The sequence below is a fragment of the Hordeum vulgare genome, chromosome 5H (genome assembly GCF_904849725.1).
Source record: "Hordeum vulgare subsp. vulgare chromosome 5H, MorexV3_pseudomolecules_assembly, whole genome shotgun sequence".
NCBI classification, from domain to species: domain Eukaryota; kingdom Viridiplantae; phylum Streptophyta; class Magnoliopsida; order Poales; family Poaceae; genus Hordeum; species Hordeum vulgare.
In genome coordinates this window covers 314,546,975-314,619,063 of record NC_058522.1, presented here as the reverse complement: position 1 = coordinate 314,619,063, position 72,089 = coordinate 314,546,975, and the positions used below count along the sequence as shown (strand labels likewise).

The 72,089-nt window shown below is 48.5% G+C and overlaps 2 protein-coding genes across 2 annotated transcripts; both read right to left on the bottom strand.

The window, feature by feature from the left end:
- Positions 1-31,623: 31,623 nt before the first annotated feature.
- On the bottom strand, positions 31,624-35,048 carry LOC123395383 (probable inactive serine/threonine-protein kinase bub1). Its single transcript, XM_045090374.1, has 7 exons — positions 34,827-35,048; positions 34,597-34,741; positions 34,157-34,314; positions 33,953-34,037; positions 33,824-33,878; positions 32,410-33,738; positions 31,624-32,052 (listed from the first exon to the last, which is right to left on the bottom strand). The coding sequence occupies exons 1-6, from the start codon at positions 34,949-34,951 to the stop codon at positions 32,441-32,443; spliced, it is 1,866 nt and encodes a 621-aa protein (XP_044946309.1). The 5' UTR covers positions 34,952-35,048; the 3' UTR covers positions 31,624-32,052; positions 32,410-32,440.
- Positions 35,049-41,259: 6,211 nt separating this feature from the next.
- Positions 41,260-46,088, bottom strand: LOC123395219 (bifunctional aspartokinase/homoserine dehydrogenase 1). The gene is made up of 12 exons (XM_045090170.1): positions 45,839-46,088; positions 45,610-45,760; positions 45,359-45,436; positions 45,019-45,134; positions 44,848-44,901; positions 44,500-44,587; positions 44,319-44,411; positions 43,643-43,683; positions 43,134-43,187; positions 42,458-42,621; positions 42,146-42,215; positions 41,260-41,610 (listed from the first exon to the last, which is right to left on the bottom strand). Exons 1-12 carry the CDS (start codon positions 45,950-45,952, stop codon positions 41,476-41,478), a joined length of 1,158 nt encoding a protein of 385 aa, XP_044946105.1. The 5' UTR covers positions 45,953-46,088; the 3' UTR covers positions 41,260-41,475.
- Positions 46,089-72,089: the final 26,001 nt, after the last annotated feature.

Below are 72,089 nucleotides of genomic sequence, written 5' to 3'. Positions count from 1 at the left end.
GTCCTCCTGGTTCGATAAACCTTACAGTCTCCGTGTAAGGGAAAACTTGTTTTTGACTACATCTCCACCTTCCACTTGGGGTAACCAACGAGGGGCGAGAAGTATATTCAACAACTCGTCATCAAGCAACTTTTCTGGTACTGTTGCTGGGGACTCCAGTCTTCAAGATAGGGGAGTTACACGCTATTCTTTACCTTTGCTTTTTAGTCTTGTTAGTTTGCTTTTTTAGTTTTTGCTTTAGAGTCTTATACCAAAAATCACAAAAAAATAGTTACTTTGCTTTGTTTAGTCAGTATGCCTAAGTCATTTGCGTTTGTTGTTGCACCCGAAGGAGAGATACTCACCTTCAAACAAAGGGTTGGAGAAAGTTTGAAAGATGCTTGGTAATACCACCACTATTTTTCTTAGAAATTTTTATGTTGGTATTACTTCTTGGCATAGGTTTGTTCTAGACACAGCAATAGGAGGGAATTTCTTGGAAGCTCCCGTTGGGGAAGCTCTTAACATTATGGAAAATCTTGTCGGAAGCCCACCTATTGTTGACATAAAGGATGATATTACTTTAGCTCACATTATGAGTAAACTTGAGAAAATAGAGCTAGAGATTCCAAGCATGAGCAAAATAAATGAAGTAGATCGTAGGATTCAAGGGAACTTAAATATACTTGATATCTCCATGCACAAAATTTACAAAATTTTGGAGACCCTTAAATCCCATGATATGGATCCATCTAGGATTGATAAGATCGAGGATATTATTGAAACTTTAGGAACTACTCTAGGATTGATAAGATCAAGACTAAAAAGCAAAAAACCCCGCAAGTAAGGGACCTAAGTTCATTCACGTACCCAAGGTTCCTCAACCCAAAACAAGTATACCTATTGCTAGGGGTGTTGAAACTGTGAAGACCTTGGAAGAGATACCTCTTTTAAATGAATTAGAAATGAAATTCCAATTGGTGTTACTACCTTTGCTTTTGTTCCTAAAAGTTTTGCCACTAAGCCTCTCTTTGAGAGTCCTCTTAAGATTAGTTGTACTATTGAAGAGCTTTCTGATGATCTTTCTGATGGTCCAATTGATACAACTTGATGTTTTGCATCATGCCTAGCTCAAAGGCATAAAAGAAAGCGCTTGTTGGGAGGCAACCCAATTTGTTTTTACTTTCAGTTTTAGTGGTCTTGATGCTTTTTACTACTGTAGCAACATCATTGTATCTTTATTTTCAAGCTTTGTGCAAAGTTTTAGCCTCCGATTGCAAGAAAGTTCAAAAGTTGTGACATGTTATCCACAAACAGATTCTATCTGCTTGACGAAAAAATTCACCAAAAATCACCAGATCATCTTTTTGATGTGAATATTTTTGACAGCATGTTCTATATAATTTTATTTCTCGCATCTGCTCTAAGTTTTATATTTGAGTTGCAGAAGTGCCTAGAAAAAATTATTTACTACCTGTTGTTCTGTTTTTCACAGATTCTACCACGTTTTGCATTTTCATCATTTTTTGCAAATCTTAAGCTTGTTTTTCCTTTGCAAAAAACCTTTTGGCAATCATGAGAAACAGTATCTTTTCATGAAAATATTTATTCCCAGTACGTAATGAATTATTTTATCATGGGTACTAACCACTCTAATTAGCTTATGATGAGTTTCGTATGAAGGGAGTTTTGAAGTATGCGATGGAAGATGATGAAAGAAGATCCAGGAGTGTCAAGCACTCAAGCTTGGGGATGCCCCATGAACCCCCAAGAAATATTCAACGAGACTCAAGCGTCTATGCTTGGGTATGCCCCCATGCATCCCCTTCTCTATCAACAATCATCAGTTTGTCCATTTCCATGCTATATTTTTATCACTTCATATGTTATGTGCTATGCTTGGAGCGTCCCGCTCTTTACTTTTAAGTTTGTTTTAGTTTTGCTTGTTGTTCATAACAAGTCGGAACCTAGCCAACCTTGTTTGGAAGAGAAACACGCTCCATTCCACTCTAGAACACAACATAGTTTTTCATGCTTATCCTTTTTGTGTGTTCTCTATCTTTACATAGCTATTGTCATGCTTAGCTCTTATTTTTTTCATGTTATATCTTTTTAAGAGATTTTATTTAGGTTGATTATGGAACTCTCTTGAGTTATCATGCTTATCTTGTTTAGAGAGTTGGCTCGTTGCACTGAGTTGTGTGTGTTGCATGAGTAGGTAACTGAGGTTGCTATTTAAGTATAGTAGTAACTTGCAATAGTTTTGAGGTATTGATTTGAGTAATGTTTGGACTATTGGTGCCAAGAGCGTAAGCCTATTAGTGATAGGTGTCATATTTTGGGAAATCCTTGTGTTTTTCAAAAACTAAAAATTAGTTGAGAACTCTAGCTACTAAATTGATCGCTAACCTCTGGAGGGGTTGGAATATATAGAGTACCCTCACGTTACCATGGGTCGAGGATGCGCAAGGATAACCAAACCCCAAAACACTCCTCCTCGGGATACTTGTCTCTTTGTGAATCTCCTAACTAGATAGAGAGTTACCGATAATAAGTGTATGGGTTCTTCGGACTACTGTGAGTATTCGATTGTTGGCACTTCCACCATCCATATTTTGCTAGCCTCTTCGGTACCGCGCATTGCCATTTCTCATCTTGAGAGTTGGTGAAAACTTTGCCGGTGCATCCAAACCCTTGGCATGATACGCTCTGTCATCATAAGCCTCATTATATCTTTCCTCAAAACAGCCACCATACCTACCTATTAAGGCATTTCCATAGCCTTCCCGAGATACATTGCCATGCAACATCCAACATCCCATCACTTGATCTTCATGTCATACATGCTTTTGCTTGATCGAGGAGCCGCATGCTAGTTGGGCCTTGCCCTTATTATTGCTACATGACGGGCTAGTTTCATTGCATATCCTACTACACTGCCAGAGGCATACATTTGCATACATCATGATAGTTTTCACTTGTCTTTATGTGAGTACTTCTTATAAAGTGTGATGATCTTCTTTTTATTCTTGTAAAACATAGAGTGTTGCCCTTAAGTGAGGAAAATATCCCAAAGAGGAGAAATGAAAAGATCCCAAAGAGGACAAATGAGAGATAAAAAAAGAGCCAAAGAGGCCACATAAAAATAAAAATAAAAAGAAATAGAAATAAAAAGAGAGAAGGTGGCAACACTACTATTCCTTTTGAAAGATCCACACTCGGACTCCATTGTTATATTTCTACTACATAGAGATTATCATTCATGCATAACTATGTGGGGACCCTTACACTATAGAACATGGCTTGCATATTCCAATGATGAGCCTCCTCAAATGAGCTCTAGGTCTTCATGAGCAAGCAAGTTGTATGCACCCCCACTAGTTCCATTGGAGAGCTTACCTTACTCCTCACATCATATCTATCATTTGGCTTTCTTTCGCCTATGGTTGTCCTCAATGATGTGAGTCTTTCACACCCTTTTTGTCTTCCTTCTCCATAATTATTCTATTTGCCATCCTAAGTGCCAACATATCTTGCTTGCGCTCATCCATTGCATGAGTGCTCAAAGTCGAAAGGGAGAGGATCATTTTGATTTGTGCCTGACTAGTGGTCTGGGGATGAGTCAAAATAAGATTCCGAAGGAGACCAAGTGTGAGGTTTAGTAGATTGAGTTCTCAATTAAAAAAAACATTTTATTCTCTAAACCCATCTCCCACTTCTTGCACGCAAACACCATTTGGACACATTCGAGTCATGGACAGCGAGAGCTCTTGCACCTTTATGTTCTTACTTTGCTAAACACAATACTAAATATAGACTCTTGCTTGTTATTGTCTTGACTTGAATTGCATATCTTACTTACTTTACTTTGAAGTTCTTATATGTGTGTTAGCATGTCACCATAGAAATTATTGTGTTATCATTTACCTACTCGAGTACGAGCAGGAATTAAGCTTGGGGATGTTCATACGTCCCAAACGTATCTATAATTTCTGCTTGTTCCATGATCTTTTGGGTGACATTGTTATATGTTTTGCTACACTTTTATATTTTTTTTACACATATTTGGACTAACCTACTAACTCAGTGCACCCAGTGCCAGTTTCTGTGTGCTAATGTCTTTTTTGTAGGGGCTTTTACCCAATTTTCCGGAGCCCCAAAAATCCCAAGAAAAATATATAAAAATCAGCGTAACGGAATCTTCCAGATCACCGAAGATGGGCCAGAGGGGAGCGAGGGGCTGCCCAGGCGACCACCTGGCGCGGCCTAGCCCCTGGCCGCGCCCACAGGCCGCCTGGGTGGTCCCCACCTCTTCTGACGCCCTCCTTTGGCCTATATTTACTCCTCCGAGAGGAAACCCTTCCATCACATACGGAATCGCGAATTTATCCATCGTTCCGCCGCCGCAGCGCTTCCGAGATCGGGAGCGTCAGGAGAGCCCTTCCCGGCACCCTATCGGAGGGAGGATTGACCTCCGGGAGCTTCTCGACCACCATGGACGCTTCCTGGACGTGCCGTGAGTAGTCCTCCTTGGACCATGAGTCCATGACCAGTAGCTATGTGATGTCTTATCTCCAATCTTGTGCTTCCATGATTAGCCCTTGTGAGTTGCCCTACATGATCAAGGCATCTATGTAATTTTCCTGCTATTGCTATGCTCGGTTTTTTGGGATCCGATGGATTATGAGATTATGTTCAGATTGTTCTGAGTTATATATTTGATTATCCTTTTATATTACGTTCTTTAGTGATTCATCCATGTTATCCATTACTTCGTATTGCTTTGGCCGAGTAGTTGATTGTAACTCCAAGAGGGAGTATTATGCATGATTGTGGGTTCTTGCCCCCCTGATGTCTAGCTTGAGTGACAGAAACATGAGACTAGGGGATGTGTTGTTGCCACCAGGGAGAAAACAATGGTGCTTGTGACCACGGTTGCAAGGATTTTTTACCTTACGCATAATTCGTTAATGCAGTTGTCCGTTGCTTTGAGTTTTAATACGTCTATTTTGCGTCAAGCTTTCATGTTGATATTTATCGCTTTTTGGGTTGTTATTACACTTCACGGTACAATACTTATGCCTTTTCTCCGGTATCGTATCACCATCACATCTTTTGCCTTTACCTTTTCTTAGTTCGTTCCTTTTTGGTTTTATCTTTCTCTAGTAGAATAAAGTTCTTAGTGTTTTAGGCTTGAGTTTTGCTTTGTGTCACCCCCGATGTATTCGAGATCGTGAGCCATATAATAAAGAGTGTCTTAGTTAAGGGCCTTGCCTCATGCCATGATCAAAAGAATGAGAAAAGAACAAAAGCATGAAAAGATCATGCAATGATCTTATGGGAAGTGATGGCTTCACATATAAAAAGAATGATGATTGAAACTTGTTTAGGGTAGACAAACGTAGACCTTGGTCATTGTTGCAATTAATAGGGCATGATAAAGAAGGAGATGTTCACATATAAATATATCATCCTTAACACCATCTATGATTGTGAACACTCGCTAAACTATTACATGCTTAGAAGTAGATGTTGGACAAGGAAGACAACATAATGAATTATGTTTGCTTGGCTCCGAACAATGTTATATGACTAGAGATCCCTTAGCATGTAACGATTGCTTCCACCTCATATTAGCCAAACTTCCCGCACCAAGTAGAGATACTACTTGTGCATCCATAAATATTCAACCCAGTTTTGCCATGAGAGTCCACGATACCTACCTATGGATTGAATAAGATCCCTCAAGTAAGTTGAGATCAGTGCAAGCAATAAAAATTGCTCCCTAATATGTATGATCTATTAGTGTGTGGAAAATAAGCTTTGTACGAACCTGTGATGAGGAAGACATAAAAGCGACAGACTGCATAATAAAGTTCTTTATCACAGGAGGCAATATAAGGTGACGTTCCTCCACACTAAGAGGACACACATCCAAACCTCAAAAGCGCATGACAACCTCTGCTTCCCTCTGCGAAGGGCCTATCTTGTACCTTTACTTTTTGCCCTTGAAAGAGTCATGGTGATCTACACCAATTCCTTATTTCGCCTTTTTCTTGGCTAACGTCATATGCTAGGGAAAGATCTATATTCATATGTCAACTTGGAGGTAAGTATTCATGAATTATTATTATTGACATTACCCTTGAGGTAAATGGTTGGGAGGCAAAATTGTAAGCCCCTATCTTTCTCTGTGTCCGACTGAAACTTTGATCTCATGAGTACCACGTGAGTTGTAGAAATTGTAGAAGACAAAAGGATGATTGAGTATGTGGATTTGCTTTACAAGCTCTTACTTGACTCTTTCTGATGTTATGATAAATTGCAATTGCTTCAATGACTAAAGGCTATCGGTTGTTAATTCAAGGTAAGGTTCTTGATCCATACTTTACTCTGTGAAGGAATTATCACTTTAGCATGAGAGATTATATGTTGGTATTGTTGTTCTAATTATGATCATGATGTCTGCATGTCCGTATCTTGTTTTGTCGACACCTCTCTCTCTAAACATGTGGGCATATTTATTGATCTCGGCTTTCTCTTGAGGACAAGCGAGGTCTAAGCTTCGGGGAGTTGATACGTCCATTTTGCATCATGCTTTCATGTTGATATTTATCGCTTTTTGCGCTGTTATTACACTTCACGGTACAATACTTATGCCTTTTCTCTCTTATTTTGCAAGGTTTACATGAAGAGGGAGAATGCCGGTAGCTGGAATTCTGGCCTGAAAAAGGAGCAAGTTTGAGATACCTATTCTGCGCAACTCCAAAAGCCGTGAAAATCAACGAGGATTTATTTTGGATTTTATAAAAAATACTGGGCCGAAGAAGTGCAAGAGGGGCGCCAGCAGGAGGCCACAAGCCTGCTAGGTGCGGCCTCCCCCCTGGTCGCACCTAGGGGGCTTGTGGGCTCCCACTTGGCCCTCTGGCTTCCCCCTTTTGCTACAAGAAGGGTTTCGTTCCATAAAAAATCAAGAGGAGGCTTTCGGGAGGAATCACCGCCGCCACGAGGCAAAACTTGAGAAAAACCAATCTAGAGCTCCGGCATGACGATCCTGCCGGGGAAACTTCCCTCTCGGAGGGGGAAATCCTCGCCATCGTCATCACCAACACTCCTCTCATCGGAGGGGACTCATCACCATCAACATCTTCATCAGCACCATCTCATATCCAAACCCTAGTTCATCTCTTGTAACCAATCTCTGTCACGCGACTCCAATTGGTACTTGTAAGGTTGCTAGTATTGTTAATTACTCTTTGTAGTTGATGCTAGTTGGATTACTTGGTGGAAGATTATATGTTCAAATCCTTGATGCTACTCATTACCTCTCTGGTCATGAATATGATTATGCTTTGTGAGTAGTTACTTTTGTTCCTGAGGACATGGGATAAGTCATGCTATAAGTAGTCATGTGAATTTGGTATTCGTTCGATAATTTGATGTGTTGTATGTTGTTTTTCCTCTGGTGGTGTTATGTGAACGTCGACTACATAAAACTTCACCATCATTTGGGCCTAGAGGAAGGCATTGGAAAGTAGTAAGTAGATGATGGGTTGCTAGAGTGACAGAAGCTTAAATCCTAGTTTATGTGTTGCTTCGTAAGGGGCTGATTTGGATCCACTAGTTTAATGTTGTGGTTAGACTTTGTCTTGATAATTCTTTCGTAGTTGCGGATGCTTGCGAGAGGGGTTAATCATAAGTGGGATGCTTGTCCAAGTAAGGACAGTACCCAAGCGCCGGTCCACCCACATATCAAACTATCAAAGTAGCGAACGCGAATCATATGAACATGATGAAAACTAGCTTGACAGAAATTTCCATGTGTCCTCGGGAGCGTTTTACCTCCTATAAGAGTTTGTCCAGGCTTGTCCCTTGCTACAAAAGGGATTGGGCCACTTTGCTGCACTGTTGTTACTATTGTTACTTGCTACTTGCTACGAATCATCTTGTCACACAACTACTTGTTACCGATAATTTCAGTGCTTGTAGATATTACCTTGCTGAAACCCACTTGTCAGATCCTTCTGCTCCTCGTTGGGTTCGACACTCTTACTTATCGAAAGGACTACGATAGATCCCCTATACTTGTGGGTCATCAAGTTTACACTTTGGGTGGGGCTCGCAACTTAATACCAGCGAGATGTTCTGGATAGATATCTCAAGGTGGATGATTAGTAAGTAGATGCTGATGATAAACGGTCTACTTGTCTTGGTGTACTGCCCATTACTATTGATCCTCTAACTTTCATGTAGCATAATTAGCATTACGGTGCGTTTATAATTCTGTCAATTGCCCAGCTGTAATTTGTTTACCCAAGCATAGTTTTTATCGTCTTTTGGGAGAGAGACATCACTAGTGAACATCATGTGTCTCTGGTCCATATCACCACCATTGCTTACACCTACATCATTTACTGCTTTCATTTACTTTTCCGTTGCAATCACTATCACTTTTCCCGCTTGTGTTTTGATCCTTTGCAAACTACAAGGCCGGAGAGATTGACAACCTCTGTGTACTCGTTGGGAGCAAAGTTATTTGTGTGTGTAGGTCCACGTCTTCTGCTTGCGCCAGGGCAGGGGACACCTACTTGTTGATCCTTAGAGTCCTCCTTGTTCGATAAACCTTACAGTCTTTGTGTAAGGGAAAACTTGCTGCTAACTACATCTCCACCTTCCACTTGGGGTAACCAACGAGGGGCGAGAAGTATATTCATCAACTCGGCATCAGTGGTTGCGCGCCTTGAAGCGCTGGCAGCCGTTACACTTGTCGACCAGCATCTTGGCCTCCTTGAGGGCAGTCGTCCTGTAGAACCCATGGCGGAACGCCTTGGCCACCAGGGAGCGAGAGGCAGCGTGGTGGCCACACTCGCCCTGATGGATGTCGAGAAGGATCCCGTAGCCCTTTACTGCCTTGACGCAGCACTGGAAGACTCCAGACACGCTGCGCTTGACGAGCTCGTTGTTGATGATAGTGTAAGCTCTGGCATGTCTTTGGATTCGTCACGCTTTGACCTCGTCGGTCGGCAAGATGCCGCCTTCGAGGAAGTCGAGGATGGGTTGTCCCCAGGATGGCGTTGTGGCCACAGTGAGCACACCCACCGTCATTGGATCTTCTGGGTTGGGGGCAGCAGACAGTTGGTCGGTTGCTGCAGCCCCTAAGTCAGGCAGGAGGGACCCTTGGAGGGGGCGGCAGCCCCCGGGCCATCAGAAGGCATCGGGTGGGGTACTGCAGGCGGCACGCCGGCTAGACCAGGTGGCTGAGCGGCTGCAGACGGCGCACCGGCTGGGGCAGGAGGGTGGGAGCCGGCAGCCCCCGAGCCGGCCTTGGCAGTCCCCGAGGCGGGCGACGCAGCCCCCGGGTCTACCGGGATGAAGATGGACTCCGACTCTAGAGAAAGGTGTGATGGAGGGCTTGCGTAGATGCTCCAGGGATACACCGGCTGGGATGGACTTGCGCATGGAGCCGATTTTCGCCATTGTGTCGGCCGCCTCGTTGTCGGCTCGAAGGATGTGATGGAACTCACAGCTCTCAAAGCCTCCGGTCAGCTACTGGACCAGAAAGCGGTAGCTGGCCATGTTGGCGTCTCTGGCGTCCCACTCGCCAGTGAGCTGCTGCACCACCAGATCGGAGTCGCTGAAGCAGAGGATGCATTGGACCCGATCTCCTTGGCCAGCCGGAGGCCGTGTAGGAGCGCTTTGTACTCCGCCACGTTGTTGGATGCGGCGAAGTGTATCTGCAGGGCGTACCGCAGCCGGTCTCCCTTTGGGGAGGAGAGAACGATGTTGGCCCCCAGGCCGGTGCGCATCTTCGAGCCGTCGAAGTGCATGCGCCAATGGGTTGAGTCGGGAGGCGGCGGAAGGTACTGGGTCTCCGCCCAGTCGATGAGGAAGTCCACCAAGGCCTGCGACTTGACGACGGTGCGGGATTCGTACCGGATGTCGTGGTCGGCCATCTCTAGAGTCCACTTGGCTATGCGGCCGGCTGCATCCCTGTTGCCCATGATATCCTCGAGGGGAGCGATGCTGACCACCGTCACAATATCCTCCTGGAAGTAGGGCTTGAGCTTCCCGGGCCGCCAGGAACACACCGTAGCACATCTTCTGATAGTTTGGGTAGTTCTGCTTGGAGGCTGACAACACTTCGCTCAGGTAGTAGACCGGTCACTGGACCGACTGCGCTCGGCCTGGCTCCAAGCGCTCGACGGCCATGATGATGCTGACTACGCGGTTGGTTGCCGCGATGTAGAGCAGCATCGACTCTCTGTCAGCCGGCGCGGCCAACACCGGTGCAGTACTGAGAGCGTGCTTGAGGTCGCGTAGGGCGTCGTCGGCTTCGTTGCTCCAGACGAAGCCGTCTGCCTTCTTGAGCAGGCGGTAGAGCACGAGGGCCTTCTCTCCTAGCCGGTTGATGAAGCGACTGAGGGAAGCTACGCAGCCGGTGACCTTCTGGACTTCGGCGAGGTTGGCGGGCTTGGCCATCCGCTCGATGGCTCGGATCTTCTCCGGGTTGGCCTCGATCCCTCCCTCGGAGACGATGAAGCCGAGGAGCTGGCCGGCTGGCACGGTGAGCACGCACTTATCCGGCTTCAGTCGGATCTGAAACTCTCGCAGGCTCGCGAACGTCTCCTTGGGATCGTCCTGGAGGGTGCGGGTTTGTTTCGTCTTGACCACAATGCCGTCCACGTAGACGTGCACGTTGCGGCCGAGCTGCATGTAGAGGCATCGCTGCATGCAGCGCTGGAACATTGCGTCGACGTTTTTCAGCTCGAACGTCATGGTGATGTAGCAGAACGCCCCGAAGGGTGTGATGAAAGTTGTTTTCAACCGGTCGGTCGGGTTTAGCTTGATCTGGTGGTAGCCTGAGTAGGCGTCCAGGAAGGACAGGAGCTCGCAGCCGGCCGTCGAGTCGATCACTTGATCGATACGGGGCAGAGCAAATGGATCCTTGGGGCATGCCTTATTCAGGCTGGTGTAATCGATACACATGCGCCAAGTCTTGTTCTTCTTTATCACCAGGCCAGGGTTCGACAACCAGTCCGGGTGGAAGACCTCCATGATGAAGCCGGCTGCTAGCAGTCGGGCGACTTCTTCACCGATGGTTTTTCTCTTTGCCTCTGAGAAGCGGCGTAGGGGTTGCTTGACCAGTTTAGCGTCTAGCCGGACGTGAAGGAAGTGCTCGGCGAACTTCCTCGGGACACCACGCATGTCTTTGGGGGACCATACGAAGATATCCGGATTCTCACACAGGAAGTCGACGAGCTCGCTTTCCTATTTGCTACTGAGGCTGCCCCCACCACGACGTACTTGCCGGTGGGATCAGCCAGGTCCAGAGGGATCCTCTCGGTGTTCTTGCCAGTGGTCAGCTGGAACTGGGCCTCCACAGTCGGCTGCTTCAGTTTGGGCTCGGTCACGGCGGCCGGCTCGCGGGCAAGGGCCATGGCCCGATCAAGCTGCCGCCGCTCCTCGGCGATGACAAGTGACTCGGTCAACTTGGAGCCGGCCCGAGCACACTCGACTGACTTCTTGTAATCGCCCGAGACGGTGATGATCCCGCGCGGGCTTGGCAGCTTCATCTTCAAGTAGGCGTAATGGGGCACCGCCATGAACTTGGCCAGGGCAGGCCGGCCCAAGATAGCCTGGTAGGAGCTGGAGAGGTCGACGACCTCAAACCAGATCGGCTCGCGGTGGAAGTTCTTCACCGTGCCGAACAGCACGTCCAGCCGGACCCCGCCGATCAGCGAGCAGGAGAGGCCGGGGACGATGTCGTGGAACACCGTTCGGGTCGGCTCAAGCTCGGACTCGAGGATGCCGAGCTTCTGCATCGTATCACGGTAGAGGATATTGATGTTACTGCCACCGTCGACGAGCACCCGCGTGAAGTGACGGGTGCTCCGCTGGGAGACAAAGGTGGGATCCAAAACCAGCGCGTAGCCGCCTGGCGTGGGCATCACAACCGGATGGTCTTCGCGGCCCCGGGTGTTGGGGAACGTTGCATGGGAAACAAAAAATTTCCTACGCACACGAAGACCTATCATGGTGATGTTCATCTACGAGAGGGAGATTGGATCCACATACCCTTGTAGATCACTAAGCGGGAAGCGTTAAGAAACGCGGTTGATGTAGTGGTACAACTTCGTGATTCAAATCACCGTCGTCCCACGATCTGTTCTGATCTAGCGCCGAACGGACGACACCTCAATGTTCAGCACACGTACAACTCGATGACAATCTCCGCCTTCTTGATCCATAAAGAGAGACGGGGAAGTAGATGAGTTCTCCGGCAACGTGACGGCACGCCGGTGGTGGTGATGATCTACTCCTGCAGGGCTCCGCCCGAGCTCCGCAGAAATCTGATCTAGAGGAAGAACTACGTGGTATAGGTTTTAGTTGCGCGTGGCAAAGTTGTGTCTCAAAAGCCCTAAAACCACCAATATATATAGGAGGAGGGCAGGCGCTAGCCTTGGAGCTCAAGGGAGTCCCAAGGGCGCCGGCCGAAGAGGAGGAGGTGGACTCCCACCCCAATTCGATTTGGGGGAAGGAGTCCACTCCTTCCTTCCCACCTCCCTCTTTCCTTTTTTTCCTTTGGTTTTTTCTTCTTGTGGTGCCATATCCCACTTGGAATGGCCTCACCAGCCCACTAAGGGCTGGTACGCCATCCTAGGGCTACTGGGCTCACTCCTGGGTGGGTGGCCCCCTCCCGGTGAATACCCGAAACCCATTCGTCACTCCCGGTACACTGCCGGTAATGACCGAAATCTTTCCGGTGACCAAATGAAACCATCCTATATATCAAACTTTGTTTCCGAACCATTCCAGAAACCCTCATGACGTCTGTGATCTCATCCGGGTCTCCGAACAACCTTCCGTCATCAACACATATAACTCAACTATACTAAAACGTCACCGAACCTTAAGTGTGCAGACCCTGCGGGTTCGAGAACTATGCAGACATGACCCAAGACACTCCTCGCTGAATATCCAATAGCGGGACCTGGATGTCCATATTGGGTCCTACATATTCTATGAAGATCTTATCGGTTGAACCTCTGTACCAAGGATTCATATAATCCCGTATAACATTCCCTTTGTTCTTTGGTATGTTACTTGCCCGAGATTTGATCGTCGGTATCCCTATACCTATTTCAATCTTGTTACCGGCAAGTCTCTTTACTCGTTCCGTAATACAAGATCCCGTGACTAACACTTGAGTCACATTGCTTGCAAGGCTTATTTGTGATGTTGTATTACCGAGTGGGCCCCGAGATACCTCTCCGTCACACGGAGTGACAAATCCCAGTCTTGATACATGTTAACTCAACGGACACCTTCGGAGATACCTGTAGAGCACCTTTATAGTCACCCAACAACGTTGTGACGTTTGATACACACAAGGTATTCCTCCGGTGTCAGTGAGTTACATGATCTCATGGTCATAGGAATGAATACTTGACACGCAGAAAACAATAGCAACAAAATGATACGATCACATGCTACGTTTATAATTTGGGTCTTGTCCATCACATGGTTCTCCTAATGATGTGATCCCGTTATCAAGTGACAACACTTGACTATGGTCAGGAAACCTTGACCATCTTTGATCAACGAACTAGTCAACTAGAGGCTCACTAGGGACAGTGTGTTGTCTATGTATCCACACATGTATTTGAGTTTCCAATCAATACAATTCTAGCATGATAATAAATGATTATTATGAACAAGGAAATATAATAATAACTAATTTATTATTGCCTCTAGGGCATATTTCCAACAGTCTCCCACTTGCACTAGAGTCAATAATCTAGTTCACATCACTATGTGATTGTAATGAATCTAACACCCATACAGTTCTGGGGTTCGATCATGTCTTGCTTGTGAGAGAGGTTTTAGTCAACGGTTCTGAACCTTTCAGATCCGTGTGTGCTTTACAAATCTTTATGTCATCTTATAGATGCTGCTACTACGTGCTATTCGGAAATATTCCAAATATCTACTATACTATACGAATCAGTTTTACTACTCGGAGTTATTCGGATTAGTGTCAAAGCTTGCATCGACGTAACCCTTTACGACGAACTCTTTAACCACCTCCATAATCGAGAAAATTTCCTTAGTCCACTAGTTACTAAGGATAACTTTGACCGTTGTTTTAGTGATTCAATCCTGGATCACCTTTTGTACCCCTTGACAGACTCATGGCAAGGCACACATCAGGTGCGGTACACAGCTTGGCATACTTTAGAGCCTACGGCTAAGGCATAGGGGACGACCTTCGTCCTTTCTCTTTCTTCTGCCGTGGTCGGGCTTTGAGTCTTACTCAAATTCACACCTTACAACACAACCAAGAACTCATTCTTTGCTGATCTATTTTGAACTCCTTCAAAAACTTGTCAAGGCATGCATTTCATTGAAATTTCTATTTAGCATTTTGATCTATCTCTATAGATCTTGATGCTCAATGTTCAAGTAGCTCTATCTAGTTCTTCCTTTGAAAAAACTCCTTTCAAACAACCCTTTATGCTTTACAAAAATTCTACATTACTTTCGATCAACAATATGTCAACCACATATACTTATCAGAAATTCTATAGTGCTCCCACTCACTTCTTTGGAAATACAAGTTTCTCATAAACCTTGTATAAACCCAAAAACTTTGATCATCTCATCAAAGCGTATATTCCAACTCCGAGATGCTTGCACCAATCCATAGAAGGATTGTTGGAGCTTGCATACTTGTTAGCATCCTTAGGATCGATAAAACCTTCTGGTTGTATCACATACAACCTTTCCTCAAGAAAACTGTCGAGGAAACAATGTTTTGACATCCTATGTGCAATATTTCATAAATAATGCAGCAACTGCTAACATAATTCCAACAGACTTCTAGTATCGCTACGAGTGAGAAAGTCTCATCGTAGTCAACTCTTTGAACTTGTCGGAAACATCTTTGCGATAAGTCGAGCTTTTCTTAATGGTGACTTTTCACCATCATCGTCTGTCTTTATTTTAAAGATCCATCTTTACTTAATAGTCTTACGACCATCAAGTAGTTCTTCCAAAGTCTACACTTTGTTTTCATACATGGATCCTCTCTCGGATTTCATGGCCTCCACCCATTTGCCAAAATCCGGGCCCATCATCGCTTCTCATAGCTCGTAGGTTCATTGTTGCTCAACAACATGACTCCAAGATAGGGTTACCATACCACTCTGTAGTAGTACGCGACCTTGTCGACTTACGAGGTTTGTATTAACTTGATCCTTAAGCTTAATGATAACCATCATGAGTTTCCACTTCAATTGGTGTAGGCGCCACAGGAACAACTTCCTACGCCCTGCTACACGCTGGTTGAAGAGACGGTTTAATAACCTCATCAAGTTCCACCACCTTCCCACTCAATTCTTTCGAGAGAAACCTTTCCTCAAGAAAGGAACCATCTCTAGAAACAAACACTTTCCTTCCGGATCTGAGATAGGAGATGTACCCAACTGTTTTGGATATCCTATGATGATGCATTTTATCCGCCTTGGGTTCGAGCTCATCAGACTGAAACTTTTTCACATAAGCGTTGTAGCCCCAAACTTTCAAGAAACAACAGGTCAGGTTTCTCCAAACCGTAGTTCATATTGTGCCATCTCAACGGAAATACGCAGTGCCCTATTTAAAGTGAATGCGGTTGTCTCTAATGCATAACCCATAAGCGATAGTGGTAATTCTATAAGAGAGATCATAGTATGCACCATGTCAAATAGGGCGCGGCTATGACGTTCGGACACACCATCACACTATGGTGTTCCAGGTGGCATGAATTGCGAAACAATTTCCACATTGTCTTAACTGTGTACCAAAACTCGCAACTCAGATATTCATCTCTATGATCATATCGTAGACAGTTTATCCTTTTGTCACGACGATCTTCACTCTGAAATAGATTTGAACTTTTTAATATTTCAGACTTGTGATTCATCAAGTAAATACTTCTTTATCTACTCAAATCGTCAGTGAAGTAAGAACATAACAATATCCACTGCATGCCTCAGCACTCATTGGACTACACACATTAAAAATGTATTACTTCCAACAAGTTACTTTCTTGTTCCATCTCACTGAAAAATGAGGCCTTCAGGCATCTTGCCCATGTGGTATGATTTGCATGTCTCAAGTGATTCAAAATCAAGTGAGTCCAAACGATCCATCTGCATGGAGTTTCTTCATGTGTTTATACCAATAGGTATGGTTTGCATGTCTCAAACGTTTCAAAATGAGTGAGTACAAAGATCCATCACTATGGAGCTACCAAGCACCGATACGGCGATACTGATACGGTGATACGGGTACGGCGATACGGGATATGGCAATTTATAAAAACAGCAATACGGCGATACGACAAGCATATATAAATAATTGTATCTTCTTCCTTAGTAATATTTTACGCCATGGCTGCTTGCCTTAGTTGGTGCGCTGGCGCTGGCTCGGACTTGGACCGTCAGCCAGCCGACCGTCTTCGACAGTTGCGACCTGTTGGGAGTCTCGCGGAATGTCCGGTTGGTCGGCCTTGCACTTGCCTTGATCCGGCTGGGACCAGACGGCTGCCGGGGCTGCAGCCGGCTTGGACACCGTTGGCTTCCCGGTCGTGTCGACGAGTACAGGGAGCTTCATGGAAGACTCGTCCATGACATACTGGTCGACAACGGCCATCGGCTGTGCAAGGGTGGAGGGTTCCCGGCGCATGAGCTTGTGCTAGAGTAGGGTGCCGTCTCGGCACCCATCGATGAAGTACTGGATGGCCTGCACTTCATGGACGCCCTCGCAAGAGTTGCGGAGCTCGGTCCGCCTCGTGAGGTAGTCGCAAGCGGCTCGTCTGAACCCTGTACACACAGGGCAAGCTGCCGAGGCTGGCCCAGGCGCTTGTACGTGCCGGTGAAGTTCCGGACGAATGCCTCCTGGAAGTCGAGCCACCCGTTCACACTGCCGGCCGGCAAGCTGTTAAGCAAGGTGCGGGCCCAGCTGAGCAGCATGAGGGGCACATAGCGCACCGCCACACGCTTGTTGCCGCCAGCGATGCCGACTGCGGTGGTGTAGTCGGTGAGCCAGTCTTCAGGCTTGGTGGAGCCGTTGTACTTGGGGGTGTCGTGGGCCAAGGTGAAACCTTGGGGGAAAGCCTCGTTGAGGATGCGCGGCCCAAAGCACGACGGGCCGGCAGTGCCTTCTTCCTCCGCAGCGCGGGTCTTGGCGATGCGATCCAGCTTGAGGCGTGCATGTTGATCATGCAGCTGGCGTGCGCCGATGCGCTCGCCTATTCGGCCTCGTGGTCCCTCCTCGCGCCGGTCGATCCGAGCCAACTGGCGGTCTCCCTGACCAGCCTGGTTGTCCACATCCGCCGGGTTGCGATCTCGCCGGCCACGGCTTCCAGTCTGCCGGCTGTCGCGGCGGTTCTGGGCGTTGCCAGGCGAAGATGTCTGGTGTGTCTCCCGTCGACCGGCTGTGGGCGCGTCGGCATCATCACGAGTCCTTGAGCGGGAACTCGACGGCACGGCATGCGCCTGCTGCGTGTTGGCCGCCTCGACGAGAAGACGGATGCGGTCCACCTGCGCCTCGCGAGCCGAACCATCGAGCTCGCTCAGCTCGGCGATTGCGGCCTGCGCCGCCCTCATGTTTTGGACGGGGGTGTCGTAGAGGGGGCGGCCGCCTGCCAGCACCTGGCCGACGATGGCCCCACGACGTCTCACGAAGGTGATCCGGCTCTTTAGCCGGCGTGATGCAGTGCGCGGTGGTGAACTCGCGTCGCGCAACCTCGAAGTCGCGTTGGGTTGCCTCCAACGCCTCCGCCTCGCGAAGTAGCTGTTGACGGTGTTTGTCAAGCTCTTCGGTGGCAACCACTGGGTCGGCCACCTGCGGCACAGGGGTGCGGAGTGACTCCACTATCGCACGGATCGGGGTCCGATGGCCTGACGCCCCAGCTGCCGAAGCGGTAGTGAGCACCTCAACGCGACGGCAGAGGTCGTCGACGTCGCTGGAGAGGTTGTCGCCATCCTCCGGTGGCAGCGCATCATCGTCAGCCACATTAGCAGGGTGGCGTACGTCGCGGTGCGAGCCAAACGAGATGATGGAGCCATCAACGGGGAAGGCCGTGTCCTCTAAACGACGGGCGTTGTTGTTGACGCAGTCAAATGCGCCGTAGCGCACGACCAGCCCGTGCGCCACGCGCTCGCCAGAAGCGGTGTAGGGTCCCGCCTGGAACGTCACTCCGGTCAGCGTCGTTGTCGGCCCCACGATGGGCGCCAACTGTCGTGGTATTTCCGGGTTAGATGCCATAGGGTGGCTTATCTCATGGATTGGGACCGATGGGCGCCGACGACGTCTGGGAACGGGTTTGGGTGCAAGACACATGACGTCGGTGTATCCAGGTTGAGGGCCCTTCGGTGAGGTAATACCCTTACCTTCTGCCTGTGTGACTATATGGAATCACAGTACAATGGTGCTCCTGGAGCTGTATCGGTGTGGTGTATGTGTGTGATAATGCGAAGGGAGCGAGCCCCTCTCTCGGGGGGCTGGGGGTGGCTTTATAGTGCAACCCGAACTGTACAGTGTTGAGGATAAGATCGTCGGTGGGACCCAACCGTCAACCTCTAGCCGTCCCGAGGGGCCCATCGGCTGTCGGGTCTTGTCATGTGGCCCGCTGGCCTGCACCGCCAGGGGTTTATGCCTCGGGTCGCCAGGATGCGTGCGCGGGAGGTACGAGGGCTACAGGGCCGCACCGTCTAGCCAACGTCGGGGTCGTCTAGGCCCCCTGTAGCCATGCTCGCGATGCCATCATCCCGCTACGGCCCTAGCCTGTGACAGGGTCACTGTTGCCATGTGGTGTTGTCTTGTCTGTGTACCGCTATACGACTCGATGGGACGGGGCAGTCCGTCCGGTCGGCTACTAGCCAGTCGGTCGGCCGTACTGCATTCGACTGTTGGAAAGGAGGGCCGGCTACTGCCAGCCGACCGTGCGCATGGCTTGATGGGGCCAGCTACCTCCAGTCGGTCATGTGGGAGGGTCGGCTAACGCCGGCCGGCCTGGGGGCAGGCGGCCCCCTAATTGTCTTGGAGAATGATAATCTCTGCCTTTTGTACACCCCGGGGTAGTATCCCCGACAAGCGGGCATTCGACTGGTCGTCATAAGTAACATTTATTACGTACGTTATCAGTAACATACGCCTTTATTTCCACTAATCGAACCCTTGGTTGTCCGGTCTTGTTGAGGGGTAGCGCACTCTATATAAGCCACCCCTCCCCTCTGGCACAAGGGTTCGTACCCCATGTAACACACGTATTCCACACAACAAGAGCTCCTGAGCACTGAGACGTAGGGCTGTTACCTCCACAAGAGGGGCCTGAACTCATACATCGTGTGTACAAACTCGCCGTAGCTAGGACTCTGCCCTCTCCTTACGTACCCCTCACCTCTACTGCCAGGCTCGTTACCACGACAGTGACACAAAGAACTTGTTTATTGGAGTTCCTAAAGCGAGGAATCAACGAACAAAGCCCACCAACACATCTACCTCTGTAGAGCACTCTCCTCGTTGCTTGGTCCTTAATCAAAAAGACAAAGGGGTGAAATTCAAGGAATACATGATTGTCTAAAGCAATTCGATGTACGGAAAGAAGATTTTTTCTTGCATGAGGAGAATCAGGAATTTTGTTAAGATAAATAGGACTACTAGAGGTTTGTAATAGTGAATGATCAATATGAGAAATTCTCATACCTAACCCATCGACGCCATGAATCTAGCTTTGTCCACGATACTTGTCACGCACCGTCGGTTTCTCTAGCTCCTCTGTGAGGTGGTCGGTCGCTCCACTGTCAACGTACCAGTTTGTATCCACCCCATATTGGGTAGCGAACAACCTTCTCTTCCAGTGCATCATTATCGAACCTGTACCAACAATCTTTGGCGATGTGGCCAAATTTTCCACAAATTTGGCACTCGATTGGGTCATTACCCCTTGGGTTGTTGCCGGGTGGTGGACCGCCAGGCCCTCCTGGACCTCTTGGGCTGCCAGAACTGCCACCAGACCGGGTACCCTTCGTGTTCTTGTAGAAAGGGCGCCCACCTATACCTTCCTTCTTTTTGTAGCCGCCACCGCTCTGCTTCTGCTTGGACTTGCCATAAGAGGGAGGCGGGCCACTATGGCATGCAGCGGCGTTAGCAGAGGACTTGAAGCCTCCGCCGCCATTGCCACCAGTGAAGAGCTCCACACGTTTGTCAAAATTGCAGACTTGGGAGTAGAGAAAGTCGACAGTGACCGGTTCAGTGCGGGCATCCAGGGTCGAGACCACAAAATTGTAATCCAAGTCCAGCCTCACGATGATCTTCATCCAGCGGCTTCCTAGCCACCGTAAATTTGTCCGTCAGGCCGCACATCCGAGGAAAGTAAGCCAGAGCAGACCGAGTTCCTTTCTTAGCATTGGCGAGCGAGATGCAAATGTTATGTATACGTGAACGAGATTGTGAGGCAAACATGTTACCGAGCGATGGCACACGACCATCCAGATGGAGATAACGGAGACAAGCACATCCCTTGATAGATTGTTCAAGATGTGCCCGAGGACCTGTTGGTCCTGCCTGACCCACACATCGTATGAAGCACCCGATATTTTCCCTCTTTGTCCTTGGTGATGACAAACTTCTCCGGCATGGTGATGGAGCCATCAACATATCCATAGAGATCGGCGCCGAGGTAGTGTGGAACGATCTACACCCCCGAAGGAGATAATTCTCCGTGGTGAGCTTCTCCGTGACCCGAGAACCAAGGATAAAGATAGCTTGAGTGGAAGTGGAGGCCGCCATGAGTGCTCGCAGTGGAGATGGGTTTTTCTCTTTGATTCAGAACGTAAGGGAAAGATGATGCTCTCATTACCATGTAGAAAACATGATGGAAGCGTTCTACCCTTCGAAAAGGACCGTACAAGTATTTATTGATAGGATGAGGCATATCCCACGAGATGCGTACAGTTAAGATTGTATCTTCGAGTACAAGTAATAGAGCGAAGATCTAAACAATATGCAGTTCTATCTCTAGCTATCCGGGTTCCAACAACCCTGGATGGGCCGGCTTATGGCCTACAGGAAAATATGTTTAACATAGTAGTAGTAGTGCACTGGCAGTTATGCATTCCCTGCAAATCCTTGTGGCGCCGTGATCGCTTCTCAAATGCATTCGCATTAACTGCATTTAGCAATAATTCCGTGGGAAAGTATAGCTTGCACCAACTGGAAAAGAGGACCGGTCCAGAGGATGTCGAGCAAACGGGAGGACGCGCCTCCGTGATTGCAGCCAAGACACACTCCCCTCACTTTCTTCGGCAGGTCGAAATGAAATTAGAGCAACGTGCGTGTTAACCAACTTGATTTGCCATATATGCCTCTTCGAGACAGCACTTTGCTACGCATTAGGACATCCGTATATTAAAGGACACATATGGCTGGGCTGGAGAGAAGAGGACTCGCGGCTCCATCGTGCCAAAAAAATAAAAAAAAAATGCGATGGGTGATTTAACGAGGACCACCACCGTGTGGGGGAACAGAGTGTTAATTGCGCGAAAAAGAGCTCCATGGCCCCCATTAAATCTTATGCCGACTTGACACCAGTCACCATGTCGTGAAGCAACAACGTGCACGTTTGGGTTTCACTTTTCAGCTGTGCCCGAGCTAAGGTTAGTAGGTTGGCTAACTAGGCTATAGATTGATGATGATTCGTCCAAAGGAAATATAGTACTCCCTCCGTCTCAATTTACAAGCCCGGCATATGTATCTAGGTTGTCAATTTGACTAACTTAATGGGAGGCATGCATTATAAAAAATATATCATTAGAAGCTTTAAATGTTTTATTTTCTATAATGATATGATTTTTATGTTAAATAATATATTTTATATAAATTAAATTAACAACCTAGGTACATATGCATGCTTTTGTAAACTGTGCCGGAGGGAGTACTAGTACGGGTACCAAAACAAGAACAAAACAGGTTAGGAGAAGCCATGGGAGCTTGGTTAAACATGGGAGCTTGGTTAAACATGTCATCGTGGGAGTGCTATAACTAGTACCCATGGATATGTACGGGCGGTCCCTAGCTACTAGTTAGCCCCCAGCCGGCGATCTTCTCGTGGATCGGCGCAGGCGCTTCCTTGTCAAGGCGTTGGGGATCCGGGCTGTGGGGGGCCACCCCACAGGGCCCTGATTACCGCTCCTACTTGCTGGTTAATTAGGAGTACCTGATTAGTTTGGACCACCTGGACTGGACAGGGGAACATCACAGTCGTATCCTACTGTCGGAGAAGCAAGCAGGGCTAGGCTTGGCCTGGGTCATACGGTGCCATACCGTGACGTCCATGTCGCCAACGAATTGCCACTCTAGGTCTTCCTTGTTCCTCGCCTCGCCTGTGGGATTTTGGACATGAGCAGCCAGACTGTTACTTTTCCCGCTCACACTTGCCCCGTGATGCTCTAGTAGGAAAAAAAAATGCAAGGACAATATGTATCCTAGTACTACGATATGACAGAAAATCTAGGTATCACATTTTTTTTTCTTTTTTGGGAAAAACATCTTCGTTATATGTCACGAACTCATGATCACGATTCACTGGGGAGCAAGGTCTAGCTGGGGATGTATGGGACTTGGGGGCTCCATTCGCTTGCAATTTGCAAGCTCGATCTCCGGATAGCATAAATATATATATAAGCTTCATAACATTTGCTCCATCTTCTTCTCTTCAATCTTCATGCACCAACCTTCTACTGTCTCTTTTATACCTAACCTACCAAATCCTCTCTTGAAACAATCTCCGACACAAGGATGGATTTTATTGACTCGGAATGAAACATCAAGGGTATAAAACACAAGGAGCACAGGCCCGACCTCTGTATAGTTAGGATGCACATAACCAAAAGACCAACACACAGATAAACACTTCGACAAAACACCAAAGCTATGCCTAAACGAGGAAAAAGAAAAAGAGATGAAGTGATCAAAACAGTGATTGACAAACTACTACAACAACAACCATCCGCACCAATCATCTCTTGACACCATAAGAACAACGAGAAAAGTTCTTCAACAGCAACGCCTTCAGAAAGGGAACGACACCAATGATACTACAGTTCGATTCACACTTAATAGGCTAGAAATATTTTGCTGAATCTAGGTTCATCTGGACCAAAGAATCTCACACTATACATAACTTTTCATGCGACTGATATATTGTCCGTCCGTACCAATCAGTTCCTCCTCCCATTCTTAATTATTTTTATTTAACATTGTATTTCTTATTGTGAAAAATGTAGTTCGACAACGCCAAGCAATTGGTTTACAATTTTACATGCTGCCTGGTGTTCATAAACCAAAAATCTGAACCACCATATTCGTTTGTGCGTCCGTACTTGAAACTTAATTCTAACTATCTGTAAGTTACCATCATTTTTCTCTAGCATATAAAGCGAAAATCTTAATCACAATTTTTGCAGTAACCCTGTCAGAATTGATTGTTTACCTACGAATTCCTGTAAAATTCATGCAAATTTGGGAACCCTGCATGTGTATGTACAGTGGAGATTTATAGTCAGGACATGTACGCTTTCGTGACCCAGTAAGCCATGCATGGACTAGACTAGTACTCCCTCCGTTCCTAAATATATAAGACCTTTTAGAGATTATACTATAAACTACATACGGATGTACATAGACAAAAGATGCCCTCGCGCCAGAAGATGAGGGACAGCACATCGAGGTCCCAAAGGATGGGGCTGAGAGTGGACAGGAAGTCGATGCCGAGGATGAAGTCGTAGCAGCCCAGGTCGATGCCGACGCAGTCGATGGAGAACGGCTCGTCGCCGATGAGGACGGGAACCTGCCGCGCCACCCCCTGGCAAGCAAGGCGGTCCCCGTTGGCGACGGTGACGCTGAACTTCTCCGAGCCCGCCGGTTGGAGTGCGAGGCGGCGCATGGCGTCCCCGGACAGGAAGTTGTGCGTCGAACCCGTGTCCACGAGCGCGGTCAGAAGCTCCCCGTTGATCGTCACCGGAAGCAGCATCGTCTTTGCCGTCTTGATGCCAGCCATGGCATGAAGGGAGACGACGAAGGCGGTCGCGTCGACCGGCCCGTAGGTCGTGACGCCGGCCTCGGAGAGTGTGGTGGCGTCGAGCTCCGCGGTGAGGGCCTCCACCTCCGCGTCGTCGACGGTCTCCAAGTAGAACAGGCGGGCGCACGTATGACCTGGCGCATACGGCTCGTCGCAGTTGAAGCACAGGCCCTTGCGGCGCCGCTCGAGCTGCTCGGCCGACGTCAAGCGCCGGAAGGTGCGTGTCGGCGCGGGGGCAGCCGCCGTAGCGGCCGGCAGGGCGGGGCGTGTCAGGGTGGCGGCCGCCGGGGCGGGTCGGGTCGGGGAACGCGTGCCGCGGCTCGGGAATGCCTGCTGTAGGGCGTTGGCGCGCTGCTCGTACGCGCGTGCGTAATACATGGCCGTCTGCAGGTCCTGGGGGTCGCGCATCTCAACGTCGATGCGGATGTGGTCGGGAAGGCCGCCGACGAAGAGCTCGGCGCGTTGGCGAGCCGTGACGTCAGGCGCATGGCAGGCCAACGTCTGGAAGTGGTCGGCGAAGTCCTGCACCGAGGTGGTGAAGGGAAGGCGACCAAGCTCGGCCAAGCGGCTCCCACGTATGGGGGGGCCGAACCGGAGGAGACACAGGTCGCGAAAGCGCTCCCATGAAGGCATCCCGCCCTCGTCCTGCTCGAGGGCGTAGTACCATGTCTGGGCGGCGCCACGGAGGTGGTAGGAGGCGATCCACGTGCGGTCGGACGCCATGGTCCGCTGCCCCCTGAAAAACTGGTCGCACTGATTGAGCCAGTTCAGGGGGTCGATGGTGCCGTCGTAGGTGGCGAACTCCAGCTTGGTGAAGCGGGGTGGCTGCTGCACGTGTGGCGAGGCCGCGTAGGTGCCCTCGTGACGGCCTAGCGCGGCGGAAGGAGAGTGTTGCGGCACCACGAAGCTCCCGGTTTAAGGATCAGTGTACCCGCCGACCCCCCCGAAGGTGGGGGCGGGTGGCTGCAACACCGTTGGCTGTAGTGGCACCGTCGTGTAGGTCGGCGTGTCCATCCACGTCGGTGACGGCGACGGCGGCCACCGGACCTGGGTGATCGGCAGGCCCTGGGGCACGACAGTCGCCGGGGGCGGTGGCGCGAAGGGCGCCGCCGGCGGAGGCGGTGGTGGCGGGGTTGCGTACGGAACCTGGAGGAGAGTCCGGAGGTTCGAGACCGCCAGGTTGAGGTCGCGGATCGCCGAGGACATCTCCGCCGGGGAGAGGGCGGGTTCGGCCGCCAGGGCCGCGGGACCGGAGGCGGCCGGACCTGAGGTGGCCGACGGCGGTGAGTGGTGCGGCGGCGGCGGCTGCTGTGAGGTGGCGGGGAAGGCGGTGGTGGCGGCGGCGGTGGTGGTGGGAAGGTCCGACAAACTCATCGAACCCAAGCTACCTGATACCAAATTGGTAGAGGCTAGGGTTCTACCAGGTCTCGGACGTAGGTTGTAGGGGTGGAAGTGCGGGCTGCGAGGTTGGGGACGCCGGCGCCGGCGGTTGGGCGCCGTCGCGGCGTGAGAGAGAGAGAGGGAGGCGGCTAGGGTTCGGGGCTCTCGTCTCCTGAGGGAGACGACAACAGAATATACTGTTTATTGTCTCATTAATATCGAAGGGGTACATGTGTTTATAAAGGAGGACAACCTCCACTAAACCCTAGATAGCTTGGACTCTAACTTGGACTCTAATATAACTTGGACTCTAATATAACTTGGACTTCTAAGATAGGTAAGATAACTTGGGCTAAGCCCGTAATTAACCCTGCCCATTGGGCCTCCTCCGTTGGTACGTTGTACCGGTCATAACATCTCTCCCCGCCTTCTCAAACAGCTCGTCTTCGAGCTGAACATCTGGAAACTGCTGGCGGAAATCGTCGAGCTTCTCCCAAGTCGCTTCCTCCTCTGGCAGGCCGGTCCATTGTACCAAGACATGCCAGACGCCGCGACGCTGCTGCGCCTGTAGCACCTTCGCCACCTGTGCGGAAGCTGGAAGGAGGCGGCCATCCGAAATAGGAGGAAGGGCCGGTGTCGCTGCAGGAGGGTCCCCGCGGTAGGCCTTCAGTAAGCCGACATGGAAGACGTCGTGGAAGCGAGAACCAGCTGGCAGCTCCAAGCGGTATGCGAGTGTGCCGACACGCTCCAGCACACGAAAGGGACCGGCGTAGCGAGGTCCCAATTTGCGCTTGGAGTGCGGGTCCAGAGACTGCGTGGTCGTGTGGATGAGGCGCAGCCACACCCAATCGCCCACCGCGAACTCCGCCTCGCGATGATGAGCATCGTAGTACTTCCGAGCCAGCTGTTGTGCTTGGAGAAGACGCTGGCGTGCCTCAGCCAGAATGTCGTCGCGGGTGCGGAGTAAGTCGCCCGCCGTCTCGGACCGAGCCGTCCCAGGCTCGTAAGGGAGCATCGCCGGAGGTGGGCGCCCGTAGACCACCTCGAAAGGCGTGGTGCGCAGGGTGGAGTGATAGGAGGTGTTGCAGCAGTACTCTGCCCATGCCAACCAGTCCACCCAAGCTCGTGGACGATCACCAGTAACACAGCGCAGGTACATGGCGATCACCTTGTTGACAACCTCGGATTGGCCGTCTGTCTGAGGGTGGAACGCCGTGCTCATGCGGAGCTTCACGCCCGCCAGTCGAAAGAGATCCCGCCAGACATGTCCCGTGAACACGGGATCACGATCGCTGACGATAGACGACGGAAAACCGTGGAGGCGGACGATGCCATCGAAGAAGGCCCGCGCCACGGAGGCGGCTGTATATGGATGACCCAGGGCGATGAAGTGCGCGTACTTGGAGAAGCGGTCAACCACCGTGAGGATGACGGACTTGCCGCCCACCTTGGGAAGGCCCTCGATGAAGTCCATGGAAATATCCGCCCACACCTGGGAGGGTACGTCCAGCGGCTGCAGTAGACCCGCGGGTCGTAGTGTCTCCGTCTTGTTCCGCTGGCACGTCACGCACGACCGCACCCCGTCGCGGACCATCGCGCCATCACCGGGGATGTAAAAATCAGCACGGAGACGATGGAGAGTCTTCTGCACGCCCTCGTGCCCTGCAGAGTGCGCCAAGGTCAGGACCTGGTGGCGCAGGTCGCCATGGTCGGGCATGAAGATGCGGCGGCCATGTAGGAGTAGCCCCTTGTCCAAGCGCCAGGGCGCGTCCAGCTCGCCGGCGTCAAGGCGCTGGCGCAGGCCCTGGGCGTCCACGGCCGTCGACGTTGCCCGGCGAATGTCGTTGATGAAGGCGAAAGATGGCCCGGAGCGAATGCACATGATAGTGCCAGCCATGGCGATGTCGTCCGCGACATCCTCAGTGTCGCGGCGGGACAAGGCGTCGGCGACCGTGTTGAGACGGCCGGGGCGGTACTCAACGGTGAAGTCGAAGCCAAAGAGCTTGTTGATCCACTGGTGTTGCGGAACTGTGGAGAGGCGCTGGTCCAGCAAGAACTTGAGGCTGTAGTGGTTCGTGCGCACACGGAATGACCGGCCCTAAAGATAAGGCCGCCAGTGGCGCACCGCCTGAACCAGCCCAATAAGCTCGCGCTCGTAGGCTGCGAGCTTGTGATGGCGAGCGGCGAAGGGGCGGCTGAAGAAGGCGAGCGGTCCCTCGCCCTGGTGAAGGACGGCGCCGAAGCCGATGCCAGAGGCGTCGCAGTCCACGATGAACGGCTTATCGAAGTCCGGCATCTGGAGGACGGGTCCCGTCGTGAGCGCCCGCTGGAGAGCCTCGAATGTCGTAGTCGCCTCCTCGTCCCAGGAGAAGGCGTCGCGTCGAAGGAGACGCGTCAGTGGCGCGGCGATGAGGCCGAAGTCCCGGATGTACTTCCGGTAGTAGCCGACGAGGCCCAAGAAGCCGCGGAGCGCCCGCGGTGACCGCGGGATCGGCCACGCGGCGACGACGGCGACCTTGTCCGCGTCCATCGCTACCCCATCCGCCGAGATGACATGCCCCAGGTACGCGACGGAGGTCGTGCCGAACAAGCACTTCGAGCGCTTGAGGTGAAGACGATGCGCTCGAAGCTCGTTGAAGATGATGGCCACATGTTGTAGATGCTCCGCCCAAGATGCACTGTAGATGAGAATGTCATCAAAGAAAACAAGCACAAGCGGCGCAAGTATGGGCTGAGCACGTCGTTCATCAGGGCCTGGAAGGTCGCCGACGCGTTGGAGAGGCCGAACGGCATCACCAGGAACTCGAAGTGGCCATGGTGAGTGCGGAACGCCGTCTTCTCGATGTCGTCAGGGTGCATGCGCACCTGATGGTAGCCCGAGCGAAGGTCGAGCTTGGTGAAGAAGCGCACTCCGTGTAGCTCGTCCAAGAGCTCATCCACGACAGGGATGGGGAACTTGTCCTTGGACGTCAGGGCGTTGAGGGCGCGGTAGTCGATGCAGAAGCGCCATGTGCCGTCGGACTTGCGCACAAGGAGCACCGGGGCGGAGAACGGCGATGTCGAAATCCGGATGATGCCCTGCGCGAGCATGACCGCCACCTGACGCTCGAGCTCGTCTTTCTGCAGCTGAGGGTACCGGTACGGACGCACGGCTACAGGTGCCGTGTCCGACAGCAGGTGGATGCGGTGGTCACAGGGCCGCACGGGAGGGAGGCCCTGTGGCTCGTCGAAGATGTCGCTGTGCTGCTGCAGGAGGTCGGCCAGGAGGGGATGCGCCTCGTCCAGTGCGGACGCCATCAACTGGAGCTGTGGAGTCACGGCGCCGGAGCCGCCGATGCCTGTCCACTGAACGCGACGGCCGCCCTCGCGCCAGAAGATGAGGGACAGCACATCGAGGTCCCAAAGGATGGGGCTGAGAGTGGACAGGAAGTCGATGCCGAGGATGAAGTCGTAGCAGCCCAGGTCGATGCCGACGCAGTCGATGGAGAACGGCTCGTCGCCGATGAGGACGGGAACCTGCCGCGCCACCCCCTGGCAAGCAAGGCGGTCCCCGTTGGCGACGGTGACGCTGAACTTCTCCGAGCCCGCCGGTTGGAGTGCGAGGCGGCGCATGGCGTCCCCGGACAGGAAGTTGTGCGTCGAACCCGTGTCCACGAGCGCGGTCAGAAGCTCCCCGTTGATCGTCACCGGAAGCAGCATCGTCTTTGCCGTCTTGATGCCAGCCATGGCATGAAGGGAGACGACGAAGGCGGTCGCGTCGACCGGCCCGTAGGTCGTGACGCCGGCCTCGGAGAGTGTGGTGGCGTCGAGCTCCGCGGTGAGGGCCTCCACCTCCGCGTCGTCGACGGTCTCCAAGTAGAACAGGCGGGCGCACGTATGACCTGGCGCATACGGCTCGTCGCAGTTGAAGCACAGGCCCTTGCGGCGCCGCTCGAGCTGCTCGGCCGACGTCAAGCGCCGGAAGGTGCGTGTCGGCGCGGGGGCAGCCGCCGTAGCGGCCGGCAGGGCGGGGCGTGTCGGGGTGGCGGCCGCCGGGGCGGGTCGGGTCGGGGAACGCGTGCCGCGGCCCGGGAATGCCTGCTGTAGGGCGTTGGCGCGCTGCTCGTACGCGCGTGCGTAATACATGGCCGTCTGCAGGTCCTGGGGGTCGCGCATCTCAACGTCGATGCGGATGTGGTCGGGAAGGCCGCCGACGAAGAGCTCGGCGCGTTGGCGAGCCGTGACGTCAGGCGCATGGCAGGCCAACGTCTGGAAGTGGTCGGCGAAGTCCTGCACCGAGGTGGTGAAGGGAAGGCGACCAAGCTCGGCCAAGCGGCTCCCACGTATGGGGGGCCGAACCGGAGGAGACACAGGTCGCGAAAGCGCTCCCATGAAGGCATCCCGCCCTCGTCCTGCTCGAGGGCGTAGTACCAAGTCTGGGCGGCGCCACGGAGGTGGTAGGAGGCGATCCACGTGCGGTCGGACGCCATGGTCCGCTGCCCCCTGAAAAACTGGTCGCACTGATTGAGCCAGTTCAGGGGGTCGATGGTGCCGTCGTAGGTGGCGAACTCCAGCTTGGTGAAGCGGGGTGGCTGCTGCACGTGTGGCGAGGCCGCGTAGGTGCCCTCGTGACGGCCTAGCGCGGCGGAAGGAGAGTGTTGCGGCACCACGAAGCTCCCGGCGTACGGATCAGTGTACCCGCCGACCCCCCCGAAGGTGGGGGCGGGTGGCTGCAACACCGTCGGCTGTAGTGGCGCCGTCGTGTAGGTCGGCGTGTCCATCCACGTCGGTAGCGGGGACGGCGACGGCGGCCACCGGACCTGGGTGATCGGCAGGCCCTGGGGCATGACAGTCGCCGGGGGCGGTGGCGCGAAGGGCGCCGCCGGCGGAGGCGGTGGTGGCGGGGTTGCGTACGGAGCCTGGAGGAGAGTCCGGAGGTTCGAGACCGCCAGGTTGAGGTCGCGGATCGCCGAGGACATCTCCGCCGGGGAGAGGGCGGGTTCGGCCGCCAGGGCCGCGGGACCGGAGGCGGCCGGACCTGAGGTGGCCGGCGGCGGTGAGTGGTGCGGCGGCGGCGGCTGCTGTGAGGTGGCGGGGAAGGCGGTGGTGGCGGCGGCGGTGGTGGTGGGAAGGTCCGACAAACTCATCGAACCCAAGCTACCTGATACCAAATTGGTAGAGGCTAGGGTTCTACCAGGTCTCGGACGTAGGTTGTAGGGGTGGAAGTGCGGGCTGCGAGGTTGGGGACGCCGGCGCCGGCGGTTGGGCGCCGTCGCGGCGTGAGAGAGAGAGAGGGAGGCGGCTAGGGTTTGGGGCTCTCGTCTCCTGAGGGAGACGACAACAGAATATACTGTTTATTGTCTCATTAATATCGAAGGGGTACATGTGTTTATAAAGGAGGACAACCTCCACTAAACCCTAGATAGCTTGGACTCTAACTTGGACTCTAATATAACTTGGACTTCTAAGATAGGTAAGATAACTTGGGCTAAGCCCGTAATTAACCCTGCCCATTGGGCCTCCTCCGTTGGTACGTTGTACCGGTCATAACAGCCTACCTATCGTTCCTTTCCCTTTTATCTTTGTATCTCTAGAGATTAAGCTCTGTTGTTGATGGATACATCTTTGTGACTGTTTGTGACAACTGAATCAAAATATACTGCATATTTAAGTGAGTACCTGAATCCAGATGGAGGTGTGGTGTCCTACTGACTCGTCATAGAAGCGACAAGACCGCAGCACCTGCAGCAATCACCATGGATTCACCCACAAAAGAGTGGTCATCTGGCAACACCGGGCAGCCATGAATCTGAGCCAATCCAAAACGTGAACAAACCAGCTAGGGTTCATCATATAGGCCGGCTTCTTCTTGGTGCACCTGTTTAGGCCTGTACAGGTGTCATTCGTATCTGGGTAGGGATTAACAATGCTAGTGCACTAGTGAATAATCTATGTTTCATTACCTATCTAAATATACCGAATATTGTTTTCTTACTGTAGGCTTTGATCCTAGATGAAATCAACAATAGCTGCTGCGATCAGCTGTTTCCCAATTGAAACCTGCAATATGTTGTCAACAAACAGCAAAAAAATGGAAAGTACAACCTTAATGACCATAGATAAGTGTACTCGCAAAAACAAATGTAAGAGCGTAGGCCTCGTTTGGAACTGTGCTTTTTATCTGATTTCTGTAAAATTCCTTCAGTACAAGCAGCAAAAACCCAAGCAAAGCAGGGACAGAGTTTGATAATGGACTGGCGGTGGCTTCCAACAAAGAGAAAGTCATTGTAATGGGTAGCATCACCAATGCTAGCCAAGGATCTAATGAACAAAATACAGTGAGGTGAACAAAATGTTCTGTGACCTCAAGTCCCGAGGGAACAATTTAACTTATACCAGCATTCATATGGGGTACAAAACTCATGGGCCTGGTGCTAAACAAAGATCTGGAAGCTCATTTTGTGGAAAAGATCCTGGAAAATTATGAGATCAGCGAGAACACCAGCAGGCATGATATCATTCCCGGTTTCTGCAACCTGGATCACCAGAAGGGTGATCGTGTAACATTTTCTGTGCATCTTCTGCATCTGCGTCAAGAGAAGCATTTTTCAGGTAAGAGAGCAAAAACATCAGGATATCAAGGCGATGTGAATAACCAAGCTAGTCACCATTTCACTTGTCCCAATTTTATCAAGGAAAATGAATCAAGAAACACATTCAAACATAAAAACGATAAACGCGAGGGATCAGTTTTTGAAAAATTCACCAGTCGCCAACTATGCACCGAAGAGTTCAACTGAATCCCAAGCTATTGTATCAGCAAATGGTGGCACGTATATTATATATCAATTGCATTTTTTTTCTTTTTTAGACGAAATATGCAGCACATTTCACATCTTGAATGCAGACAACAAAGACTCTCAAGAATAGAGGGCAAACAATACCTGTTGAATAATTAAATTCCCTCTAAGTGCCTTAGAAGTCAAGTGACATTCCAAACATATCATTGATCTCTGACATGACGTCGCGGGTAGTGATAGTGGGCTCAAATAGACCACTCTCAGATCCAAATTTACAGGAATTACTTGGTTTGTCTTTAGCAGCAGGGTCCTTGCTAATGTCATCATCAGCTAATATGGAGAAACCAGAAACCGGAGCTGCTTTTCTCTCTGATACCGCATTTGTTTTCCTGTTCAGTTTTTTACCATCCTGGAAGTTCAGTGGCTTTCCAAACATGTTGTTTATATCAGACATAGCCTCCTTCAAATTGATAGTTGGATCAACTAACCCATGGTGGCATGCATTTTCCACTTTAGGCTCATCAACAACAGCAGATCCCACAAACCTACGAACGATTGTGTCTTCTCGAAGTCCAAAAATGAAAGGATTCTCGCCTTTGACATGCCTTGTTTCTTTATCAGCTTGTTCTGAATGGAGCATAGTAAGCTTATTATGAGGATGCATACTTCTCGAATTTATCCTAACACCATCATAATTGTTCGCACATTGTTCATCTTCATCATCGGCCAATATTGCAAACCCTCCCACAAATGGCTTTTGGAAGTCACCTGTGCCCTGCTGCCTTGCTGAATCACGTAATGGTCTCGGAGGACACCTAGTGTTCTTGTGACACATATCATTTTGATCATTACCCTTAGGCTCATTTTCATCAACAAAGATTTCAAACCCACTAGTTTGCTGATTGTTTTCCTTGTTTCTTTTCTTGTTTTGGCCCTCATTTTGGTTGGTACCATTAGGACAATCTTCATCAACAAATATTTCAAATGCACTTGTTTGTTGACCAAAATTTGGATGGACTGACTTCGTGTTCTTGCCATGGAGAATGTTTGCATCATTACTGTCAAGTTGTTCTTCATCAACAAAGATATGAAGTGCACTTGCCTGCTGATTAAACTTTGGTCGATCACGCTTCGAGCGTTTCTTGAGCATTGTCTCGGGCTCCACTGGCTCTAGAAACATGCTATTGATGTCATCCATAGCCTCCTTCAAGTTTATAGTTGGTTCAACGAGGCCATGATGACAAGCATCTTCAGTTTCTGACTTTCCAACCAATGCAGAGCCAACAAATCGTACAACTACAGTATCATCACTATTACAACGAGACAAATTCTTGTTATCTCCTGAGGTGCCTCTGGATAGTACACCATCTTTAGCATGACCTAATGGAGGATAACGGCACGATGAAGAACTTGAACTGCTTCCCAATTTTTGCACTGGATTGGACTTAAGTTCTGCATAATTTCTGCTTTGACCTGCAGCATATTTCCAATGACATGTAAGTTCCACTAGAAACTGATTTAGATAGCCTGAGCAAAGTTTTTTTCTTTCTAAACGTACCATCAACTTGGTTTGCACATCTAGGAAGTGGTTTAACTCTGCTAGGCATTCCTTCCTACAGATGAAATGTATATAGTAAGAAAAGATTACATACGCACAATATTTGCCAAGGTGAAGTGAAAGCCATACTTTATCTTTCTTCTTCTGGTATAACTCCATGCGATAGATAAACTGATCGTGTGATTTGTGTAACTCCTCGATAGGCTCTGCAAGGCTATTGAACAGTTTCATTAAGTACCCAGGTTTACATAACCAGACTTATATTCAGACAATAATAACAAACTGTACAAGCAAACGACAGTATCCTCTACAGCATGGTGGGTAAGAGATTACTTCTGAATTCCCATGCGGTACATCTGCTCCGCATCCTGAAACCTCCTACGCTTCTCATAATATATCGCGTAAGCCATATAAAATGCAGCTCTCTTGAGGCCTATTCTGTTCCTCTCCAACTTCTTCAGCAATGGCTTTGCATCCTTCACATAGTCCATCTACACCATCAAAACCATGCAATCACAATATGACCTCGCAACAATCCAAGAGAATGTTCCTATCTCAAAGAGAACCCGAGCGAAACGGAGCTCAGTAACTGTGGTGTTTCAACGAGAACATTCAGTAGGAGGCAACTCCTAGCATGGCAAATTAGCAAACAGATGATAGTCTGCCGATAAATATACCAATCAATCTCAACATCTCTCAGTAAATCCCCAACGAAATGAAACCGTCGCGTAGTCAGCCGGTGCTATGCTTTGGTATAGCAGCAAGTGGCTCACCATCTGGATCCAGACGCGGAGGTACCGCGGGTCGTCGCGGTACCGGGGCTCGTCCTGGAACTCTTGGGCGCACTTCTGGAGGAACCTCGGCAGCTTCTCCCGCAACGTCGCCGGTGGCAGCGCCCCCTCCAGCCTCCGGATCCCCCTGTAAAACGGAATCGGTTCGATCAGAGAGGAGGAAAGGAGAGACGCGGTGCGGGCAGGCGCGGTGATTGGGGGCAGGGCCGTACCGGAGCCATGGGCGGAGGGGGTCGGAACCGGAGTAACAGCGGATGTCACCAATCACCGATGAGAGGAGCTCCTTCTCCTTCTCCATGTCGATGTGGCCGTGCTGCGGGTCGGCGGCTGCGGCCATGGGTGTATTGGTAGGGTCGATGGCCCGCCGCCGGGACGAGAAGCAACCGAGCAAGCGGCGGCTTGCCGGATTTGAAATCAGGGCTGCAATTTTGTGACTTCAGCCACATATACTGACATGTGGGTCCACCTATCGTATTATATGGCCGCCTGTCAGCCTTGGTCACCCAACGGTCTGGTCTGAGATTTTCCCCTTTTTGTCCTTTTTAATCAAATCTACAAATCCAACCCAACTTTGAGAGCATCTCTAGTAGAGCCCTCAAATTCTCAAACCCTTAAAAATAACTTTTTTTTACAGTTTTCATCGACAAAACGGCGTAGACTAGAACCCTTAAACCTTTAAACCCGTAAAAAAAATTAGAGGTTCAACCCTCAAACCCCTTCCCAGCCTGTAGAAGTGAGGGTTGGGAGGGAAAACTCCCCCCAACCCGCACTCCTCTTCCCACATCGCGCGGGAGGGAAAACTCCCCCCGCCTCCCCAGCTCCTCCTGCGCGCCACGCCGCCATGGAGGCTCCTCCCCCCCCCCCCCGCCCGCCCTCGCCCCCGCCTCCCCAGCTCCTCCCGCCGCCACGCCGCCATGGAGGCTTCCCCCCCCCCCCCCCCCCCCGCACCCCCGCCCGCCCCCGTCCTGTGGCCGACGTGGTGGCGGCGACCCACGTCGGGGCCAAGCGGCGGCGGGCGGGCCTCGCACCGCCTCCTGCCGCCTCCCCAGCTCCCACCCCGGCCACCGTCCCCGCCCCGGCCACCGTCCCCGCCGCGCCCGCCCCCAAGAAGAGCCGGCTGAAGGTGTCCTCCCGTGGGCCGCGAGGGGCTTCCTCCAAGGTCGCCGGCGCGTCCCCGAAGCGGAAGAAGGTCGCGGCGCGGAAGAAGCCCGCGGCCCCGCCCGCCGCCGTCGTCGAACCTCCTCCCGCCGCGCACGAGGTGTTCGAGGAAATGGCAACCCCATCCTCGTTCATGGACCTCCTTCAAGACGCGGAGGTGGACCTCGGGGCTCCGCCTCTAGAACCCTTTGGTGAGGAGGTTGAGGAAGATGAGGAGGATGAAGGGGATAACGAGGAGGAGGTGGCCGAGATAGGGGAGGAGGCATTCACCGCCGCTTCCCGCCCACACGCGCGGTCGACAAACTACACCGAAGCGGAAGATATCCTCTTGGTTCGTGCTTGGGCATCTGTGGGGATCGATGCAACCACCGGCACCGATCAAACCGGTAAACGGTATTGGCACAGGATCGAGGACAACTATTGTAGGATCAAGCCGAAGAATAGTGGATTCATCTCTCGCAGTTACCGGTCGCTTCAAGGCCGGTGGGATTTGATGAAGCCCGCTTGTGCTCGTTGGAGTGCGGCCATGGACCAAGTGAGGGATGCACCACCTAGTGAAACCGTGGAGAGTGGCTATGTGAGTACATATCTCTTCACTATTTTGATTATGTGTGTGTACTATGCTATTGGTGGGTTCTTATGTGATTATGTGTGGTTGATACGAGACAATTGCCGGCATGAGGTACAAGGAGATGGTCGCTTCCAAGGGCAAGACATTCCCATTTAAGCATGCTTGGGCAATTCTTCAAACCTTTGACAAGTGGAAGTTGAGGGATCAAGAGACCGCACCCAAGAAGTCGGCAATGCTTAGGATGGATGATAGTGAAGATGAGGAGAAGGAGAGGAACTTGGGCAAGCCCGAGGGAACCAAGAAGGGCAAGCAAAGGGTGAAGATGAAAGGAGAGGCATCAAGCCTAAGGGAGAAGATGGAGCAAATGATGAAGGCAAGAGAGGAATTGACAAGGAAGACATTGGAGACGAAGATTCTTATCACCGAGAAGAAGAAAGAGGTCAAGCTTGCACAAGCTGAAGCAAAACGTGAAGAAGCAAAGCGTAAGGCCGACTTGGAGGAGAGGATGATCAAGGTGAAAGAGGCAAAGGTATGGAAAGAATTCATGGTGGAAGAGAAGGAGCACATGATGATGTCCAAGAAGGACATGTGAAAAGGACGTGGATGTCGCCTAGAGGGGGGGTGAATAGGCTCTTTAAAATAGTTAAGGTTTAGGCTTGAACAAATGCAGAATAAAACTAACGTTTAATATGTCAAGCACAAAACCTACAAACAACTAGGCTCACCTATGTGCACCAACAACTTATGCTAAGAAAGATAAACAACTAAGTGATAGCAAGATATATTACAATAAACAATATGTCTATCACAAAGTAAAGTGCATAAGTAAAGGGTTCGGGTAAGAGAAAACCGAGGCACGGGGAGACGATGATGTATCCCGAAGTTCACACTCTTGCGGATGCTAATCTCCGTTAGAGCGGTGTGGAGGCACAATGCTCCCCAAGATGCCACTAAGGCCACCGTAATCTCCTCACGCCCTCGCACAATGCAAGATGCCGTGATTTCACTAAGGGACCCTTGAGGGCAGTCACCGAACCCGTACAAATGGCAAACCTTGGGGGCGGTTACCGAACCCGTACACGTGGCAACCCTTGGGGGCGGTTACCGGTACCCGTACAAATTGCTCGGGGCAATCTCCACAACCTAATTGGAGACCCCGACGCTTCCCGGAGCTTCACACCACAATGATTGAGCTCCGAGACACCACCAAGCTTCTAGGACGCCAAAGAATCCACGAAGAACAATATCAAGGGTACTAAGTACCAAAGGTAGTAAGCTTCTCAACTTCTCACTTCCACGTATCACCGTGGAGGACTCAAACCGATGCAACTAATGCAATGGCAAGAACACACGAAGTGGTCAAGTCCCTCACACTCAAATCCCTCCACAACAACAAAAGCTATGGAGAAATATGAGAGGAAGAACAAGGAGCTCACAAAGAACTTCAAGATCAAGATCCAAGGGGTTCCCCTCACATAGAGGAGAAAGTGATTGGTGGAGATGTGGATCTAGATCTCCTCTCTCTTTTCCCTCAAGAACAAGCAAGAATCATTGGAGAGATAGAGAGTAATCAAGCTCTAAGAATGTCAACAATGGAGGTAGAACAAGAGCTCAACGGATAAATTAGACCAAGGGGGAAGAAGACCCCCTTTATATAGTGGGGGAAGGAATCAGACCGTTACCCCCACTTTCTGCCCGAGCTCCAGCGGTACTCCCGCTCGCACTCCAGCGGTACTACCGCCAGCTAGCGGTACTACCGCTGGCCCCAGCGGTACTACCACTGGGCCCCTGGTAGTGCAAAGGCACTACCACCGTCAAGAAAGTCTTCGCAAAAAGGTCCGTCCACGAACAACCGCTAGGCAGGCGGTACTAAGCTCCTGGAGCGGTACTACTGCTGACCAGGGGCGGTACTACCGCCAGCCAGCGGTACTACCGCTAGGGCCAGCGATACTACCGCTAGGGCCAGCGGTACTACCGCCAACTCTAGCGGTACTATCGCTAGGTCCAGCTGTACTACTGCTCGCCACTGAAACAGCCATAACTTTCGCATACGAGCTCCGAATCGAGCAAACCCAAGCTTGTTGGATTCAGGACGACAAGGGAAATCTTAAGACCATGCGGATATGAAAATGCCAATGATATAGATATGTGAGATCTCTTATGAATGAAGAACCGGCAAAAACTCCAAGATCGAAAACATCATAGTAGATGCATATGGACTCCGTTTTCGATGAACTCGAGCTTGTCACGAAGATGACCATAAGCTCTAAAACTCACAAAGAGAAACACCAAACAAGAACCAAGAAGTATGATGCAAGGATGCAAATGGTTTGAGCTCTCAACGAACGATACGGTCAAGCTACTCACTTGAGAGCCCCCCTTGATAGTACATCAATCTATCCTAACCAGAAAACCTATCAAGGGCAAACCTATACCTTGCACCTCGTCCTCTTGAGCTAGATGATGATGATCTTGGCTTCCTCAAGATGGACCACCTTTCTTGATTGTGTTGGCTTGATGAAGACTAGTTGATTGCTCCCCCATACTCACTATGGGTGAGCCACTCTTCAGCATATCTTCACAAGTCCATTGCCACCACAATGGACGGCAAGCTTCAAGCATGATATCTTCGTGCTGATCCACTTGAACTTGCACATCGCAATCTTGATGACTATCACAACTTGACGTCATACTTCATGGGTTGTATGAGATCTTCCCTTTGACGCAAGCCCATGGAAACACACCTAACCCCCACATAGAACTCTCACGAAGACCATGGGTTAGTACACAAATACGTAATGGACAATGCTTACCATACCATGGGATAACTTGATCCCTCTCGGTACATCTTGTACGCTTTGTGTGTTGATCATCTTGATTTGCTCTTTGTCTGAGATCTTGATCAACCATGTGTCTCTATGACCATTCTTTGGATAATACCTTGAATACCATCTTGGTCATCGACGTCATACTTCATGGGTTGTATGAGATCTTCCCTTTGACGCAAGCCCATGGAAACACACCTAACCCCCACATAGAACTCTCACGAAGACCATGGGTTAGTACACAAATACGTAATGGACAATGTTTACCATACCATGGGATCACTTGATCCCTCTCGGTACATCTTGTACGCTTTGTGTGTTGATCATCTTGATTTACTCTTTGTCTGAGATCTTGATCAACCATGTGTCTCTATGACCATTCTTTGGATAATACCTTGAATACCATCTTGGTCATCATATAAACTCCTTGAACCCAACAGATGGACTTCAAGAAGTGTCTATGGACAAATCCTATAAATGTAACTTAAGGCAACCATTAGTCCATAGGAATTGTCATCAAGTACCAAAACCACATATGGAGATATATGCTCCAACAACATGGATCAAGAACAATTGCAATGGTGGAAGGACTACAAGGAGGACGTCGCAGAGAGGAAGAAGATATTCTGTGGTGCGTCCTCTACTCTTTGAGGTGACACTCCGATGAGTGATGGTGGCGATGGCGGTGTGGAGACTCCACCACCGGCGACAATGGAGGTGCTTGATGGACGTGGAAGTGGTCTAGGAAATGGCGCCAAGTGCAACTTTTTGGTGATGGTGCCGATGAGAGGGGGAAGATGATGATTGTGTGATGTAAAAACTATTAAACCATGCATCAATGATCTTTATTTCCGTGTTTGTTTGAAGGTTTATTATGTTTTTCTAGTGAAAATTGTGATATGCCAAATGACAGTTTTAATGGTTGGGGTTGGGGCAAAGACTAAAACCCTCAAACCCAACCCTTATAACGGAATATTCCGTTATAAGGGTTGGGTTTGAGGGTTCTAGTCTTTGCCCCTGTTTTTCAACCCTTAAAAGTGTCAAAAATGGCCAATTCTCAACCCTTAAAACTGGTTTTAGATTTAAGGGTTTGAGGGTTCTACTAGAGATGCTCTGAGCAACTTCAAACAGACGACAGACACGAATCGAAGCCCAACATGTTGATTTAAACGGACGGACGTTCGTTTTTTATGCATGTGCGGTCCATTCTAGACTTAAATTTAAACCAAGTTTGCGTCGGTGCGGAAATGGGATGGACGTACGCGACGCCCGCCCTTCTCCTCCCCAGTCAGTGGCACATCGCCACCATTTGCCCTATTTTTTTCAAAAACCTCCCACCCACTCTCTCGCGTGTGCTATGGACGATGACGCCCCGACCCTCGACGCCGCTGACGGCCTTGCCTTCCTCATCTCCGACGATCCCGTCTTTGCCAAGGACGTACGCAAAGGGTCGGCACCGACCACAAAGAAGAAGGTTCTCATGCCTGAGGAGCGCGCCATCCAATCGTTGAGGAGGAAGAACAACCAGCATGAGCAAGAAGCCAGGAACAAGGCCACGACCAAGTCCACCATCGCTGCCGCCATAGATCGATGGCTTGTACGCACCGATTTAGAATTAATTTAGATTGAAAATGGATCAGGAAGGACAGCCCCGTTTGCGTCGGTGCCTTGGGCCTAGTTTTAGGTCCACTTCAACACAAATAGACGCGGCTGAACGAATTGATTCGCCGCGTTGGAGTTGGTCTGATACACATTTGTAGGACACCCGTCTATGATGGATAAGTCATCACTGTCCGGCCTGAAACAAGTTACCGATGATTAGGCGGTCATTGTTGTTCGGTTTTATAGTAGTGTGTGTTCGGTGGGCTAGTAAGTGGTTATTTGATACTCCCTCCGTCCCAAAATTCTTGTTTAGGTTTGTCTCGAAATGAATGTATCAAAATACTAAAACATGACTAGATACATTCATATCTAAACAAATCTAAGACAAAATTTTTGGGACGAAGGGAGTATGTGCCATCTATTTATGTGTTTTCTTCATGTTATTATTTCTCTTTGCGGTAACCACAAAGTCCTCATCGACAACCATAGTGATTGGAAATATTTGCCTATTTTCACAGGAAATGTCCCAAAGTTTAAAGGGCAGCCCGAGTGCAAAGCACCATCCTGATTTGTCAAATCAACAGCAGCCAAACAGAACCAAAAATGTTCATACAGCCTCAAACGCCAAAACCAATTTCAGTTCAATGGACATTATGGTCGATCATACAACTCAATAATCAAACTCCTTGGTGCTAAACAAGACAATCACGCTCTTGTCTGGAAAAGATCTTGGAGGTCGATTATATCAGCGAGAACTCCTGCGGCGGTGGTGTCGTTTCCGGCTCCTGCACCCTGGATCACCAGCGGGGAGCTCTCGTAGCATCTGCTGTATATCTCCACCTGATCAGGAGAAACGATGCATTTGTAGTTAGACACTGGTTTCCAGAAAACAAAAGGTAATCTTTTTTAATGTAACAGAGCAAAAAATTGGACATCAAAAGGATTCCTTCGCCATTCAGGACGCTAATGCCTTTGCTCATTGATTTGCTAATTCACGGGACATGACCACTTGAACATTAAAACATGTAAGGCTGATTCTGTTGTTCCAAAAAACATCTATGGAAACTAGTAGACGCTGAGATTTTTAATCAAACTGCATATAGCACATTAGAAGCCAGTTTAAGCAAAATACTGACTTCGGTACTTTTAGTGTACCTCAGTTTATCCCAAATTGTTAACGGCACCAAAAAGAAAGGGCAATCGAACCAGTAAAAGGTAGAGCATTCTTTGCATCAATAAATGGTCTAGAAGGGTTGACAAGATACTGTCCCGTCTAGTGGAAGGCAAAAGAAACCCTGCTCAGACCCATTGGCTCTTTTGTTTTGAGAGTTTATATGACAATGAACGAACAAGAAAGAGAAAAATATTAACATACCACATTGTCACTTCCCCTCAATCTCCCCAGTGCAGAATCTTTTGGGACCTCTTGAAGGCCCACTTGGCACCTACAAAATGGGGACATCAGGAACATTGAGACTAACCTACCAGCATGCACAAAATAAGCATTTGAAGAAAATGTCAAACAAACATCATGGTTTTTTATTTCAGCAAATGAGCAGAAAATAAATACTGCTGTAGTTTTGCAGAATAAATTCGAGGCTTTACTGTACAGGTAAAAGCACTGAGTGATGATGCAAAAGGACATTGCACAATGCACAATGCCCATCAAATTGGGCAGGATACATACCCTGTGTTTCCAATGACACAAACATAGCGCAGAACATTTCCCCTCAAAGATGCTGCCTTGACCCTTTCTTCAATCGTCTCATCGAGTTTTGTCAACCCACTCTCAAGGAAATTCGTTGTGGACATAACCTCAGGTCCTAACTCACTCGGATATAAACTCTCAACCTGAAGAGAATTACAAAACTAGCTCATCTAAATAGTAAAGAGTACCTATTCAATTACACAGACTTCCTCACAAGAATGTAGGGCAGTATATATGATGTAGCTTTCCGGCAAACATAGGAACTCAAACAAGCAACGATTTTTTAAGGTTAAAAACAGAAACTATTGGATCAGTCTAATAATATCTTTACAGGCATTGGAGGGTAGTTTTCTAAACTGTAGCATGTTATCTAATCTACTCCCTGGTAGACAAGAGAAGTCCTATGAATAAAAAACCAAGTGCCAGCATATGAAAAATATGGAGCAAGTTATTGCCAAATAGAGTGATTTGGAAAGGAATTGATTCATCTAGAACCTACTTGATTGTTTGTGAACAGTCAGACTAAGAGTAAGGTTAAACATGCATAAGCTATAACAACGAAAAACAGCACCCCGTGCACAAGGAACCATGTTTGTACAAAAACAAGCGCATCAGAATGATTCAAATTGCTGAACAGTATTATAGATAGGCATACAATGATATTCTCCATGCTGATCTGCTGCCCGAGAAGCCTAGCTAGGATCAATGCCTGCACACATACCGAATTTTTGACAAATTAAAAAAGAATCAAATGAAAGTTATTAAACATTTGAAACCTGAACATAAGTTCCCTTTCTGGAGGAACATAATATTATTCGATGTAGACCAAATATAAATGGGATATCCGGAAGGTGAAGGTATTGAAATTCAAAATAGGATAAGATAAAGTAGGCCCGTCCTGTTTGAATTGGATGGGCATTTTGTGCTTTTGGTTGTACTGGTTAAGGTTTTCTTTATCGAATCCTTGCAATAAAACATACACTCATCAAAAGTAACATGCAACAGCAGTTAGAATATACATATCAGTTCACTACTTCACTTAGCAGAAGAAGAAAAATACTGCCAAAGGCTAAACAAAGACACAAGTAAAGAGAATTATGTTGGTATTCATGAGTAGAACACAGCTAACTAACTCAATGCATGCAGAGACATGAGCTATCTAACCTTTCTAGCCACATCCATCCCACTGAGATCATCACGTGGATCTACAAAAAATAAACAACAGAGTAAATGCACTTTCCCATGTAAAGCATAAGTTAAGCAAAGTATATGCACCCTAGTCCTTAGCTAAAAACCAAATTATATGCACTTTTCGGATGTTTTCACAAAGAAAAGACAAACACAAAAATATAACTCAATTCAGTGAACTGTTTTTTTCTTTTCTGATTTCTTGTGTTTTTAGGGAAGTAGGTTAGGCCTATAGCTACGTTCCAAAACCTCATGCCTTGAGACAATCATAAGTGCACGTTTTAGATTCTGTTTCCAAAGTTTACTAATGAAAAGTAGAAAAAATAGCATGGGAGTACATCAGTATATTTCCATCGTATAGCCTAAGCTTTACCAATTTTCCATATACTCATCAAACAGCGGTCTGTTAGAAGAAATGAATATATTAATATGGCATAATACAGATAAATGTAGCAACATATTGCTTCAATCCGAATAAAATTATCCATTCTCCTTCCAACCCAATGATACAACTATCTTTTACTTATGTACCATAGCTTCCTGGAAATAAGCTTATATCAACGTAATTTTCTTCTCATTAACCAATGGTAAACAACTAGACATATATAAATATCGTGATGACAGATATGAGGTGAGTATACATCTTTTAGACCTGGTTCTGTATAACCAAGAGCCTTGGCAGTTTTCACAACTTCGCTAAATTTCTTTCCATCCTCCAGCTCACTCATCACATAGCCAAGTGTACCTACGATAGTGTATTAAGGAAGGAGTGTATTGTATTGTCATTTGTAAAACACTGCATTATCAAAACAAGCATGCTAAAATTTATGTACCACTCAGACTGCCAACGATTCGGGAAACTGGATCTCCAGATGCAATAATGCGGGTTACAGAAGCTATTACAGGCAAACCTGCTCCAACCTGGAAGTAAGAATTGCAAAGATTGGTGGATGTCCTTTGTAAAAATTGAAACATCAGGTATCAAATAAACAGTGAGAATAAGCAAATAAGATAATGTAATATACACGGTTTGACTCCTACAGTCCAGTCACAATAACTTTTTACACAAAATGAACATGCGTGATGAACAAACTATCAGAACACTTCACAAAAAGATGAGCAAATATACAATATGAAAAGAGCAAGAAATCAAGAAATAATTACTAATAACATGTGCATACTGTAGATTCAAATCTTATCTGACGGAAGTGGGACGTCAACTTTTTAAAATCCTCCTGCACAAAAAGCAAGCAAATCAGGTAAAGCACATATGAAACTTATCTCATTGGCTGAATATAAACCAGTGAATCTTATACATCACTTAGTAAGACTAGGAGTCGAGATGGCCTTACATAAGCACATGTAAGAGGTTTTTTGTTTGCCAAAACAACGCAGCATCCATGATCCACGGCATCCTTCAGCACACCAACAGTGTCATAAGTTGCAGAACAATCAACTATCACCAGACCTACAAAAAAGTGTTCAAGTGTAACACAAGCTGTAAAGAAGATCCATAGATCGAAAACAGGAAGTATCATCAAAATCATCACACAGAGGAAAGCTGGGATTTTCATTTTATGTTTTCTATTGATTTAAATAAATAATGTGGCAAGCATAATATATGGTGTGCGAGTGAAATGGGTTGGTGTGTTGTCTATGATATATGAGCAAGAGAGTGCAGAACTAACAAACCGGTTGTTCTTCCAAGCATGGTAGCGGCATCGATGACTTTCCCCATTGCCTCCGGCTTGTTAAACACCTGACAGTGCCCTGGATTTCCGCAACCAATCCAGTCATACATCAAATTCCGTTGCATGTACGGGAAGAAAAGTAGATTAAACTCCGATCGATGCCCGTATTTTTCACATAGTGCTCTGAAGAATGCCGCACCCACTTGCGCTGCAACATAAGGATCGATGCGGATGGAATGAAACTTTACATACCGCGAGCGAGCAGCGAGGACAGGGGCGAGCCGGCGGACTTGGCGGAGCAGAGGTCGTTGAGGAGCGCGTCATCGAGGCCGTTGGCGCGGACGTCGTCTGCGACGAGCAGCGAAGTGCTGTCGCCAACGCCCACCACCCGGATGGCGACGCCCTATAATCAGAAGCAGGTAAGCACGCATGAGCGCCGCCGAATCGGGGGAGGGGAAAGCGGCGGGTGGATGAACCTGACCTGGTTGGCGTGGAGCGGCCTGCAGGAGACGATGTGGCGGAGGAGGTGGCGGCCGACGCCGCCGCAGCCGAGGAGCACCACCGGCAGGACCGACCTCGCCTGCGCCTGCGGCATTTGGAAAGGCGGATCGGCTTCGATTCGTCTCGTCTCGTCTGGTCCAGAGAGGAGCTGCTGGAGTAGTGTTCCTAGCGCCGGCAGCAGAGTTTCTAGCTGCTCCGTTGGGGCTTCGGTCGTTTGGGCCGCCCGTACCACACCAACGTTGTCACCTACCGCTGACATATGTTGTCATGCCACTAAAAAAAACATATGTTGTGATTCTCCTTGAAAAAATCTATATCTATATCTATATCTATACTTCCATACCTACCTAATAATAAAGCGGCTATTGCTTCCGTCGGAAAACCTACCGCGGCATTTTTATAAAAAATCCCCTTAATTTTTGTTATTCAACCCGCGCTTCATCATTTATCTGCAACGCAAAAGAAAAAAACGATTCGCTGCAAAAATTATACCCGTACGCATTGCCTCCTCCCGTCGACCCTGGGCCACCCTGGCCCGTGCCCAGGCCGCCGCCACACCACTCGCCGCCGCGGCCGATCTCAACCGCCACCCCTGTCGATCTCAACACACCCGCCTCCGCGGCCGTACCTCTCCCCGCTCACTGCCCCCGTTGCGGCGCTCGAGAGCATCGCGTCGACCCTGGTCCACCCTGTCCTGTGCCCAGGCCGCTGCCACACCACTCGCCGCTGCGGCCGACCTCAACCACCACTGTTGTCGATCTCAAACCACCCGCCTCCACGGCCGTACCTCTGTCCGCTTGCTGCCCCCGTTTCGGCGCTCGAGCACAGCTTCTGGATCAAATCAACGCGACAGCTACAGTGAGTTGGGATGATGCGTCTGCTCGACGCAGAACGGCGGCAACACGGCGAAGCGAAGTACTTGCAGGTGGAGGCGGGCCTCCATGGCTCACACAGGGAACTCCGAGGTTATGGCGTGGCAACGGCGACTCCTTATGGCCAGATAGAGGCGCCTAACCCTTGCTCCTCTCATCGTATCCCCTCCTCCGGCAGGAACTCATCATCTGGTGAGATCCCCTCCCCATGCCTCTAACCGTGTGCCAAGCACCGGCAAGAAATTTTGTTTTGTGGGGATTTGTTTGCTGATGAATGAATGTATTGAATGTAAGATTGTATTGTTGTAGAGACAGAGAATGGAACACCACCTTCAGTTTGTCATCTGATCCCACATTCTCTACCCCATGAGTGAAATAAAATAACAGTACATTGATCAATTCACGTAGCCTCTATGTTTTGCTTTGCTTGTCCCGCTCAATTTCTCATCATGGTGGAATTAACAATGGACGGGTTGATTTCTCAACAAAATAGGATAGGACTGACTACGTTAGTTAGTTAGCTTATTATTTTAATAAATCAAAATGATTATAAAAAGATTAAAAACGCGTGGTATTTTTTCTCCCGTTGTAACGCACGGACCCTTTTGCTAGTACGGTAGTAATGCTATTTAGTGGACGATCGCTGGGATGGCATTTACCAACGTTTGTCATGGTATTTTATGTTGCGGGAATATTACAATGTCTTTCAGCGAACACGACAATTCTTCATAGCAAAATCCTTTTGTTGTAATAATTTGCCACGTACTCCCTCCGTTTATAAATAATTGTAGTTGCGAAGAACTAATCTAGTTCCCTCAACTACAATTATTTAGATACAGAAAAAGTATTTATAAATAAATTGTCATTTTATTCTAAAGGATTTGCCATAAAAAACATTTGCAAATATCATCCCCAGACAACATTCGCTGGCTAAATGGGTCTAATGATTATGTTGTGATTTTTGCTAAGAAAAAGAGGTGATTATAGCTACATTTTAACCATCCAATAAAATTTAGCTATAAAAACTATGAAAACCGAACCAATTTTTTTCCAGAAAATCCGAGCCAATTTTTTTACATGGTAAGAGGTGTCTCATTTTCATATAATAAAATCATAATACAAGTCACGTAACCATCAACCTCACAAACTGAAAAGACAATATAGAATACTAGTTTCTACACAAAGGAACACCGACCAAGAAATGTGGTTGAGGTGTCATCCTCCGACGGCGGGTGTAGCCACAACAACTCCCTACTGACATGGCGATTCCGATCAATGTTGGTCTCCTCATCATTGATTTCACATTTCGCGGCTATGGGATTGCTCAGCCTTAGGTCAGGGGACAAATCCATGTTCAGCTTGCCGGTGCCGGCAGCGGTGACGCCCGTGGGTGTCGTTTCCCTTCTTGGAGGCGATGTCATGGCCTTTAGTTGCGCCCCTCTTCGAGCTCAAGAGAAACCCTAGGTCCGGATCCCCTGGATCGGATGGCGATGACGTCTCGGCGTTGTCTTTCTTCTTGCCCGCTCGCGATGTCCTCGAAGTTGGCTTTGGATATGTTGGGCTTATTGTTGGTTGTATTGCCGCTCTTAGTTCGGGCTTGGTAGATTTAGATGTGTTATATCCTCTAATCGGGCCGAGCATCCGGGGACCATGTTCATGCTTGCATGCGTTCGTGTCATGTGTTGCATCACCATTGTATTCATTATATTCTTTCTATCAATCAATTAAATGATACGCAAGCTTTGCGTATTCGCAAAAAATAACACTGACCAATAAGGAAAATTGCAATTAAGATCGAAGAATTCCGTGAGCTTTATACCAATGTCCATCGCCCTGCCTCTGACACCACCATAAGAGCCACAAAGGAAATAATGACGGGTCACCTTCTCACCCGAACTTGACACAGCTCCATCATTGATATGCAACTTTACGGATCTTCAAGGTGGCTCACCAAAGGCGAAGCCATTTTTCGTTGAACGAATCAGACTGAGGCAACACCCTAGACACGTCATTGAACTCCAAATATAGCACCCTCGTACGAACAAGGCATCGGAGGAGTAAACCATACCTGCTAGCCACCAACCATGAACCCAACACATGATCCGTCTTTCAAATGGGTCGATACATGCCACTATCTGCATCTGCTCATGGACTATCTCCAAATCTCCGCACGGCGTTGGAGCAGACGCCGTCCCAATGGCGGAGCCCGAGGACACAAGTCCACCGCAAGGATGCCGCTGCCACAACATCTCTGCTTGAACAGATTAGTTCTCAAATTCATCGCCAAACCTAGACCTGATAGCCTCATCTCGAGAGAATCCAAAACTTCTTTATTCGGCGCCCTTGCCGCCAAAGCCAAAACATCGAACAACGAAAAAACTAAGATATTCTATACCTAATATTAAAGAGATGATTGTTTTTCTAAAAATCATTTACGATGGGATCAGATTTTTCGTCCGTAAGCACCTAGGCGTTTTCTCACAATGCCAACCACTAGACTAAACAAGATCTGATGTTCAATTGGCAGCACGACATATTAAATTGAGCTAACAGCCGCGCCAGATACCGAAAGCAAAAGAAAAAGAATTCTTTGGAAAAAGTGAATATATTTTAGAACGCAAATATTTTGCAAAATTGTGAACAAAAAATTAAAACTCAAATATTTTTTCCAAAAAAAATTATTTATTTATTTTTAAACCTGAATGTTTTCTAAATACGTTTTTTGAAAACTAGGAATACTGTAGTGATTTTTTTTAAATTGCATACATTTTTAGAAACACAAGCATTTTTTAAAAAATTGAATTTGAAAAGGCAAGCGTCTTTCAAAACATGAAATTTGTTTGAAAACTGGAAGGTATGTATCTACATTTTTTTCAAATCTATACCTACTAATGAAATTCGGTCAATTTCTTAAATATGACCGCGGATCCATTGTTTTAGTTCAATTTATTAAACTAGGGGTATGAAAGGAATACTTTTCTCCGTCACGTCTTCACATACGAGCAGCCTTGCTCGGCTAGTGACACCCGCCACAATGCATGTGATGTCCAACTAAGGTTTCATGGACTATCTCACACAAACTACTCAATTTATAGGATAATATGAACATATATTACGTGTAGTGATTTTCCCTATTATATCACTCGGATGAAAAAAAAACTTTCTTCGATGCCCTTGATCTCACCGGACATAAAGGAGGCTCTACGATCCATCTATTGGACTTGAACAACCTTGATTAGTGACAATTGGTATTACAATCACAAGCGACAAGGACGGCAAAAAGGACAAGCGGAAACATGGGTGTGATGTGATATTGAAATGAAGGCACTTAAGGATGAGGTATTAGTCATGTTTATTTGTTAATGGCATGAGGTGTCAGGTCTTTAGCCATGCTCAATGGGTAAGGACATGTGTGGATGGGTGGGGGTGTTTTCTCCCGTGCACCGATGCTACATACATACATACATACATACATGAGTGAAAAACGAGTCAATTTACTACGGGTGCGTTTGGTTGCAAAGGTGGCTATGAATGGGTTGGGATGGTTCAAAAAATAGACATGTTTGGTCTTAAAGCACTTGAACGGTTTCACTCAAAAAAAGAAAATATGGTCTGAAGATGTTGAACAATTCCACCCCAAAAAATCGGTTTAATCCTATGGTCGCCCGTTGCATGCATGATATTGTTAGCATGACTGGTGGTCCCATTCCAAATAATTAACTCATCTCTTATATACAACCAAACACATGAGTGTAATAGTTTCGTCCTTAAAAAATGGATGGTCCAAACTCATTCATAATGGCACCTTCAACCAAACACATCTTGCATGGACCGTTTGCTTTGGTTTATATAGAGTGCGGCTTGGACTAACCACAAGAACACAACTAGCCCACTCGCCAAACACTTATTGCCCCACCTACGAGACCTGAGTTTGACCCCAACCTTGCCCCCTTTTCACTCTTTTTTTAAAATTTAAATGCTTTTTAAGATATTCATATCTTTCAAACCCTAACTCCAAATCTAAAATGTTACCCATGAAAATCGCTAATATGTAGATTTTAAATATGCTATTATCTTACATGTTACTTATTTCTATACTAAAGTTTATGGTGCAACCTTAATTAATACCTTCTCTATATTATGTATTTTGGAAATGCCTATTACCTATGTCTTTTTATCTCATTTAACTTGAGTATATATGATAATTTAATACTCTCACAAAAGATAGTATTGACATAAAGTGGATGTTGATTTCTAATAGCTACCCTATGCTAAATCATCCAATCATTACGTTTTTACGCAACACCACTTATCATGTTATTTTTTGTGTAGAGATTTCAAGGGATTTGCTGATATTGTCCAGCGTGTATAAGGAGGTGATTAGGTGATTTTTTTCCATTACAACGCATGATCATGTTTGCTAGTAAGATACTAAACCCTAAAGCTACACGTTCTGTGGGCATGGGATTCGGAGACCCCCTCACCACCGATAACCGAGAACAGCGCAGGACAACATCAAAAGGCTAGCACGTGGAGGTGGTTAGTGTTGGAAATATGCCCTAGAGGCAATAATAAAATGGTTATTATCATATTTCCTTGTTCATGATAATCGTCTATTGTTCATGCTATAATTGTATTAACAGGAAACAGTAATACATGTGTGAATAAATAAATCACAATGTGTCCCTAGCAAGCCTCTAGTTGGCTAGCTCGTTGATCAATAGATGATCATGGGCATTGGATGTCATTGATAACGGGATCACATCATTGGGAGAATGATGTGATGGACAAGACCCAATACTAAGCATAGCACTAGATCGTATTGTTCGTATGCTAAAGCTTTTCCAATGTCAAGTATCTTTTCCTTCGACCGTGAGATTGTGCAACTCCCGGATACCGTAGGAGTGCTTTGGGTGTATCAAACGTCACAACGTAACTGAGTGACTATAAAGGTGCACTACGGGTACCTCCGAAAGTGTCTGTTGGGTTGGTACGAATCGAGATCGGGATTTGTCACTCCGTGTGAGGGAGAGGTATTTCTGGGCCCACTCGGTAGAACATCATCATGAGCTCAATGTGACTAAGGAGTTAGTCACACGATGACGTGCTACGGAACGAGTAAAGAGACTTACCGGTAACGAGATTGAACAAGGTATAGGTATACCGACGATCGAATCTCGGGCAAGTTCTATACCGACAGACAAAGGGAATTGTATACGGGATTGATTGAATCCTTGACATCGTGGTTCATCCGATGAGATCATCGTGGAGCAAGTGGGAGCCACCATGGGTATCCAGACCCCGCTGATGGTTATTGGCCAGAGAGGTGTCTCGGTCATGTCTACCTGTCTCCCGAACCCGTAGGGTCTACACACTTAAGGTTCGATGACGCTAGGGTTATAGGGAATTGTTATACGAGGTTATCGAAAGTTGTTCGGAGTCCCGGATGAGATACCGAACGTCACGAGGAGCTCCGGAATGGTCCGGAGGTAAAGATTGATATATAGGACGGATGGTTTCGGACACCGGAAGTGTTTCGGGCATCACCAGTAACGTACCGGGACCACCAGGACCACCGGAGGTGGCCCCGGGGATCCATTGAAGGGGGGCAACGACCCCGTGAGGCTAGATGGGCCAAGTGGGGGAGGGAACCAGCCCCTAGGTGGGCTGGTGCGCCCCCCACTCAGCCCATGGCGCAGGAAGAGGGGAGAGGGGGGAAACCCTAGCGCAGGTGGGCCTAAGGCCCACCAGAGGGGTGCGCCACCCCTCCTCCCCCTGGCCACCGCACCTCCCATATGGGGGGGCTGCCGCACCACCTAGGGTGGGAACCCTAGGGGTGGCACCCCCCTCCCCTCCTCCTATATATAGTGGGCACTTTTGGCCATTGGGGAACACACTTTTCCCTCTCCCTCGGTGCAGCCCTGCCCTTCTTTCTCCTCCTCTCTGTCGGTGCTTGGCGAAGCCCTGCCGGGAGACCTCGTCTCTCCATCGACACCACACCGTCGTGCTGCTGGAGATCTTCCCCAACCTCTCCCTCCTCCTTGCTGGATCAAGGTGCTGGAGACGTCACCGGGCTGCACGTGTGTTGAACGCGGAGGTGCCGTGGTTCGGCACTAGATCGGAATCACACCGTGATCTGAATCGCCACGAGTACGACTCCATCAACCGCATTCTAGTAGCGCTTACGCTTAGCGATCTTCAAAGGTATGAAGATGCACTCACCCCTCTCTCGTTGCTGGTCTCTCCATAGGAAGATCTGAATATGCGTAGGAAATGTTTTGAATTTATGCTACGTTGCCCAACAGTGGCATCCGAGCTAGGTTTTTTGTGCGTAGATTCTATGCACGAGTAGAACACAAAAGGTTGTGGGCGATGATTTGTCAATTGCTTGCCTCTACTAGTCTTATTCTTTTACGGCGGTATTGTGGGATGAAGCGTCCCGGACCGACCTTACACGTATGCTTACGTGAGACTGGTTCCATCGACAGACATGCACACCGTGCATAAAGGTGGCTAGCGGGTGTCTGTCTCTCCTACTCTAGTCGGATTGGATTTGATGAAAAGGGTCCTTATGAAGGTTAAATAGCTTTGGCATATCATCGTTTTGGTTGTCACGTAGGTAAGAAGGCGTTCTTGCTAGAAACCCAAATCAGCCACGTAAAACTTGCAACAACAATTAGAGGACGTCTAACTTGTTTTTGCAGGGTTTGACATGTGATGTGATATGGCCAAAGTTGTGATGTTGCATGTATGATGTATGAGATGATCATGTTATTGTAATAGGTTTCACGACTTGCATGTCGATGAGTTTGACAACCGGCAGGAGCCATAGGAGTTGTCTTAATTTATTGTATGAGATGCAACGCCATGTGCTTACTACTTTTACTTCATTGCTAACGGTTAGCTATAGTAGTAGTGATAGTAGTAGTTGGCGTGACGACTTCACGGAGACACGATGATGGAGATCATGGTGTCACGCCAGTGATGATGATGATCATGCGATGCCTGAAGATGGAGATCGAAAGAGCAAAGATGATAATGGCCATATCATGTCACTATATGATTGCATTGTGATGTTTATCATGTTTTTCATCTTATTGCTTAGAACGACGGTAGCATAATAAGATGATCCCTCTTAAAATTTCGAGAACGTATTCCCCTAAGTGTGCACCGTTGCGAAGGATCGTTGTCTCGAAGCACCATGTGATGATCGGGTGTGATAGATTCTAACGTTCACATACAACGGGTGTAAGCCAGATTTACACACGCGAAACACCTAGGTTGACTCGACGAGCTTAGCATGTACAGACATGACCTCGAATACAAGAGACCAAAAGGTCGAACATGAGTCGTATGGTTGAATACGATCAACATGAAGTTACTCACCATGGTGACTAGTCCGTCTCACGTGATGATCGGACACGGGTTAGTCAACATGGATCATGTATCACTTAGATGACTAGAGGGATGTCGATTTAACTGGGAGTTTATACTTAATATGATTAAATGAACTTAATTGTCATGAACTTAGTCCAAAAGTTGTCTTTATAAATATTGTAGATGGCCAACATCAACCTCAATTTCAACGCATTCCTAGAGAAAAACAAGCTGAAAGATGATGGTAGCAACTATGCGGACTCGGTTCGCAACTTGAAGCTCATCCTTGAAGCAGCTAAAAAGGCTTATGTCCTTGATGCGCCGCTAGGTGACCCTCCCGCTCCCGTAGCAGCCCAGGACATTCTGAACGTCTGGCAAACGCGGAGTGATGACTACTCTCTGGTTAGGTGTGGCATGCTATACAGTTTAGAAACGGGGCTCCAAAGGCGTTTTGAGCAACACGGTGCATATGAGATGTTCCAAGAGCTTAAGCTAGTTTTTCAAGCTCATGCCCATGTCGAGAGATATGAAGTCTCCGACAAGTTCTTTAGCTGTAAGATGGAGGAGAACAGTTCTGTCAGTGAGCACATACTCAAAATGTCTGGGTTACACGGTCGTCTGACTTCACTTGGAGTCGAACTTCCGGATGATGTTATAATTGACAGAATCCTCCAGTCTCTCCCACCAAGCTACAAAGGTTTTGTGCTGAACTACAACATGCAAGGGATGGAGAAGACCATTCCCGAGTTGTACTCGATGCTCAAGTCTGCAGAAGTAGAAATCAAGAAAGAGCATCAAGTGTTGATGGTAAACAAGACCACTAGTTTCAAGAAGGGCAAGGGTAAGAAGAACTTCAAGAAAGACGGCAAAGCCGTTGCCGCGCCCGGTAAGCCAGATGCCGGGAAGAAGAAAAAGAATGGACCCAAGCCTGAGACTGAGTGCTTCTATTGCAAGGGAAAGGGTCACTGGAAGCGGAACTTCCCCAAATACTTAGCGGACAAGAAGGCCGGCAACGTTATAGGTATATGTGATATACATGTTATTGATGTGTACCTTACCAGCGCTCGTAGTAGCTCCTGGGTATTTGATACCGGTGCTGTTGCTCACATTTACAACTCAAAGCAGGAACTACGAAATAAGCGGAGACTGGCCAAGGACGAGGTGACGATGCGCGTCGGGAATGGCTCCAAGGTCGATGTGATCGCCGTCGGCACGCTACCTCTACATCTACCGTCGGGATTAGTTTTAAACCTTAATAATTGTTATTTAGTACCAGCTTTGAGCATGAACATTGTATCAGGGTCTTGCTTAATGCGAGACAGCTACTCATTTAAGTCAGAGAATAATGGTTGTTCTATTTATATGAGTGATATGTTTTATGGTCATGCTCCGCTGGTGAATGGTTTATTCTTGATGAATCTCGATCGTGATGTTACGCATATTCATAGTGTGAGTACCAAAATATGTAAAGTTGATAATGATAGTCCCACATACTTGTGGCACTGCCGCCTTGGTCATATCGGCGTTAAGCGCATGAAGAAGCTCCATACTGATGGACTATTAGAGTCTCTTGACTTTGAACCATTTGACACATGCGAACCGTGCCTCATGGGCAAGATGACTAAGACTCCATTCTCATGAATAATGGAGAGAGCAACCGACTTATTGGAAATAATACATACTGATGTGTGTGGTCCAATGAACGTTGAAGCTCGCGGTGGCTATCGTTATGTTCTCACTCTCACCGATGATTTGAGTAGGTATGGGTATATCTACTTGATGAAGCACAAATCTGAGATGTTTGAAAAGTTCAAGGAATTTTAGAGTGAGGTCGAGAATCAACGTGACAGAAAAATTAAGTGTCTACGATCTGATCATGGAGGAGAATATTTGAGTCACGAGTTTGGCACACACCTAAGGAAGTGTGGAATCGTTTCACAACTGACGCCGCCTGGCACACCGCAACGCAACGGAGTGTGTGAACATCGTAATCGCACTTTATTAGATATGGTACGATCTATGATGTCTCTTACCGACTTACCGCTATCATTTTGGGGATACGCATTAGAAACTGCAGCATTCACTTTAAATAGGGCACCGTCTAAATCCGTTGAGATGACACCGTATGAACTGTGGTTTGGCAAGAAACCTAAAGTTTGGGCTGCGATGCTTATGTGAAGAAACTTCAACCAGAAAAGCTCGAACCCAAAGCGAAAAAATGCGTATTCCTAGGATACCCTAAGGAAACTATTAGGTATACCTTCTATCTTGGATCCGAAGGTAAAACCTTTGTTGCCAAGAACGGATCCTTTCTAGAGAAAGAGTTTCTCTCGAAAGAAGTAAGTGGGAGGAAGGTAGAACTTGATGAGGTAATTACACCCCCTCTCGAACAGGATAGTAGCGCCGCGCGGGAAGTTGTTCCTGTGGCACCTACACCAACTGAAGAAGAAGTTAATGATAATGATCATGAAGCTTCAGATCAAGTTACTACTGAGTCGCGAAGGTCCACAAGGGCACGCTCCACACCAGAGTGGTACGGCAACCCTGTGATGGAAATCATGTTGTTAGACAACGGTGAACCTTCAAACTATGAAGAAGCGATGGCAGGCCCGGATTCCAACAAATGGCTTGAAGCTATGACATCCGAGATAGGATCCATGTATGAGAACAAAGTATGGACTTTGGTGGACTTGCCCGATGACCGATGAGCCATAGAAAATAAATGGATCTTCAAGAAGAAGACTGATGCGAACGGTAATGTAACCGTTTACAAAGCTCGACTTGTCGCAAAGAGTTTTCGACAAATTCAAGGGATTGACTACGAAGAGACTTTCTCTCCCGTAGCGAAGCTGAAATCAGTCTGAATCATGTTAGCAATTGGCGCCTTTTATGATTATGAAATTTGGCAAATGGACGTCAAAACAGCGTTCCTTAACGGGAACCTTAAGGAAGAGTTGTATATGATGCAACCAGAAGGTTTTGTCGACCCTAAGGGTGCTGAAAAAGTGTGCAAGCTCTAGCGCTCCATCTATGGGCTGGTGCAAGGATCTCAGAGTTGGAACATTCGCTTTAATGAGGTGATTAAAGCGTTTGGGTTCATACAGGTTTACGGAGAAGCCTGTCTGTACAAGAAAGTGAGTGGGAGCTCTGTAGCTTTCCTCATACTATATGTGGATGACATATTATTGATGGGGAATGATATAGAGATGTTGGAGAGCATAAAGGCCTATTTGAACAAGAGTTTTTCAATGAAGGACCTTGGAGAAGCTGCATACATATTAGGCATCAAGATCTATAGAGATAGATCGAGACGCCTCATTGGTCTTTCGCAAAGTACATACCTTGACAAGATATTGAAGAAGTTCAATATGGAAAACTCAAAGAAAGGGTTCTTGCCAGTTTTGCAAGGTATGAGATTGAGTAAGACTCAGTCGCCGACCACGGCAGCAGATAGAGAGAAGATGAGTTCTGTCCCCTACGCTTCAGCCGTAGGCTCTCTTATGTATGCCATGCTTTGTACCAGACCTGATATAAACCTTGCCATAAGTTTGGTAGGGAGGTACCAAAGTGATCCCGGTATGGAACACTGGACAGCGGTCAAGAACATCCTTAAGTACCTAAAAAGGACTAAGCAAATGTTTCTCGTTTATGGAGGTGACGAAGAGCTCGTCGTAAAGGGTTACGTCGACGCTAGCTTTGACACAGATCCGGATGACTCTAAGTCACAGACCGGATACGTATATGTGTTAAATGGTGGGGCAGTGAGCTGGTGCAGCAGCAAGTACATGGCAGCATCTACATGTGAAGCGGAGTACATAGCTGCTTCAGAAGCGGCTCATGAAGGAATTTGGATGAAGGAGCTCATCACCGACCTTGGAGTGGTTCCAAGCGCGTCGGGTCCAATGACACTCTTCTGTGATAACACTGGGGCCATTGCCATAGCCAAGGAGCCCAGGTTTCACCGGAAGACGAAGCACATCAAACGCCGCTACAACTCCATCCAGGACCATGTCCAGAGTGGAGTAATGGAGATTTGTAAAGTACACACGGATCTGAATGTTGCAGACCCGTTGACTAAACCTCTTCCACGAGCAAAATATGATCAACACCATAATGTTATGGGTGTTCGATACATCACAATGTAACTAGATTATTGACTCTAGTGCAAGTGGGAGACTGTTGGAAATATGCCCTAGAGGCAATAATAAAATGGTTATTATCATATTTCCTTGTTCATGATAATCGTCTATTGTTCATGCTATAATTGTATTAACACGAAACAGTAATACATGTGTGAATAAATAGATCACAATGTGTCCCTAGCAAGCCTCTAGTTGGCTAGCTCGTTGATCAATAGATGATCATGGTTTCCTGATCATGGGCATTGGATGTCATTGATAACAGGATCACATCATTGGGAGAATGATGTGATGGACAAGACCCAATACTAAGCATAGCACTAGATCGTATTGCTCGTATGCTAAAGCTTTTCCAATGTCAAGTATCTTTTCCTTCGACCGTGAGATTGTGCAACTCCCGGATACCGTAGGAGTGCTTTGGGTGTATCAAACGTCAGAACGTAACTGGGTGACTATAAAGGTGCACTACGGGTATCTCCGAAAGTGTCTGTTGGGTTGGTACGAATCAGATCGGGATTTGTCACTCCGTGTGAGGGAGAGGTTGTTGGAAATATGCCCTAGAGTCAATAATAAATTAGTTATTATTATATTTCTTAGTTCATGATAATCGTTTATTATCCATGCTATAATTGTATTGATTGGAAACACAGTGCATGTGTGGATACATAGACAAAACACTGTCCCTAGTAAGCCTCTAGTTGACTAGCTCGTTGATCAAAGATGGTCAAGGTTTCCTGACCATAGGCAAGTGTTGTCACTTGATAACGGGATCACATCCTTAGGAGAATCATGTGATGGACTATACCCAAACTAATAGACATAGCATGTTCATCGTGTCATTTTGTTGCTACTGTTTTCTGCGTGTCAAGTATTTGTTCCTATGACCATGAGATCATATAACTCACTCACACTGGAGGAATGCTTTGTGTGTATCAAACGTCGCAACGTAACTGGGTGACTATAAAGATGCTCTACAGGTATCTCCGAAGGTGTTCGTTGAGTTAGTATGGATCAAGACTGGGATTTGTCACTCCGTATGACGGAGAAGTATCTCGGGGCCCACTCGGTAATACAACATCACACACAAGCCTTGCAAGCAATGTGACTTAGTGTAAGTTGCGGGATCTTGTATTACGGAACGAGTAAAGAGACTTGCCGGTAAACAAGATTGAAATAGGTATGCGAATACTGACGATCGAATCTCGGGCAAGTAACATACCGAAGGACAAAGGGAATGACATACGTGATTATATGAATCCTTGGCACTGAGGTTCAAACGATAAGATATTCGTATAATATGTAGGATCCAATATGGGCATCCAGGTCCCGCTATTGGATATTGACCGAGGAGTCACTCGGGTCATGTCTGCATAGTTCTCGAACCCGCAGGGTCTGCACACTTAAGGTTCGACGTTGTTTTATGCATATTTGAGTTATATGATTGGTTACCGTATGTTGTTTGGAGTCCCGGATGATATCACGGACGTCATGAGGGTTTCCGGAATGGTCCGGAAACGAAGATTGATATATAGGATGACTTCATTTGGTTATCGGAAGGTTTTCGGGCATTACCGGTAATGTACCGGGAATGACGAATGGGTTCCGGATCTTCACCGGGAGGGGGACCACCCACCCGGGAGGGCCCAAGGACCTTGGGGGTGGCGCACCAAGTAGGTGGGGTCATCCCAAGGCTGTCTTGCGCAAGAGAAAGAAAAACCAAAAGAAGAGAAAGGAAAAAAAAGGAAAGGTGGGAAAAGAGAGAAGGACTCCACCTTCCAATCCTAGTTGGACTAGGATTGGAGGAGGACTCCTCCTCCCTTGGTGGCACAGCCCTTGGGGCTCCTTGATACTCAAGGCAAGCCTCCCCTCCCCTCCTCCTATATATATGGAGCTATTAGGGCTGATTTGAGACAACTTTTCAAGGCAGCCCGACCACATACCTCCACGGTTTTACCTCTAGATCGCGTTTCTGCGGAGCTCGGGCGGAGCCCTGCTGAGATTAGATCACCACCAACCTCCGGAGTGCCGTCACGCTGCTGGAGAAATCATCTACCTATCTGTCTCTCTTGCTGGATCAAGAAGGCCGAGATCATCGTCGAGCTGTACGTGTGCTGAACGCGGAGGTGTCGTCCGTTCGGCACTAGATCGTGGGACGGATCGCGGGACGGTTCGCGGGACGGATCGTGGGACTGTTCGTGGGACGGTTCGCGGGGCAGATCGAGGGACGTGAGGACGTTCCACTACATCAACCGCGTTCACTAACGCTTCTGCTGTGCGATCTACAAGGGTACGTAGATCGGAAATCCCCTCTCGTAGATGGACATCACCATGATAGGTCTTCGTGCGCGTAGGAATTTTTTTTGTTTCCCATGCGACGTTCTCCAACAGTGGCATCATGAGCTAGGTTCATGCGTAGATGTAATATCGAGTAGAACACAAAAGTTTTTGTGGGCGGTGATGTGCGTTTTGCTGCCCCCTTAGTCTTTTCTTGATTCTGCGGTATTGTCGGATCGAAGCGGCTCGGACCGACATTACTCGTACGCTTACGAGAGACTGGTTTCATCGCTACGAGTAACTCCGTTGCTCAAAGATAACCGACGAGTGTCAGTTTCTCCAACTTTAGTTGAATCGGATTTGACCGAGGAGGTCCTTGGATGAGGTTAAATAGCAATTCATGTATCTCCGTTGTGGTGTTTGCGTAAGTAAGATGCGATCCTACTAGATACCCATGGTCACCACGTAAAACATGCAATAACAATTAGAGGACGTCTAACTTGTTTTTGTAGGGTATGCTTGTGATGTGATATGGCCAACGATGTGATGTAATATATTGGATGTATGAGATGATCATGTTGTAATAGTTAATATCGACTTGCACGTCGATGATACGGCAACCGGCAGGAGCCATAGGGTTGTCTTGAAACTAACGTTTGTGCTTGTAGATGCGTTTACTATATTGCTAGGACATAGCTTTAGTAGTAATAGCATGAGTAGCACGACAACCCCGATGGCGACACGTTGATGGAGATCATGGTGTGACGCCGGTGACAAGAAGATCGTGCCGGTGCTTTGGTGATGGAGATCAAGAAGCACATGATGATGGCCATATCATGTCACTTATGAATTGCATGTGATGTTAATCCTTTATGCACCTTATCTTGCTTAGAACGACGGTAGCATTATGAGGTGATCTCTCACTAAAATTTCAAGACGAAATTGTGTTCTCCCCGACTGTGCACCGTTGCGACAGTTCTTCGTTTCGAGACACCACGTGATGATCGGGTGTGATAGACTCAACGTTCACATACAACGGGTGCAAAACAGTTGCACACGCGGAACACTCGGGTTAAGCTTGACGAGCCTAGCATGTGCAGACATGGCCTTGGAACACATGAGATCGAAAGGTCGAGCATGAATCGTATAGTTGATATGATTAGCATAGAGATGCTTACCACTGAAACTATTCTCGACTCACGTGATGATCGGACTTGAGATAGTGGATTTGGATCATGTACCACTCAAATGACTAGAGAGATGTACTTTTTGAGTGGGAGTTCTTAAGTAATATGATTAATTGAACTAATTGTCATGAACATAGTCTAATGGTCTTTGCGAAATACGATGTAGCTTGCGCTATAGCTCTACTGTTTTTATATGATCCTAGAGAAAATTTAGTTGAAAGTTGATAGTAGCAAACTTTGCAGAGGATTGTCCTCGTTGCTGCGCAGAAGGCTTATGTCCTTAATGCACCACTCGGTGTGCTGCACCTCGAGCGTCGTCTGTGGATACTGTGAACATCCGACATACACGTTTCTGATGACTACACGATAGTTCAGTGCAAAATACTTAATGGCTTATAAGCAAGGCGCCGAAGACGTTTTGAAATGTCACGGAACATAAGTGATGTTCTAAAGAAATGAAATTGTGATTTCATGCTTGTGCCCTTGTTAAGAGGTACGAGACCTCCAACAAGATTCTTTGTCCACAAAGTAAAGGAGAAAAGCTCAATCGTTGAGCATGTGCTCAGATTGTATGAGTACGACAATCACTTGAATCAAGTGGGAGTTAATCTTCTAGACGAGATAGTGATAGTTCTCCAAAGTCATTGCCACCAAGTAGTGAGAACTTCGTGATGAACTATAAGATATCAAGGATAGATACAATGATCCTTGAGCGATTCGCGATGTTTGACACTGCGAAAGTAGAAATCAAGAAGGAGCATCAATAGTTGATGGTTTGTAAAACCACTAAGTTTCAAGAAAGGCAAGGGCTAGAAGGGATACTTCGTGAAACGACAAAACAGTTGTTGCACTAATGAAGAGACCCAAGATTAAACCCAAACCCGAGACTAAGTGCTTCTGTAATGAGGGGAACAGTCACTGAGGCGGAGCAACTCTAGATACTTGGTAGATAAGAAGGCTGGCAAAAGTCGAAAGAAGCATATTTGATATACATGATGTTGATGTGTACTTTACTAGTACTCCTAGTAGCATGAGGGTATTGGATACCGGTTCGGTTGCTAAGTGATTAGTAACACGAAATGATAGCTACGGCATAAACGGAGACTAGCTAAAGGCGAGGTGACGATACGTGTTGGAAGTGTTTCCAAGATTGATATGATCAAAACGTCGCACGCTCCCTCTACCATCGGGATTGGTGTTAAACCGAAATAATTGTTATTTGGTGCTTGCGTTAAGCATGAACATGATTGGATCGTGTTTTCTGCAATACGATTATTCATTTAAAGAGAATAATGGTTACTCTATTTGCTTGAATAATCACCTTCAATGGTTTATTGAATCTCGATCGTAGTGTTACACATGTTCATGATATTGGTGCCAAAAGATGCGAGGTAATGATGATAGTACCACTTACTTGTGGCACTGCCGCTTGAGTCATGTTGGTATAAATTGCATGAAAAGGCTCCATGCTGATGGATCTTTATACTCACTTGATTTTGAATCACTAGTGACATGCAAATCATACCACATGAGCAAGGCCTTGTTTTCATTGAGATGAAACAAGATAGTAACTTGTTGGAAGTGATACATTTTGATGTATGCAGTCCAATGGGTGCTGAGGCACACAGTGGATACCATTATGTTCTTACTTCAATGAGGATTTGAGTAGATACTAGAGTATTTACTTAATGAATCGCAAGTCTGAAATATTGAAAAGTTCGATTCTGTTTCGGACTGAAGTTCATCGTAACAAGAGGATAAACTGTCTACGATATGATCATAGAAATGAATATCTGAGTTACGAGTTTTGCTACACAGTTAAGACAATGTGGAAATTGTTTCGGAGTTCATTCCACCTGGAACATCATAGTGTGATGATGTGTCTGAACGTCATAGCCACACACTATTTGGTGTGGTGCATGCTATGATGTCTCTTATCAAATTACCACTATCGTTTATGGGTTATGCATTAGAGACAACCGCATTCACTTTAAATAGGGCACCGCGTATTTCCGTCGAGATGACACAGTATAGACTAAGGTTTAGAGAAATCTAAACTGTCGTTTCTTGAAAGTTTGGGGCTTCGACACTTATGTGAAAAGGTTTCTGTCGTGGGTATAAGCCTGACAGTAGATGTGTAGGGTACGAATGAGATGGGCAGAGTCCTAGCTACGGCAAGGTTGTATGAGTTCAGGCCCCTCTGCGGCGGAGGTAACAGCCCTACGTCTCAGTGCTCTCGGAGCTTGTTGTCGAGTGGAATATGGAATACAATGATTTTCTAACCCCTCTACCAGTGGGGGAGGGCGGCTTATATAGAGTGCGCTGCCCTCCACAACGGTTCCGGTACAGGGGTGGAGTAGTGGGGATTGAATGCGTACGTTATAGGTAACGTATGCTCTAAATGCTAATAAATGCACCCGGAAACGTACGACCGTTTCCCTCCAGAGAGGTTACGATGTACCGAGTGTATCCAGCCGGTTAGCTTGGTATCCTCCGAATGCTAGTCTCCGACTGGATGATTGAGGACCTGTTACCGACTGGATGATGGGGACTCCTTAATTCAGTCGGGACTGACTAAGGGCCCTGTCCTTTGTGAGGGGTAGTCCTTGGGTAGGACCTGCATGGCAGGCCTATGACCCTACCCTAGGACTATGACCCCATCATTAGTCCCCGAATGGATTGGGGTTGGAGCGACGAAGCGATGCTTGAAGTTTGGATCCGACTGGATTAGATTTGGCTTGGGCGTTGCTTGCCTCGATCCATTTTATCTTTTCTGACCAACGATCCGAGTGGAAGCGCCCGCGAAACAGACTGTCGGAAGCCGAGTGCTTCCGCGACATCTTTTGACGCGACTGGTCAACTGACAGCGGCGGATTTTCCGGGATCTCAAATTTCGGGTTCCGCGCGCTCAGCGGGTTTGACGCCAGCGCACTCGGGTAGCGCTTGACGCCTCGATTCTCGCGCCTTCAACTCCTCCACTAATATCGCCGCGGCCGGTCGGGCGGATAAGGTTTCAGGGCCACCCGCCAGTGACCCAGTCGGAACCCTATTTAAATCTGGGCGGCGAGGCTTCTTCGTTACGCTCGCCGAATCTTTCGCTCTCGCCTGCTCCGTCTTCCTCGCCACCTCCAGCGCTCCTACACTCCTTCCTTCTCCTTCCTCCCGAGGGTTTGCCGTCGCCTCCATGACCAAGGGTCAGACCAGCAAGATGGAGGCGAGGAAGAAGAAGGGCAAGGCGGCGGCGCCTGCTCAGCGGCGGCAACGGCCGCTGCCGGCGGGGTGGATTCAAGGCGATTTCCTCCCCTCCACGGTGACGGAGGGGGATCTGTTGCAGCTGGTGGAGCACGGAATGATCGTGCATAAGTCCTGGAGGCTGCCAGCGGAGAACGAGGTCGAGCCGGCGCCCCGGGAGGGGGAGCGCGTGTTGCTTCTCAGCCACGTCCATCGAGGTTTTTCTTTACCCCTGCATCCTTTCTTCAAGGGCATCATGAATCACTTCGGTGCCCAACTTCACCATTTCCCTCCAAATGCCATCGCCTACCTTTCTGCCTTTATAGTCTTGTGTGAGTGTTTCATTGGTTGTCCCCCCCATTGGGGGCTGTTCAAGCACATATTTTCTACTAGATCCCAGACCATCAAACAACTTAGCCAGTCGGATGATAAAACACATCTTCTCCAGCTCTGCGGGGGTCTAGGTTTCCAGAAAAAGAGTCGGAGCAGTTATCCTGCTCTCTAGTTATGTGAGTCGGTCAGGAACTGGCAGTCGACGTGGTTCTACTGCCAGGATATCACCTGTCCGAATGCTTCAACAGGGCTGCCTCCCTTCAGTCTGGATCGGCCTGCCCCACCTAAGCAACTCGCGCTCACGAGGGCGGAGAAGAACGACGTCCAGCCCTTGGTTGAGGCACTCGTGGACGTCGTCAGGAGGGGGGTCACCGGCATATACTTGCTGGAGGTCTTTCTTGGTCGACGGATCCAGCCTCTGCAGGCTCGCGACCATGCCATGTGGCATTACACAGGCCCCGAGGACTCCACTCGGACCAACGTGGTGGCCGTGACTGAGGAGAGGGTGACCTCGTGGGTGCTCCAAATCACGGGCCCCTGCGAGAATCCCAAAGGATCTCGGCGAGTGAGGCCTTACAGCGCGGATCATCCTCCACCGAATCAGGTGAGTGACATTGCCGAGTGCACTGAACTGTCCCAATTCTTGTCGTTTGTCTATATCTCTGTGTGATGTCTGATGTTGCCGACTGAAATTTATGCAGGAGTGGACCAACTGGTTCTCCCCCGTCTCGAACGGGAATCCGGCGGAGGAAGAGGAGGAAGGCAGCCAAGAGGGCAGCGTGGAGAGCGCCGAATACGTCTCCGACAGCGGGGAATCGGAGGAGGAGACCAGCGAGGAGGAGGAAGAAGACGAAGAGCAAGACTCACCACCTCCGAACCCAGAGCATCGGACCAAGCGCCGACACGAGCCCGCCGTCCCCTCGGCTCCTCCCGCGTCTTCGAGTGCTCCGCCTGCTGCTCCGGCGGTCCCGAGTGTTTGAAGCACTAAGAGGACCAGGGATGCCGCCTCTGAGCCTGCGCGTCAGTCTTCTAAGGTGGCCAAGCCGAGTGGGCCTAAGCCTCGGAAGGCTCTGCCGCGAATGAGGGTTGCTGTCCCCGTCACCTCTATGTAAGTGTACTCAGTTTTCAGTTCTTTCTGATATCCGAGCGAACTTCTGTAACTGGCCGAATGGGTCTCACTCGACAGGGTCGCTACTTCTGCCACCTCTCCGGCGCGTCAGGAAGACGACCCCATGGACACGGACAACGTCGTCTCATCCCAGCCAGGTGCGTTGTAGGGACGTCGAATGTTTTATACTATCGTGTCCCAGTCAGGTGCTTCTTTCTTTTTCTGAGACCTCATGTCATTCGGTCTGTCAGGGGCGATTTGTCTGGGTGAGGGCGACCAGGGGAGAGCCGACCCAGCTGTGGAGCCTGTTCTCGAGGCTGCTCCTCCTGCTGCCGCTCTCGCCGCCGACGTGCTGCCGACTGAGGCGCTGCCATAGACTGAACCAGTGCTGGTGGATGAGGAGCCGACTGGGGCGGACCTTGGGATGCCTCAGGAACCTCCGACGATTCCAGGTTCGTCGAATGCTGAATTAAGCATCCAGCGTCTTCCGGAGGAGCAGGTGGGAGCGGCCAAGGGGGCTATGGTGCAGGCGGAGCTGATGGCTGGAGAAGCCAAGAGGGCCTACGACTCCGTTGCGGCCTTGTACCAGCGAAGCTTGGAGCTGCGCGATGATATCCGAGTAAGTGGTCTAGTAAGTATTTACTTTTCTCCTGTAACCCACTGGGTGTTTTTGAATAGCAGTTGTTGTTTGCAATGGGTTCACTCTGAGTGAACCCAGTGGGTGTAGTCCCCGAGACTTTTGTCGAGTGCTTGCACCGACAGTTGTCTTTATACATATTGTCTTTGCTTTGGTCGTGTCTGTAAATAATATGACCGACTGCTAGCAGTTGTGGCACTCAGAGTGCACTTACTGTAAGAGTCTCCGAGAGTAAGTTGTACTCAGGTCGGGTAGCATTTGCCTCGTAGGTGTAGGTGATAACATGCATCTCAATAGGGCAGGCCTGCTTGAGCTGCATGCCAGTGGGGTCACTCTTAGTGAACCCACTGGGTGTAGTCCCCGAGACTGCTGTCGACTGCTTGCGTCGGCAGGGGTCTGAAGAACTTAGACTTTTAACTGTTGAACTTTCTGATTGTCTCTTGGTGTTTGATGGCAGAAAACCTATGAAATGGGATCAGCCTACGAGACTCTCAAGGCGGAGAGGAATCAGTTCGCTGGTGAACTTGATGCGGCCATGCTTGCAATGGCCGGCATGAAGGATGCTCTGGCGGAACGGGAGAAGTCATTGGAGCAGGCACGTGAAGTGAACAAGGTGTTGACTAAGGAAGTGGAAAAGATGGGGAAACAGAGGACTGCGCTGATGAGTCAGATGGATGTGCTGAACAAACGATGCAGGGCACAAGAGAAATATGTCAGCGACTGGGCTCGGTAGATGATGACGCGTCTGGCTGGTAAGTCCTGCTTTTTCCGAGTGGTTGTGCTATGCGCGTAACACTCGGCGCTTATTGTCTGTTTGTCCTATTGTCGCAGATTTTTGCTTTGACGCCGAAGCTGAAGCAGCTGACGTGGAGCGTTCGATTCTTGAGAACGTTCCACTCGGCGACGACGCCAATCAAGATCTGCTCCGTGCACACATTCGCGTGGGCAAAGTTGGTCCTTTCATCGGTCGACTGAGAGAAGTCGTCGACCGAATCGACAAGGAGCTTTGGCCAGAAGATGAGTCGCGGCAGGAGATGGAGAACCTGATGACCCGACTGGAGGAGATTCCCAACAGAGTGCAGTCGTGGAAGAAATCTGCAGCTCGTTGTGGTGCAGATGTTGCTCTGTCCTTGGTCCGAGTCCATTGCAAGGAGGTGCGTGAGGAAAAGCTGAAGACACTGAAGGTCGCCAACACGAAGAAGCTTCGATTCGAAGACTTCATGGAGATGTTCCTTGAGAGTGCTACCCGCATCGCCGATGGAATCGACTTGGACACCTTCGTTGAGCCCTCTAGTCCCGGCGTTGACCCTGCTGACGTGTAAGAAAACTTTATCCTCGGTATGCCGAGTGTTTTATCTGTAAGGTACTTTGGCCACTTCTGTTGGCTGTCACACTTTTAAATCGGTGCGGGTAAGCTTGATCCGCACCGAGTTAGCTATCTTTGCGAGAATTTTGGAATCCGATTTTTTGCTCTTCTGTTGCAATGTTGATTCGAGTTTTTGTTTGGCGTTTCTTGGTGAAGCCAAAGGCAAACAATCGATGCTGGATCGCGGCTAAGCCCCCGAGTGTGACGTGAAGTGTACACTCGGAGAAGGTTAATACTTAGGCGATGCTGGATCGTAGCTAAGCCCCCGAGTGTGACGTTGAGTGTACACTCGGAGAAAGTTAATACTTAGGCGATGCTGGATCGCAGCTAAGTCCTCGAGTGTGACGTTAAGTGCACACTCGGAGAAAGCTAATACTTAGGCGATGCTGGATCGCAGCTAAGTCCCCGAGTGTGATGTTAAGTGCACACTCGGAGAAAGTTAATACTTAGGCGATGCTGGATCGCAGCTAAGCCCCCGAGTGTGATGTTAAGTGCACACTCGGAGAAAGTTAATACTTAGGTGATGCTGGATCGTAGCTAAGCCCCGGAGTGTGACGTTAAGTGCACACTCAGAGAAAGTTAATACTTAGGCGATGCTGGATCGCAGCTAAGCCCCCGAGTGTGACGTTAAGTGCACACTCGGAGAAAGTTAATACTTAGGCGATGCTGGATCGCAGCTAAGCCCCCGAGTGTGACGTTCAGTGTACACTCGGAGAAAGTTAATACTTAGGCGATGCTGGATCGCACCTAAGTCCCCGAGTGTGACGTTAAGTGTACACTCGGAGAAAGTTAATACTTAGGCGATGCTGGATCGCAGCTAAGTTTTTTTTGAGACCGGAGTCTGCGACCGCGGAAGAACTTTGAACCTGCAAAAAACTCAATCTGCTTTATATTATTTCGCCAATACTTGTTCTTTACATCGCTTCGGTCGACGGCCACGTGTAGAAGCGCTTCAGGAGATCTCCGTTCCATGCGCGCGGCTCGTCTGTCTCCCTCTCGATGTTGTAGAGTCTGTATGCCCCGTTGTTCAGCACCTTGGAGATGATGAAGGGTCCTTCCCAGGCCGGAGCCAACTTGTGAGGTCTTTGTTGATCCACTCAGAGCACCAGGTCGCCTTCTTGGAACGTCCGACTTCTGACGTGGCGTGCATGAAAACGCCGCAGATTTTGTTGATAAATGGTCGAGCGAGTTAATGCCATCTCGCGCTCCTCTTCCAGAAGATCCACTCCGTCTTGCCTTGCTTGTTCTGCTTCGGCTCCGGAGAAGAGTTCGACTCGTGGCGCATTGTGAACAAGTCGCTCGGAAGGACCGCTTCTGCTCCATAAACGAGGAAGAACGATGATCGCCCTGTAGATCTATTCGGGGTTGTGCGAAGTCCCCAAAGCACTGAAGGTAGCTCGGTAACCCAAGCGCCAGCGGCATGTCCTATCTCTCGCAGGAGTCGGGGCTTCAATCCTTGCAAAATAAGCCCGTTTGCCCGCTCTGCTTGTCCATTGGACCGAGGATGTGCTACGGAAGCAAAATCCACTCGGATGCCTTGGCTTGTACAGAAACCTTTGAATCTGTCCGAGTCAAAGTTTGTCCCGTTGTCCGTAATTATGTTGTGAGGTACACCGAATCTGAAGATGATGTCCCTGACAAACTTGACAACTATGGAAGCGACGAGCTTCTTGATGGGCTTCGCTTCGATCCATTTCGTGAACTTGTCGACTGCCACCAATAGATGTGTGTATCCACCTTGGCCTGTCTTGAATGGGCCGACTGTATCTAATCCCCACACTGCAAACGGCCACACCAGAGGGATCGTCTTTAACGCAGACGTTGGCTTGTGGGACTTGTTGGAGTAGAACTGGCAGCCCTCACATTGATCAACCATATCCTTAGCCATCTCGTTAGCCTGCAGCCAAAAGAAGCCAGCCCTGAATGCCTTGGCGATGATTGCTCTCGAAGAAGCGTGATGACCGCAGGTCCCCGAGTGAATATCCTCCAGAATCAGCTGCCCCTCCTCTGGGGATATGCATCGTTGAAGAACGCCTAAGATACTTTCCTTGTACAATTGGCCATCAATGACAGTGAATGACTTCGACCTGCGGACTATCTGCCTGGCTTGTACTTCGTCTTCTGGAAGTTCTTGCCTCAAGATATATGTCATGATCGGCATAGTCCAATCGGGAATGACAGCCAGAATCTCCATGACCAGATCAACCACAGCAGGTACGTCGACTTCAGTCGGATCTGTTGTGCTCTTGGGTTGTACTGGTTCCTCTGTGAAAGGATCTTCTCTGACTGAGGGAGGTGGAGGTGGTCGAGGCAGACGTCACTCGGGACTGGTCTCCGAGTGGATCTGAGTTTCGCTAACTCGTCAGCTGCTTGGTTCTTCAGTCTTGGAACACGGTGAAGTTCTAGACCTTCAAACTTCTCCTCAAGCTTCCTCACTGCATTGCATTATGTAGTCATGGTGGGGTTTCTGACGTCCCACTCTTTCATCACTTGATTGACCACCAGATCTGAATCGCCGTAGACCATCAGGCGACGGACGCCGAGTGAGATGGCCATACGCAACCCGTAGAGGAGAGCTTCATACTGCGCCTCGTTGTTGGAGGAATCGAAGTGTATCTGTAGCACGTATTTGAGCTTGTCGCCCTTTGGTGATATGATCACAACGCCAGCGCCGGAGCCATTCAACATCTTGGACCCATCGAAGAACATTGTCCAATGGGCCGAGCAGATGTGGGTCGGTTGCTGTTGTTCTACCCATTCTGCTATGAAGTCAGCCAGAGCTTGAGACTTAATAGCTTTCTTGGCCTCGAACTTGATGTCACAGTACAACATCTCCATCGCCCACTTCGCTACTCGGCCTGACACATCTCGATTGTGGAGAATTTCCGACAATGGAGCATCAGAAACGACTGACACCGAGTGGTCTTGGAAATAGTGGGCTACCTTCTCCGTAGTCATGTAAATCCCGTAGATAAGTTTTTGATAGTGGGGATACCTCTGCTTGGAAGGAGTCAGGACTTCAGAGACGTAGTACACTGGCCGCTGAACTTTGTATGCTTTGCCTTCTTCTTCTCGTTCGACTGTAAGAACAATACCGACGACTTGATTTGTAGCCGCGATATACAGAAGAAGGGGCTCTTTACTGAGCGGAGCAGTAAGAACCGGCTGGGTGGAAAGCAGGACTTTGAGGTCGTCGAATGCGACTTGGGCTTCATCTGTCCACTCGAAAGTATCTGATTTCTTCATGAGTCGGTACAGAGGAAGTGCTTTTTCGCCAAGTCGACTGATGAACCTGCTCAAAGCCGCTAGGCAACCTGTGAGCCATTGAACATCGTGTATTCTGACCGGCCTCTCCATTCGGACGATGGTCCCGATCTTTTCGGGGTTGACGTCAATCCCTTGTTCGGAAATGAAGAAACCGAGTAACTTTCCGCTGGGAACACCGAATGAACATTTGGCTGGGTTGAGCTTGATATCGTACCTACGAAGGTTGGCGAATGTTTCTGCCAAGTCAGTCAGCAGGTCGGAACCTTTGCGTGACTTGACTACGATATCATCCATATATGCCTCCACATTCCGACCGATCTGATCGAGGAGACATTTTTGGATCATGCGCATAAAGGTAGCTCCTGCATTCTTCAGACCGAATGGCATAGTGATGTAGCAGAAGCACCCGAATGGGGTGATGAAGGCTGTTTTTAACTCAT

Excerpts from the sequence above, each read along its gene's own strand:
- LOC123395383 (XM_045090374.1), bottom strand. The coding sequence starts at position 34,951 with ATGGCCGCAGCCGCCGACCCGCAGCACGGCCACATCGACATGGAGAAG. Across the intron at positions 33,879-33,952 it reads ACCAGAAGAAGAAAGATAAA|GAAGGAATGCCTAGCAGAGT; the intron begins GTATGGCTTTCA and ends TTTCATCTGTAG. Across the intron at positions 33,739-33,823 it reads ATGTGCAAACCAAGTTGATG|GTCAAAGCAGAAATTATGCA; the intron begins GTACGTTTAGAA and ends AATATGCTGCAG.
- LOC123395219 (XM_045090170.1), bottom strand. The coding sequence starts at position 45,952 with ATGCCGCAGGCGCAGGCGAGGTCGGTCCTGCCGGTGGTGCTCCTCGGC. Across the intron at positions 45,135-45,358 it reads CATGCTTGGAAGAACAACCG|GTCTGGTGATAGTTGATTGT; the intron begins GTTTGTTAGTTC and ends ACTTTTTTGTAG. Across the intron at positions 44,902-45,018 it reads AACCTCTTACATGTGCTTAT|GAGGATTTTAAAAAGTTGAC; the intron begins GTAAGGCCATCT and ends CTTTTTGTGCAG.